This window comes from Delphinapterus leucas, chromosome 1 (genome assembly GCF_059928025.1).
Source record: "Delphinapterus leucas isolate spDelLeu-1000000601 "Yukka" chromosome 1, BTC_Dleu_Yukka2, whole genome shotgun sequence".
Lineage (NCBI taxonomy): Eukaryota > Metazoa > Chordata > Mammalia > Artiodactyla > Monodontidae > Delphinapterus > Delphinapterus leucas.
This window is the reverse complement of record NC_143129.1, coordinates 1,360,081-1,432,169: the sequence shown is the minus strand read 5'-3', so window position 1 is coordinate 1,432,169 and position 72,089 is coordinate 1,360,081.

Below are 72,089 nucleotides of genomic sequence, written 5' to 3'. Positions count from 1 at the left end.
GTTGAGCAAGGGGTAGGTCTTGACTATTACGTATTTGACTTAAGGAATGGTATCTGTGCTAATTTCAATCTCTGGTTTTATGCAGCACCCCAACTCACCTTTCCCCTTACGCAAACATAAGTTGGTTTTCTAAAGTTGAGACACTGTTCTGTTTTGTAATTCAGTTGATGTGTAGCCAAGATTACATTCGGTGTATTAGTGATATCTTATGATGTTTCATTTTCTGTGTGACTTATTTAACTTAGAATCATCATACCTGAATCCACTCATTATGCCACGACGGGCCTGTTGACATAGATTTCATTGGTGAGTGATATTCCATTGTACGTATGTACGACAATTTCTTTATCCATTTTTCACATTCTGGGATATTTAACTTGAACCGCAGACGAGGTTCTTGTAAACAGAGCCGTCCGAAACTTTGGGGTGTTTGTGTGTTTTTGATTTTAATTTCCCTAAGCTATAGGACCATAAGTGGAAGTGCCGTAGGCTTCGTTGCTTTGTTTTTTAGGTGTTCCAGGAAACACCATACACTTGTCCAGAGTGTCTGTTGGCAATTTACATCCCGCCCATCAACATAACAAGGCTCCCTGTTCTCCATGGCCTGTGCTGCCTTTCTGGATTTTACACTTTTTTCAGATGGCCCTTTTGACCGGGGGGCAATGAGACTTCATTGTAGTGCAGATTTCTTTAACATGCTTGCTTGGTTGGCCAAAAAGGGCGTATGCGTTTTTTCCTGAATATATTCAGGAAAAAACGCATACGCCCTTTTTGGCCAAGAGCATCATTGTTGACGTTCTGCCTCTTTTCCTATGCTTTAAATGCAATTCCCGTCTACCCCCTGAAATCGTTTTCCTGCAATTCTGCCCCGCTTTCTAGTCGTCTTCGCAGCCTTCCTTCAATATATTTTTGGACGATACCTGTCGTTTATAAATCTGCAGGTTTGTGAGTTACAGTGCCCCTGAGCTCCTTTCTTCAACTCGCTATCTTGTGAGCTGTCCGCAAACCCGCAAGATTGCTTCAGGCCCTAATCTGGTTCCAGCACGGCATGATGAGCCTTTGGTTAATTCCTCTTCCTGGTGCGAAATGAGCGTTAAATTTGCCCGTGCAGACACCTGCAGCTAGTCTCTCATTGGTTCTCCCTATTCCTGTTCATCTTGCGCAGAAATTGCAAACTGTGCCCAACAGGAGGTTAAAGGCACCTACTCTCCAAGTGGTGAGAGTGTTAGTAAAGTGTCTGGAATGGTGAACCCAAGTAAAAGGGGACAAAAACTGAGATGCATTTGAAAACGTTTGTCAGACACACGGTGCACCATACTGTGGGTTTCCCATGCATGTTTTAGCTGAAGGAAGAATCCCTTAAATCTGGAGAGGTGGGAACCATGGAATGGGTACCAGGCAGTATGACTTCAAAGGGTCTGCATTTGCTCATCGAACCTTACCAATGCTATCAGCCCGAAGTGCCCAACCTTATGTCTCACTCAGCTCTGGGTGTAGATGTGGTAAATCCAGGATGCATCACAAGACCTGAATGAATTATTTACGAATTGCTCTCTATTTCACTGTCCTTGGGTTTTGTTTGTGTAATTCATTTTGATAATGGGATTTATCGGATTTTCTCTGCTGCATTCATGCCACTGTACAAAGGCTTCTTTCTCTTATGGAGACATATAAATCCATGGGTTTGAAGATTCTTACTAGTCAGGTGTATTCCTAGGCGTTTAATATGGGTTGTTTAGTCCATTTCGTTGAGCAAGTGGTAGGTCTTGACTATTACCTATTGGGCTTATGGAAAGGTATCTGTGCTAATTTCTATCTCTGGTTTTATGCAGCACCCCAACTCACCTTTCCCCTTAAGCAAGCATAAGTTGGTTTTCTAAATTTGAGACCCTGTTCTGTTTTGTAATTCAGTTCATGTGTAGCCAAGTTTACATTCCGTGTAGTAGTGATATCTTATGATGTTTCATTTTCTGTGTGACTTATTTCACTTAGAATCATCGTACCTGAATCCACTCATTATGCCGCGACGGGCCTGATGACATAGATTTCATTGCTGAGTGATATTCCATTGTACGTACGTACCACAAATTCTTTATCCATTTTTCACACTCTGGGATATTTAACTTGTACCGTAGACGAGGTTCTTGTAAACAGAGCCGTCCGACACATTGGGGTGGCTGTGTGTTTTTGATTTTAATTTCCCTAATCTATAGGACCATAAGTGGAAGTGCCGTAGGCTCCGTAGCTTTGTTTTTTCGGTGTTCCGGGAAACACCATACACTTCTCCAGAGTGGCTGTTGGCAATTTACATCCCGCCCATCAGCATAACAAGGCTCCCTGTTCTCCATGGCCTGTGCTGCCTTTCTGGATTTTACACTTTCTTCAGATGGCCCTTTTGACCGGCGGGCAGTGAGACTTCATTGTAGTGCAGATTTCTTTAACATGCTTGCTTGGTTGGCCAAAAAGGGCGTATGCGTTTTTTCCTGAATATATTCAGGAAAAAACGCATACGCCCTTTTTGGCCAAGAGCATCATTGTCGATGTTCTGCCTCTTTTCCTATGCTTTAAATGCAATTCCCGTCTACCCCCTGAAATCGTTTTCCTGCAAATCTGTCCCGCTTACAAGTCGTCTTCGCAGCCTTCCTTCAATATATTTTTGGACGATAGCTGTCATTTATAACTCTGCAGGTTTGTGAGTTACAGTGCCCCTGAGCTCCTTTCTTCAACTCGCTATCTTGTGAGCTGGCCGCAAACCCACAGGATTGCTTCAGGCCCTAATCTGGTTCCGGCACGGCATGCTGAGCCTTTGGTTAATTCCTCTTCCTGGTGGGAAATGAGCGTTAAATTTGCCCGTGCAGACACCTAGAGCTAGTCTCTCATTGGTTCTCCCTATTCCTTTTCATCTTGCGCAGAAATTGCAAACTGTGCCCAACAGGAGGTTAAAGGCACTGACTCTCCAAGTGGGGAGAGTGTTCGTAAAGGGTCTGGAATGGTGAACCCGAGTAAAAGGGGACGAAAAGTGAGATGCATTTGAAAACGTTTGCCAGTCACACGGTGCACCATACTGTGGGTTTCCCATGCATGTTTTAGCTGAAGGAAGAATCCCTTAAACTTGGAGAGTTGGGACCCATGGAATGGGTACCATGCTGTATGACTTCAAAGGGTCTGCATTTGCTCATCGAACCTCACCAATGCTATCAGCCCGAAGTGCCCAACCTTATGTCTCACTCAGCTCTGGGTGTAGATGTGGTAAATCCAGATTGCATCACAAGCCCTGAATGAATTATTTAAGAATTGCTCTCTATCTCACTGTCCTTGGGTTTTGTTTGTGTAATTCATTTTGATAATGGGATTTATCGGATTTTCTCTGCTGCATTCATGCCACTGTACACACGCTTCATTCTCTTACGGAGACATATAAATCCATGGGTTTGAAGATTCTTACTAGTCAGGTGTATTCCTAGGCGTTGAATATGGGGTGTTTAGTCCATTTCGTTGAGCAAGGGGTAGGTCTTGACTATTACATATTTGGCTTATGGAAAGGTATCTGTGCTAATTTCTATCTCTGGTTTTATGCAGCACCCCAACTCACCTTTCCCCTTAAGCAAGCATAAGTTGGTTTTCTAAATTTGAGACCCTGTTCTGTTTTGTAATTCAGTTCATGTGTAGCCAAGTTTACATTCGGTGTAGTAGTGATATCTTATGATGTTTCATTTTCTGTGTGACTTATTTCACTTAGAATCATCGTACCTGAATCCACTCATTATGCCGCGACGGGCCTGATGACATAGATTTCATTGCTGAGTGATATTCCATTGTACGTACGTACCACAACTTCTTTATCCATTTTTCACATTCTGGGATATTTAACTTGTACCGTAGACGAGGTTCTTGTAAACAGAGCCGTCCGACACTTTGGGGTGGCTGTGTGTTTTTGATTTTAATTTCCCTAAGCTATAGGACCATAAGTGGAAGTGCCGTAGGCTCCGTAGCTTTGTTTTTTCGGTGTTCCGGGAAACACCATACACTTCTCCAGAGTGGCTGTTGGCAATTTACATCCCGCCCATCAGCATAACAAGGCTCCCTGTTCTCCATGGCCTGTGCTGCCTTTCTGGATTTTACACTTTTTTCAGATGGCCCTTTTGACCGGGGGGCAGTGAGACTTCATTGTAGTGCAGATTTCTTTAACATGCTTGCTTGGTTGGCCAAAAAGGGCATATGCGTTTTTTCCCAGGAAAAAACGCATACGCCCTTTTTGGCCAAGAGCATCATTGTCGATGTTCTGCCTCTTTTCCTATGCTTTAAATGCAATTCCCGTCTACCCCCTGAAATTGTTTTCCTGCAATTCTGCCCCGCTTTCAAGTCCTCTTCGCAGCCTTCCTTCAATATAATTTTGGACGATAGCTGTCATTTATAACTCTGCATGTTTGTGAATTACAGTGCCCCTGAGCTCCTTTCTTCAAATCGCTTTCTTTTGAGCTGGCCGCAAACCCGCAGGATTGCTTCAGGCCCCAATCTTGTTGGGGCACGGCATGCTGAGCCTTTGGTTAATTCCTCTTCCTGGTGGGAAATGAGCGTTAAATTTGCCCGTGCAGACACCTACAGCTAGTCTCTCATTGGTTCTCCCTATTCCTGTTCATCTTGCGCAGAAATTGCAAACTGTGCCAAACAGGAGGTTAAAGGCACTGACTCTCCAAGTGGGGAGCGTGTTAGTAAAGGGTCTGGAATAGTGAACCCGAATAAAAGGGGACGAAAACTGAGATGCATTTGAAAACGTTTTCCGGTCACACGGTGCACCATACTGTGGGATTGCCATGCATGTGTTAGCTGAAGGAAGAATCGCTTAAACCTGGAGGGTTGGGACCCAAGGAATGGGTTCCATGCAGTATGACTTCAAATGGTCTTCATTTGCTCATCGAACCTCACCAATGCTATCAGCCCGAAGTGTCCAACCTCATGTCTCACTCAGGTCTGGGTGTAGATGAGGTAAATCCAGGTTGCATCACAAGCCCTGAATGAATTATTTAAGAATTGCTCTCTATTTCACTGTCATTGTGTTTTGTTTTTTTAATTCATTTTGATAATGGGATTTATCGGATTTTCTCTGCTGCCTTCATGCAGCTGTACACACGCTTGATTCTCTTATGGAGACATATAAATCCATGGGTTTGAAGATTCTTACTAGTCAGGTGTATTCCTAGGCGTTGAATATAGGGTGTTTAGCCCATTTCGTTGAGCAAGGGGTAGGTCATGAGTATTACATATTTGACGTATGGAATTGTATCTGTTCTAATTTCTATCTGTGGTTTTATGCAGAAACCCAACTCACCTTTCCCCTTAAGCAAACATAAGTTGGTTTTCTCAACTTGAGAACCTGTTCTGTTTTGTAATTCAGTTCATGTGTAGCCAAGATTACATTCCGTTTATTAGTGATATTTTATGATGTTTCATTTTCTGTGTGACTTATTTCACTTAGAATCATCGTACCTGAATCCACTCATTATGCCACAATGGGCCTGATGACATAGATTTCATTGGTGAGTGATATTCCATTGTACGTACGTACCACAACTTCTTTATCCATTTTTCACATTCTGGGATATTTAACTTGTACCGTAGACGAGGTTCTTGTAAACAGAGCCGTCCGACACTTTGGGGTGGCTGTGTGTTTTTGATTTTAATTTCCCTAAGCTATAGGACCATAAGTGGAAGTGCCGTAGGCTCCGTAGCTTTGTTTTTTCGGTGTTCCGGGAAACACCATACACTTCTCCAGAGTGGCTGTTGGCAATTTACATCCCGCCCATCAGCATAACAAGGCTCCCTGTTCTCCATGGCCTGTGCTGCCTTTCTGATTTTACACTTATTTCAGATGGCCCTTTTGACCGGGGGGCAGTGAGACTTCATTGTAGTGCAGATTTTTTTAACATGCTTGCTTGGTTGGCCAAAAAGGGCGTATGCGTTTTTTCCTGAATATATTCAGGAAAAACGCATACGCCCTTTTTGGCCAAGAGCATCATTGTCGACGTTCTGCCTCTTTTCCTATGCTTTAAATGGAATTCCCGTCTACCGCCTGAAATCGTTTTCCTGCAAATCTGTCCCGCTTACAAGTCATCTTCGCAGCCTTCCTTCAATATATTTTTGGACGATAGCTGTCATTTATAACTCTGCAGGTTTGTGAGTTACAGTGCCCCTGAGCTCCTTTCTTCAACTCGCTATCTTGTTAGCTGGCCGCAAACCCACAGGATTGCCTCAGGCCCTAATCTGGTTCCGGCACGGCATGCTGAGCCTTTGGTTAATTCCTCTTCCTGGTGGGAAATGAGCGTTAAATTTGCCCGTGCAGACACCTACAGCTAGTCTCTCATTCGTTCTCCCTCTTCCTTTTCATCTTGCGCAGAAATTGCAAACTGTGCCCAACAGGAGGTTAAAGGCACTGACTCTCCAAGTGGGGAGAGTGTTCGTAAACGGTCTGTAATGGTGAACCCGAGTAAAAGGGGACGAAAACTGAGATGCATTTGAAAACGTTTGCCAGTCACACGGTGCACCATACTGTGGGTTTCCCATGCATGTTTTAGCTGAAGGAAGAATCCCTTAAACTTGGAGAGTTGGGACCCATGGAATGGGTACCATGCTGTATGACTTTAAAGGGTCTGCATTTGCTCATCGAACCTCACCAATGCTATCAGCCCGAAGTGCCCAACCTTATGTCTCACTCAGCTCTGGGTGTAGATGTGGTAAATCCAGGTTGCATCACAAGCCCTGAATGAATAATTTAAGAATTGCTCTCTATTTCACTGTCCTTGGGTTTTGTTTGTGTAATTCATTTTGATAATGAGATTTATCGGATTTCCTCTGCTGCATTCATGCCGCTGTACACACGCTTCATTCTCTTACGGAGACATATAAATCCATGAGTTTGAAGATTCTTACTAGTCAGTTGTATTCCTAGGCGTTGAATATGGGGTGTTTAGTCCATTTCGTTGAGCAAGCGGTAGGTCTTGACTATTACATATTTGGCTTATGGAAAGGTATCTGTGCTAATTTCTATCTCTGGTTTTATGCAGCACCCCAACTCACCTTTCCCCTTAAGCAAGCATAAGTTGGTTTTCTAAATTTGAGACCCTGTTCTGTTTTGTAATTCAGTTCATGTGTAGCCAAGTTTACATTCCGTGTATTAGTGATATCTTATGATGTTTCATTTTCTGTGTGACTTATTTCACTTAGAATCATCGTACCTGAATCCAATCATTATGCCGCGACGGGCCTGATGACATAGATTTCATTGCTGTGTGATATTCCATTGTACGTACGTACCACAACTTGTTTATCCATTTTTCACATTCTGGGATATTTAACTTGTACTGTAGACGAGGTTCTTGTAAACAGAGCCGCCCGAGACTTTTGGGTGGTTGTGTGTTTTTGATTTTAATTTTCCTAAGCTATAGGACCATAAGGCGAAGTGCCGTAGGCTCCGTTGCTGTGTTTTTTAGGTGTTTCAGGAAACACCATACACTTCTCCAGAGTGGCTGTCAGCAATTTACATCCCACGCATCAGCATAACAAGGCTCCCTGTTCTCCATGGCCTGTGCTGCATTTCTGGATTTTACACTTTTTTCAGATGGCCCTTTTGACCGGGGGGCAGTGAGACTTCATTGTAGTGCAGATTTCTTTAACATGCTTGCTTGGTTGGCCAAAAAGGGCGTATGCGTTTTTTCCTGAATATATTCAGGAAAAAACGCATACGCCCTTTTTGGCCAAGTGCATCATTGTCGTCGTTCTGCCTCTTTTCCTATGCTTTAAATGCAATTCCAGTCTACCCCCTGAAATCGTTTTCATGCAATTCTGCCCCGCTTTCAAGTCCTCTTCGCAGCCTTCCTTCAATATATTTTTGGACGATAGCTGTCATTTATAACTCTGCAGGTTTGTGAATTACAGTGCCCCTGAGCTCCTTTCTTCAAATCGCTTTCTTTTGAGCTGGCCGCAAACCCGCAGGATTGCTTCAGGCCCTAATCTTGTTGCGGCACGGCATGCTGAGCCTTTGGTTAATTCCTCTTCGTGGTTGGAAATGAGCGTTAAATTTGACCGTGCAGACACCTACAGCTAGTCTCTCATTGGTTCTCCCTATTCCTGTTCATCTTGCGCAGAAATTGCAAACTGTGCTAAACAGGAGGTTAAAGGCACTGACTCTCCAAGTGGGGAGAGTGTTAGTAAATGGTCTGGAATTGTGAACCCGAGTAAAAGGGGACGAAAACTGAGATGCATTTGAAAACGTTTCCCGGTCACACGGTGCACCATACTCTGGGTTTCCCATGCATGTTTTATCTGAAGGAAGAATCGCTTAAACCTGGAGAGTTGGGACCCATGGAATGGGTACCATGCAGTATGACTTCAAATGGTCTGCATTTGCTCATCGAAACTCAACAATGCTATCAGCCCGAAGTGTCCAACATTATGTCTCACTCAGCTCTGGGTGTAGATGAGGTAAATCCAGGTTGCATCACAAGCCCTGAATGAATTATTTAAGAATTGCTCTCTATTTCACTGTCATTGTGTTTTGTTTTTGTAATTCATTTTGATAATAGGTTTTATCGGATTTTCTCTGCTGCCTTCATGCAGCTGTACACACGCTTGATTCTCTTATGGAGACATATAAATCCATGGGTTTGAAGATTCTTACTAGTCAGGTGTATTCCTAGGCGTTGAATATAGGGTGTTTAGCCCATTTCGTTGAGCAAGGGGTAGGTCTTGACTATTACATTTTTTTTTTTTTTTCTGTACGCGGGCCTCTCAGTGTTGTGGCCTCTCCCGTTGCGGAGCACAGGCTCCGGATGCGCAGGCTCAACGGCCATGACTTACGGGGCCAGTAGCTACGCGGCATGTTGGATCCTCTCGGACCGGGGCACGAACCCGCGTCCCCTTCATCGGCAGGCGGACTCTCAACCACTGCACCACCAGGGAAGCCCCCTAACTATTACATATTTGACGTATGGAATGGTATCTGTGCTAATTTCTATCTCTGGTTTTATGCAGCACCCCAACTCACCTTTCCCCTTAAGCAAACATAAGTTGGTTTTCTAAATTTGAGACCCTGTTCTCTTTTGTAATTCAGTTCATGTGTAGCCAAGATTACATTCGGTGTATAAGTGATATCTTATGATGTTTCATTTTCTTTGTGACTTATTTCACTTAGAATCATCGTACCTGAATCCACTCATTATGCCGCGACGGGCCTGATGACATAGATTTCATTGCTGAGTGATATTCCATTGTACGTACGTACCACAACTTCTTTATCCATTTTTCACTTTCTGGGATATTTAACTTGTACCGTAGACGAGGTTCTTGTAAACAGAGCCCTCTGAAACTTTGGGGTGGCTGTGTGTTTTTGATTTTAATTTCCCTAAGCTATAGGACCATAAGTGGAATTGCCGTAGGCTCCGTTGCTTTGTTTTTTAGGTGTTTCAGGAAACACAATACACTTCTCCAGAGTGGCTTTTGGCAATTTACATCCCACCCATCAGCATAACAAGGCTCCCTGTTCTCCATGGCCTGTGCTGCATTTCTGGATTTTACACTGTTTTCAGATGGCCCTTTTGACCGGGGGGCAGTGAGACTTCATTGTAGTGCAGATTTCTTTAACATGCTTGCTTGGTTGGCCAAAAAGTGCGTATGCGTTTTTTCCGGAATATATTCAGGAAAAAACGCATACGCACTTTTTGGCCAAGTGCATCATTGTGGACGTTCTGCCTCTTTTCCTATGCTTTAAATGCAATTCCAGTCTACCCCCTGAAATCGTTTTCCTGCAATTCTGCCCCGCTTTCAAGTCCTCTTCGCAGCCTTCCTTCAATATATTTTTGGACGATAGCTGTCATTTATAACTCAGCAGGTTTGTGAATTACAGTGCCCCTGAGCTCCTTTCTTCAAATCGCTTTCTTGTGAGATGGCCGCAAACCCCCAGGTTTGATTCAGGCCCTAATCTGGTTCCAGCACGGAATGTTGAGCGTTTGGTTAATTCCTCTTCCTGGTTGGAAATGAGCATTAAATTTGCCCGTGCAGACACCTACAGCTAGTCTCTCATTGGTTCTCCCTATTCCTGTTCATCTTGCGCAGAAATTGCAAACTGTGCCAAACAGCAGATTAAAGGCACTGACTCTCCAAGTGGGGAGAGTGTTAGTAAAGGGTCTGGAATGGTGAACCTGAGTAAAAGGGGCCGAAAACTGAGATGCATTTGAAAACGTTTCCCGCTCACACGGTGCACCATACTGTGGGTTTCCCATGCATGTTTTAGCTGAAGGAAGAATCGCTTAAACCTGGAGAGTTGGGACCCATGGAATGGGTATCATGCAGCATGACTTCAAAGGGTCTGCATTTGCTCATCGAACCTCACCAATGCTATCAGCCCGAAGTGTCCAACCTTATGTCTCACTCAGCTCTGGGTGTAGATGAGGTAAATCCAGGTTGCATCACAAGCCCTGAATGAATTATTTAAGAATTGCTCTCTATTTCACTGTCATTGTGTTTTGTTATTTAATTCATTTTGATAATGGGATTTATCGGATTTTCTCTGCTGCCTTCATGCAGCTGTACACACGCTTGATTCTCTTATGGAGACATATAAATCCATGGGTTTGAAGAGTCTTACTAGTGAGGTGTATTCCTAGGCGTTGAATAGAGGGTGTTTAGCCCATTGCGTTGAGCAAGGGGTAGGTCTTGACTATTACATATTTGACTTATGGAATGGTATCTCTGCTAATTTCTATCTCTGGTTTTATGCAGCACCCCAACTCACCTTTCCCCTTAAGCAAACATAAGTTGGTTTTCTAAATTTGAGACCCTGTTCTGTTTTGTAATTCAGTTCATGTGTAGCCCAGATTACATTCCGTGTATTAGTGATATCTTATGATGTTTCATTTTCTGTGTGACTTATTTCACTTAGAATCATCGTACCTGAATCCACTCATTATGCCAGGACGGGCCAGAGGACATAGATTTCATTGGTGAGTGATATTCCATTGTACGTACGTACCACAAGTTCTTTATCCATTTCTTCGCTTTCTGGGATATTTAACTTGTACCGTAGACGAGGTTCTTGTGAAGAGAGCCGTCTGAAACTTTGGGGTGGCTGTGTGTTTTTGATTTTAATTTCCCTAATCTATAGGACCATAAGTGGAAGTGCCGTAGGCTCCGTTGCTTTGTTTTTTAGGTGTTTCAGGAAACACCATACACTTCTCCAGAGTGGCTGTTGGCAATTTACATCCCACCCATCAGCATAACAAGGCTCCCTGTTCTCCATGGCCTGTGCTGCCTTTCTGGATTTTACACTTTTTTCAGATGGCCCTTTTGATCGGGGGGCAGTGAGACTTCATTGTAGTGCAGATTTCTTTAACATGCTTGCTTGGTTGTCCAAAAAGCGCGTATGCGTTTTTTCCTGAATATATTCAGGAAAAAAACGCATACGCCCTTTTTGGCCAAGTGCATCATTGTGGACGTTCTGCCTCTATTCCTATGCTTTAAATGCAATTCCAGTCTATCCCCTGAAATCGTTTTCCTGCAATTCTGCCCCGCTTTCAAGTCCTCTTCGCAGCCTTCCTTCAATATTTTATTGGACGATAGCTGTCATTTATAACTCTGCAGGTTTGTGAATTACAGTGCCCCTGAGCTCCTTTCTTCAAATCGCTTTCTTGTGAGCTGTCCACAAACCCGCAGGATTGCTTCAGGCCCTAATCTGGTTCCGGCACGGCATGCTGAGCGTTTGGTTACTTCCTCTTCCTGGTGGGAAATGAGCATTAATTTTGCCCGTGCAGACACCTACAGCTAGTCTCTCATTGGTTCTCCCTAGTCTTGCGCAGAAATTGCAAACTGTGCCAAACAGCAGGTTAAAGGCACTGACTCTCCAAGTGGGGAGAGTGTTAGTAAAGGGTCTGGAAATGTGAACCCGAGTAAAAGGGGCCGAAAACTGAGATGCATTTGAAAACGTTTCCCGGTAACACGGTGCACCATACTGTGGGTTTCCCATGCATGTTTTAGCTGAAGGAAGAATCGCTTAAACCTGGATAGTTGGGACCCATGGAATGGGTACCATGCAGTATGACTTCAAATGGTCTGCATTTGCTCATCGAACCTCACCAATGCTATCAGCCCGAAGAGTCCAACCTTATGTCTCACTCAGATCTGGGTGCAGATGAGGTAAATCCAGGTTGCACCACAAGCCCTGAATGAATTATTTTAGAATTGCTCTCTATTTCACTGTCATTGTGTTTTGTTTTTTAATTCATTTTGATAATGATTTTTATCGGATTTTCTCTGCTGCCTTCATGCAGCTGTACACAGGCTTGATTCTCTTATGGAGACATATAAATCCATGGGTTTGAAGATTCTTACTAGTCAGGTGTATTCCTAGGCGTTGAAAATAGGGTGTTTAGCCCATTTCGTTGAGCAAGGGGTAGGTCTTGACTATTACATATTTGACGTATGGAATGGTATCTGTGCTAATTTCTATCTCTGGTTTTATGAAGCACCCCAACTCACCTTTCCCCTTAAGCAAACATAAGTTGGTTTTCTAAACTTGAGACCCTGTTCTGTTTTGTAATTCAGATCATGTGTAGCCAGGATTACATTCCATGTATTAGTGATATCTTATGATGTTTCATTTTCTGTGTGACTTATTTCACTTAGAATCATCGTACCTGATTCCACTCACTGTGCCACGACGGGCCTGATGACATAGATTTCATTGGTGAGTGATATTCCATTGTACGTACGTACCACAATTTCTGTATCCATTTTTCGCTTTCTGGGATATTTAACTTGTACCGTAGACGAGGTTCTTGTAAACCGAGCCGTCTGAAACTTTGGGGTGGCTGTTTGTTTTTGATTTTAATTTCCCTAAGCTATAGGTCCATAAGTGGAATTGCCGTAGGCTCCGTTGCTTAGTTTTTTAGGTGTTTCAGGATTCACGATACACTTCTCCAGAGTGGCTGTTGGCAACTTACATCCCACACATCTGCATAACAAGGCTCCCTGTTCTCCATGGCCTGTGCTGCATTTCTGGATTTTACACTTTTTTCAGATGGCCCTTTGACCGTGAGGCAGTGAGACTTCATTGTAGTGCAGATTTCTTTAACATGCTTGCTTGGTTGGACAAAAAGGGCGTATGCGTTTTTTCCTGAATATATTCAGGAAAAAACGCATACGCCCTTTTTGGCCAAGTGCATCATTGTCGACGTTCTGCCTCTTTTCCTATGCTTTAAATGCAATTCCAGTCTACCCCCTGAAATCGTTTTCCTGCAATTCTGCCCCGCTTTCAAATCCTCTTCGCAGCCTTCCTTCAATATATTTTTGGACGATAGCTGTCATTTATAACTCTGCAGGTTTGTGAATTACAGTGCCCCTGAGCTCCTTTCTTCAAATCGTTTTCTTGTGAGCCGGCCGCAAACCGGAAGGATTGATTCAGGCCCTAATCTGGTTCCGGCACGGCATGCTGAGCGTTTGGTTAATTCCTCTTCCTGGTTGGAAATGAGCATTAAATTTGCCCGTGCAGACACCTACAGCTAGTCTCTCATTGGTTCTCCCTATTCCTGTTCATCTTGCGAAGAAATTGCAAACTGTGCCAAACAGCAGGTTAAAGGCACTGACTCTCCAAGTGGGGAAAGTGTTAGTAAAGGGTCTTTAATGGTGAACCTGAGTAAAAGGGGCCGAAAACTGAGATGCATTTGAAAACGTTTCCCGGTCACATGGTGCACCATACTGTGTGTTTCCCATGCATGTTTTAGCTGAAGGAAGAATCGCTTAAACCTGGAGAGTTGGGACCCATTGAATGGGTACCATGCAGTATGACTTCAAATGGTCTGCATTTGCTCATCGAACCTCACCAATGCTATCAACCCGAAGTGTCCAACCTTATGTCTCACTCAGCTCTGGGTGTAGATGAGGTAAATCCAGGTTGCATCACAAGCCCTGAATGAATTATTTAAGAATTGCTCTCTATTTCACTGTCATTGTGTTTTGTTATTTAATTCATTATGATAATGGAATTTATCGGATTTTCTCTGCTGCCTTCATGCAGCTGTACACACGCTTGATTCTCTTATGGAGACATATAAATCCATGGGTTTGAAGATTCTTACTAGTGAGGTGTATTCCTAGGCGCTGAATATAGGGTGTTTAGCCCATTTCGTTGAGCAAGGGGTAGGTCTTGACTATTACGTATTTGACTTATGGAATGGTATCTGTGCTAATTTCTAACTCTGGTTTTATGCAGCACCCCAACTCACCTTTCCCCTTACGCAAACATAAGTTGGTTTTCTAAAGTTGAGACACTGTTCTGTTTTGTAATTCAGTTGATGTGTAGCCAAGATTACATTCGGTGTATTAGTGATATCTTATGATGTTTCTATTTCGGTGTGACTTATTTCACTTAGAATCATAGTACCTGAATCCACTCATTATGCCACGATGAGCCAGATGACATAGATTTCATTGGTGAGTGATATTCCATTGTACGTACGTACCACAACTTCTTTATCCATTTTTCACATTCTGGGATATTTAACTTGTACCGTAGACGAGGTTCTTGTAAACAGAGCCGCCCGAGACTTTTGGGTGGCTGTGTGTTTTTGATTTTAATTTTCCTAAGCTATAGGGCAATAAGGGGAATTGCCGTAGGCTCCGTTGCTTTGTTTTTTAGATGTTCCGGGAAACACCATACATTTTTCCAGACTGGCTGTTGGCAACTTACATCCCGCCAATCAGCATAACAAGGCTCGCTGTTCTCCATGGCCTGTGCTGCCTTTCTGGATTTTACACTTTTTTCAGATGGCCCTTTTGACCGGGGGGCAGTGAGACTTCATTGTAGTGCAGATTTCTTTAACATGCTTGCTTGGTTGGCTGAAAGGGCGTATGCGTTTTTTCCTGAATATATTCAGGAAAAAACGCATACGCCCTTTTTGGCCAAGAGCATCATTGTCGACGTTCTGCCTCTTTTCCTATGCTTTAAATGCAATTCCCGTCTACCCCCTGAAATCGTTTTCCTGCAAATCTGTCCCGCTTACAAGTCGTCTTCGCAGCCTTCCTTCAATATATTTTTGGACGATAGCTGTCATTTATAACTCTGCAGGTTTGTGAGTTACAGTGCCCCTGAGCACCTTTCTTCAAATCGCTATCTTGTGAGCTGGCGGCAAACCCACAGGATTGCTTCAGGCCCTAATCTGGTTCCGGCACGGCATGCTGAGCCTTTGGTTAATTCCTCTTCCTGGTGGGAAATGAGCTTTAAATTTGCCCGTGCAGACACCTAGAGCTAGTCTCTCATTGGTTCTCCCTATTCCTTTTCATCTTGCGCAGAAATTGCAAACTGTGCCCAACAGGAGGTTAAAGGCACTGACTCTCCAAGTGGGGAGAGTGTTCGTAAAGGGTCTGGAATGGTGAACCCGAGTAAAAGGGGACGAAAACTGAGATGCATTTGAAAACGTTTGCCAGTCACACGGTGCACCATACTGTGGGTTTCCCATGCATGTTTTAGCTGAAGGAAGAATCCCTTAAACTTGGAGAGTTGGGACCCATGGAATGGGTACCATGCTGTATGACTTCAAAGGGTCTGCATTTGCTCATCGAACCTCACCAATGCTATCAGCCCGAAGTGCCCAACCTTATGTCTCACTCAGCTCTGGGTGTAGATGTGGTAAATCCAGGTTGCATCACAAGCCCTGAATGAATTATTTAAGAATTGCTCTCTATTTCACTGTCATTGTGTTTTGTTTTTGTAATTCATTTTGATAATGGGATTTATCGGATTTTCTCTGCTGCCTTCATGCAGCTGTACACACGCTTGATTCTCTTATGGAGACATATAAATCCATGGGTTTGAAGAGTCTTACTAGTGAGGTGTATTCCTAGGCGTTGAATAGAGGGTGTTTAGCCCATTGCGTTGAGCAAGGGGTAGGTCTTGACTATTACATATTTGACTTATGGAATGGTATCTCTGCTAATTTCTATCTCTGGTTTTATGCAGCACCCCAACTCACCTTTCCCCTTAAGCAAACATAAGTTGGTTTTCTAAATTTGAGACCCTGTTCTGTTTTGTAATTCAGTTCATGTGTAGCCCAGATTACATTCCGTGTATTAGTGATATCTTATGATGTTTCATTTTCTGTGTGACTTATTTCACTTAGAATCATCGTACCTGAATCCACTCATTATGCCAGAACGGGCCAGAGGACATAGATTTCATTGGTGAGTGATATTCCATTGTACGTACGTACCACAAGTTCTTTATCCATTTCTTCGCTTTCTGGGATATTTAACTTGTACCGTAGACGAGGTTCTTGTGAAGAGAGCCGTCTGAAACTTTGGGGTGGCTGTGTGTTTTTGATTTTAATTTCCCTAATCTATAGGACCATAAGTGGAAGTGCCGTAGGCTCCGTTGCTTTGTTTTTTAGGTGTTTCAGGAAACACCATAAACTTCTCCAGAGTGGCTGTTGGCAATTTACATCCCACCCATCAGCATAACAAGGCTCCCTGTTCTCCATGGCCTGTGCTGCCTTTCTGGATTTTACACTTTTTTCAGATGGCCCTTTTGATCGGGGGGCAGTGAGACTTCATTGTAGTGCAGATTTCTTTAACATGCTTGCTTGGTTGTCCAAAAAGCGCGTATGCGTTTTTTCCTGAATATATTCAGGAAAAAAACGCATACGCCCTTTTTGGCCAAGTGCATCATTGTGGACGTTCTGCCTCTATTCCTATGCTTTAAATGCAATTCCAGTCTACCCCCTGAAATCGTTTTCCTGCAATTCTGCCCCGCTTTCAAGTCCTCTTCGCAGCCTTCCTTCAATATTTTATTGGACGATAGCTGTCATTTATAACTCTGCAGGTTTGTGAATTACAGTGCCCCTGAGCTCCTTTCTTCAAATCGCTTTCTTGTGAGCTGTCCACAAACCCGCAGGATTGCTTCAGGCCCTAATCTGGTTCCGGCACGGCATGCTGAGCGTTTGGTTACTTCCTCTTCCTGGTGGGAAATGAGCATTAATTTTGCCCGTGCAGACACCTACAGCTAGTCTCTCATTGGTTCTCCCTATTCCTGTTCATCTTGCGCAGAAATTGCAAACTGTGCCAAACAGCAGGTTAAAGGCACTGACTCTCCAAGTGGGGAAAGTGTTAGTAAAGGGTCTTTAATGGTGAACCTGAGTAAAAGGGGCCGAAAACTGAGATGCATTTGAAAACGTTTCCCGGTCACATGGTGCACCATACTGTGTGTTTCCCATGCATGTTTTAGCTGAAGGAAGAATCGCTTAAACCTGGAGAGTTGGGACCCATGGAATGGGTACCATGCAGTATGACTTCAAATGGTCTGCATTTGCTCATCGAACCTCACCAATGCTATCAACCCGAAGTGTCCAACCTTATGTCTCACTCAGCTCTGGGTGTAGATGAGGTAAATCCAGGTTGCATCACAAGCCCTGAATGAATTATTTAAGAATTGCTCTCTATTTCACTGTCATTGTGTTTTGTTATTTAATTCATTATGATAATGGAATTTATCGGATTTTCTCTGCTGCCTTCATGCAGCTGTACACACGCTTGATTCTCTTATGGAGACATATAAATCCATGGGTTTGAAGATTCTTACTAGTGAGGTGTATTCCTAGGCGCTGAATATAGGGTGTTTAGCCCATTTCGTTGAGCAAGGGGTAGGTCTTGACTATTACGTATTTGACTTATGGAATGGTATCTGTGCTAATTTCAATCTCTGGTTTTATGCAGCACCCCAACTCACCTTTCCCCTTACGCAAACATAAGTTGGTTTTCTAAAGTTGAGACACTGTTCTGTTTTGTAATTCAGTTGATGTGTAGCCAAGATTACATTCGGTGTATTAGTGATATCTTATGATGTTTCATTTTCTGTGTGACTTATTTAACTTAGAATCATCATACCTGAATCCACTCATTATGCCACGACGGGCCTGTTGACATAGATTTCATTGGTGAGTGATATTCCATTGTACGTATGTACGACAATTTCTTTATCCATTTTTCACATTCTGGGATATTTAACTTGAACCGTAGACGAGGTTCTTGTAAACAGAGCCGTCCGAAACTTTGGGGTGTTTGTGTGTTTTTGATTTTAATTTCCCTAAGCTATAGGACCATAAGTGGAAGTGCCGTAGGCTTCGTTGCTTTGTTTTTTAGGTGTTCCAGGAAACACCATACACTTGTCCAGAGTGTCTGTTGGCAATTTACATCCCGCCCATCAACATAACAAGGCTCCCTGTTCTCCATGGCCTGTGCTGCCTTTCTGGATTTTACACTTTTTTCAGATGGCCCTTTTGACCGGGGGGCAGTGAGACTTCATTGTAGTGCAGATTTCTTTAACATGCTTGCTTGGTTGGCCAAAAAGGGCGTATGCGTTTTTTCCTGAATATATTCAGGAAAAAACGCATACGCCCTTTTTGGCCAAGAGCATCATTGTTGACGTTCTGCCTCTTTTCCTATGCTTTAAATGCAATTCCCGTCTACCCCCTGAAATCGTTTTCCTGCAATTCTGCCCCGCTTTCTAGTCGTCTTCGCAGCCTTCCTTCAATATATTTTTGGACGATAGCTGTCGTTTATAAATCTGCAGGTTTGTGAGTTACAGTGCCCCTGAGCTCCTTTCTTCAACTCGCTATCTTGTGAGCTGTCCGCAAACCCGCAAGATTGCTTCAGGCCCTAATCTGGTTCCAGCACGGCATGATGAGCCTTTGGTTAATTCCTCTTCCTGGTGCGAAATGAGCGTTAAATTTGCCCGTGCAGACACCTGCAGCTAGTCTCTCATTGGTTCTCCCTATTCCTGTTCATCTTGCGCACAAATTGCAAACTGTGCCCAACAGGAGGTTAAAGGCACCTACTCTCCAAGTGGTGAGAGTGTTAGTAAAGTGTCTGGAATGGTGAACCCAAGTAAAAGGGGACAAAAACTGAGATGCATTTGAAAACGTTTGTCAGACACACGGTGCACCATACTGTGGGTTTCCCATGCATGTTTTAGCTGAAGGAAGAATCCCTTAAATCTGGAGAGGTGGGAACCATGGAATGGGTACCAGGCAGTATGACTTCAAAGGGTCTGCATTTGCTCATCGAACCTTACCAATGCTATCAGCCCGAAGTGCCCAACCTTATGTCTCACTCAGCTCTGGGTGTAGATGTGGTAAATCCAGGATGCATCACAAGACCTGAATGAATTATTTACGAATTGCTCTCTATTTCACTGTCCTTGTGTTTTGTTTTTGTAATTCATTTTGATAATGGGATTTATCGGATTTTCTCTGCTGCATTCATGCCACTGTACAAAGGCTTCTTTCTCTTATGGAGACATATAAATCCATGGGTTTGAAGATTCTTACTAGTCAGGTGTATTCCTAGGCGTTTAATATGGGTTGTTTAGTCCATTTCGTTGAGCAAGTGGTAGGTCTTGACTATTACCTATTGGGCTTATGGAAAGGTATCTGTGCTAATTTCTATCTCTGGTTTTATGCAGCACCCCAACTCACCTTTCCCCTTAAGCAAGCATAAGTTGGTTTTCTAAATTTGAGACCCTGTTCTGTTTTGTAATTCAGTTCATGTGTAGCCAAGTTTACATTCCGTGTAGTAGTGATATCTTATGATGTTTCATTTTCTGTGTGACTTATTTCACTTAGAATCATCGTACCTGAATCCACTCATTATGCCGCGACGGGCCTGATGACATAGATTTCATTGCTGAGTGATATTCCATTGTACGTACGTACCACAAATTCTTTATCCATTTTTCACACTCTGGGATATTTAACTTGTACCGTAGACGAGGTTCTTGTAAACAGAGCCGTCCGACACATTGGGGTGGCTGTGTGTTTTTGATTTTAATTTCCCTAATCTATAGGACCATAAGTGGAAGTGCCGTAGGCTCCGTAGCTTTGTTTTTTCGGTGTTCCGGGAAACACCATACACTTCTCCAGAGTGGCTGTTGGCAATTTACATCCCGCCCATCAGCATAACAAGGCTCCCTGTTCTCCATGGCCTGTGCTGCCTTTCTGGATTTTACACTTTCTTCAGATGGCCCTTTTGACCGGCGGGCAGTGAGACTTCATTGTAGTGCAGATTTCTTTAACATGCTTGCTTGGTTGGCCAAAAAGGGCGTATGCGTTTTTTCCTGAATATATTCAGGAAAAAAGGCATACGCCCTTTTTGGCCAAGAGCATCATTGTCGATGTTCTGCCTCTTTTCCTATGCTTTAAATGCAATTCCCGTCTACCCCCTGAAATCGTTTTCCTGCAAATCTGTCCCGCTTACAAGTCGTCTTCGCAGCCTTCCTTCAATATATTTTTGGACGATAGCTGTCATTTATAACTCTGCAGGTTTGTGAGTTACAGTGCCCCTGAGCTCCTTTCTTCAACTCGCTATCTTGTGAGCTGGCCGCAAACCCACAGTATTGCTTCAGGCCCTAATCTGGTTCCGGCACGGCATGCTGAGCCTTTGGTTAATTCCTCTTCCTGGTGGGAAATGAGCGTTAAATTTGCCCGTGCAGACACCTAGAGCTAGTCTCTCATTGGTTCTCCCTATTCCTTTTCATCTTGCGCAGAAATTGCAAACTGTGCCCAACAGGAGGTTAAAGGCACTGACTCTCCAAGTGGGGAGAGTGTTCGTAAAAGGTCTGGAATGGTGAACCCGAGTAAAAGGGGACGAAAACTGAGATGCATTTGAAAACGTTTGCCAGTCACACGGTGCACCATACTGTGGGTTTCCCATGCATGTTTTAGCTGAAGGAAGAATCCTTTAAACTTGGAGAGTTGGGACCCATGGAATGGGTACCATGCTGTATGACTTCAAAGGGTCTGCATTTGCTCATCGAACCTCACCAATGTTATCAGCCCGAAGTGCCCAACCTTATGTCTCACTCAGCTCTGGGTGTAGATGTGGTAAATCCAGGTTGCATCACAAGCCCTGAATGAATTATTTAAGAATTGCTCTCTATTTCACTGTCCTTGGGTTTTGTTTGTGTAATTCATTTTGATAATGGGATTTATCGGATTTTCTCTGCTGCATTCATGCCGCTGTACACACGCTTCATTCTCTTACGGAGACATATAAATCCATGGGTTTGAAGATTCTTACTAGTCAGGTGTATTCCTAGGCGTTGAATATGGGGTGTTTAGTCCATTTCGTTGAGCAAGGGGTAGGTCTTGACTATTACATATTTGGCTTATGGAAAGGCATCTGTGCTAATTTCTATCTCTGGTTTTATGCAGCACCCCAACTCACCTTTCCCCTTAAGCAAGCATAAGTTGGTTTTCTAAATTTGAGACCCTGTTCTGTTTTGTAATTCAGTTCATGTGTAGCCAAGTTTACATTCCGTGTAGTAGTGATATCTTATGATGTTTCATTTTCTGTGTGACTTATTTCACTTAGAATCATCGTACCTGAATCCACTCATTATGCTGCGACGGGCCTGATGACATAGATTTCATTGCTGAGTGATATTCCATTGTACGTACGTACCACAACTTCTTTATCCATTTTTCACATTCTGGGATATTTAACTTGTACCGTAGACGAGGTTCTTGTAAACAGAGCCGTCCGACACTTTGGGGTGGCTGTGTGTTTTTGATTTTAATTTCCCTAAGCTATAGGACCATAAGTGGAAGTGCCGTAGGCTCCGTAGCTTTGTTTTTTCGGTGTTCCGGGAAACACCATACACTTCTCCAGAGTGGCTGTTGGCAATTTACATCCCGCCCATCAGCATAACAAGGCTCCCTGTTCTCCATGGCCTGTGCTGCCTTTCTGATTTTACACTTATTTCAGATGGCCCTTTTGACCGGGGGGCAGTGAGACTTCATTGTAGTGCAGATTTTTTTAACATGCTTGCTTGGTTGGCCAAAAAGGGCGTATGCGTTTTTTCCTGAATATATTCAGGAAAAACGCATACGCCCTTTTTGGCCAAGAGCATCATTGTCGACGTTCTGCCTCTTTTCCTATGCTTTAAATGGAATTCCCGTCTACCGCCTGAAATCGTTTTCCTGCAAATCTGTCCCGCTTACAAGTCATCTTCGCAGCCTTCCTTCAATATATTTTTGGACGATAGCTGTCATTTATAACTCTGCAGGTTTGTGAGTTACAGTGCCCCTGAGCTCCTTTCTTCATCTCGCTATCTTGTTAGCTGGCCGCAAACCCACAGGATTGCCTCAGGCCCTAATCTGGTTCCGGCACGGCATGCTGAGCCTTTGGTTAATTCCTCTTCCTGGTGGGAAATGAGCGTTAAATTTGCCCGTGCAGACACCTACAGCTAGTCTCTCATTCGTTCTCCCTCTTCCTTTTCATCTTGCGCAGAAATTGCAAACTGTGCCCAACAGGAGGTTAAAGGCACTGACTCTCCAAGTGGGGAGAGTGTTCGTAAAGGGTCTGTAATGGTGAACCCGAGTAAAAGGGGACGAAAACTGAGATGCATTTGAAAACGTTTGCCAGTCACACGGTGCACCATACTGTGGGTTTCCCATGCATGTTTTAGCTGAAGGAAGAATCCCTTAAACTTGGAGAGTTGGGACCCATGGAATGGGTACCATGCTGTATGACTTTAAAGGGTCTGCATTTGCTCATCGAACCTCACCAATGCTATCAGCCCGAAGTGCCCAACCTTATGTCTCACTCAGCTCTGGGTGTAGATGTGGTAAATCCAGGTTGCATCACAAGCCCTGAATGAATTATTTAAGAATTGCTCTCTATTTCACTGTCCTTGGGTTTTGTTTGTGTAATTCATTTTGATAATGAGATTTATCGGATTTCCTCTGCTGCATTCATGCCGCTGTACACACGCTTCATTCTCTTACGGAGACATATAAATCCATGGGTTTGAAGATTCTTACTAGTCAGGTGTATTCCTAGGCGTTGAATATGGGGTGTTTAGTCCATTTCGTTGAGCAAGGGGTAGGTCTTGACTATTACATATTTGGCTTATGGAAAGGTATCTGTGCTAATTTCTATCTCTGGTTTTATGCAGCACCCCAACTCACCTTTCCCCTTAAGCAAGCATAAGTTGGTTTTCTAAATTTGAGACCCTGTTCTGTTTTGTAATTCAGTTCATGTGTAGCCAAGTTTACATTCCGTGTATTAGTGATATCTTATGATGTTTCATTTTCTGTGTGACTTATTTCACTTAGAATCATCGTACCTGAATCCAATCATTATGCCGCGACGGGCCTGATGACATAGATTTCATTGCTGTGTGATATTCCATTGTACGTACGTACCACAACTTGTTTATCCATTTTTCACATTCTGGGATATTTAACTTGTACTGTAGACGAGGTTCTTGTAAACAGAGCCGCCCGAGACTTTTGGGTGGTTGTGTGTTTTTGATTTTAATTTTCCTAAGCTATAGGACCATAAGGCGAAGTGCCGTAGGCTCCGTTGCTGTGTTTTTTAGGTGTTTCAGGAAACACCATACACTTCTCCAGAGTGGCTGTTGGCAATTTACATCCCACGCATCAGCATAACAAGGCTCCCTGTTCTCCATGGCCTGTGCTGCATTTCTGGATTTTACACTTTTTTCAGATGGCCCTTTTGACCGGGGGGCAGTGAGACTTCATTGTAGTGCAGATTTCTTTAACATGCTTGCTTGGTTGGCCAAAAAGGGCGTATGCGTTTTTTCCTGAATATATTCAGGAAAAAACGCATACGCCCTTTTTGGCCAAGTGCATCATTGTCGTCGTTCTGCCTCTTTTCCTATGCTTTAAATGCAATTCCAGTCTACCCCCTGAAATCGTTTTCCTGCAATTCTGCCCTGCTTTCAAGTCCTCTTGGCAGCCTTCCTTCAATATATTTTTGGACGATAGCTGTCATTTATAACTCTGCAGGTTTGTGAATTACAGTGCCCCTGAGCTCCTTTCTTCAAATCGCTTTCTTTTGAGCTGGCCGCAAACCCGCAGGATTGCTTCAGGCCCTAATCTTGTTGCGGCACGGCATGCTGAGCCTTTGGTTAATTCCTCTTCGTGGTTGGAAATGAGCGTTAAATTTGACCGTGCAGACACCTACAGCTAGTCTCTCATTGGTTCTCCCTATTCCTGTTCATCTTGCGCAGAAATTGCAAACTGTGCTAAACAGGAGGTTAAAGGCACTGACTCTCCAAGTGGGGAGAGTGTTAGTAAATGGTCTGGAATTGTGAACCCGAGTAAAAGGGGACGAAAACTGAGATGCATTTGAAAACGTTTCCCGGTCACACGGTGCACCATACTCTGGGTTTCCCATGCATGTTTTATCTGAAGGAAGAATCGCTTAAACCTGGAGAGTTGGGACCCATGGAATGGGTACCATGCAGTATGACTTCAAATGGTCTGCATTTGCTCATCGAAACTCAACAATGCTATCAGCCCGAAGTGTCCAACATTATGTCTCACTCAGCTCTGGGTGTAGATGAGGTAAATCCAGGTTGCATCACAAGCCCTGAATGAATTATTTAAGAATTGCTCTCTATTTCACTGTCATTGTGTTTTGTTTTTGTAATTCATTTTGATAATAGTATTTATCGGATTTTCTCTGCTGCCTTCATGCAGCTGTACACACACTTGATTCTCTTATGGAGACATATAAATCCATGGGTTTTAAGATTCTTACTAGTCAGGTGTATTCCTAGGCGTTGAATATAGGGTGTTTAGCCCATTTCGTTGAGCAAGGGGTAGGTCTTGACTATTACATATTTTTTTTTTTTTTCTGTACGCGGGCCTCTCAGTGTTGTGGCCTCTCCCGTTGCGGAGCACAGGCTCCGGATGCGCAGGCTCAACGGCCATGACTTACGGGGCCAGTAGCTACGCGGCATGTTGGATCCTCTCGGACCGGGGCACGAACCCGCGTCCCCTTCATCGGCAGGCGGACTCTCAACCACTGCACCACCAGGGAAGCCCCCTAACTATTACATATTTGACGTATGGAATGGTATCTGTGCTAATTTCTATCTCTGGTTTTATGCAGCACCCCAACTCACCTTTCCCCTTAAGCAAACATAAGTTGGTTTTCTAAATTTGAGACCCTGTTCTCTTTTGTAATTCAGTTCATGTGTAGCCAAGATTACATTCGGTGTATAAGTGATATCTTATGATGTTTCATTTTCTTTGTGACTTATTTCACTTAGAATCATCGTACCTGAATCCACTCATTATGCCGCGACGGGCCTGATGACATAGATTTCATTGCTGAGTGATATTCCATTGTACGTACGTACCACAACTTCTTTATCCATTTTTCACTTTCTGGGATATTTAACTTGTACCGTAGACGAGGTTCTTGTAAACAGAGCCCTCTGAAACTTTGGGGTGGCTGTGTGTTTTTGATTTTAATTTCCCTAAGCTATAGGACCATAAGTGGAAGTGCCGTAGGCTCCGTTGCTTTGTTTTTTAGGTGTTTCAGGAAACACAATACACTTCTCCAGAGTGGCTTTTGGCAATTTACATCCCACCCATCAGCATAACAAGGCTCCCTGTTCTCCATGGCCTGTGCTGCATTTCTGGATTTTACACTGTTTTCAGATGGCCCTTTTGACCGGGGGGCAGTGAGACTTCATTGTAGTGCAGATTTCTTTAACATGCTTGCTTGGTTGGCCAAAAAGTGCGTATGCGTTTTTTCCGGAATATATTCAGGAAAAAACGCATACGCACTTTTTGGCCAAGTGCATCATTGTCGACGTTCTGCCTCTTTTCCTATGCTTTAAATGCAATTCCAGTCTACCCCCTGAAATCGTTTTCCTGCAATTCTGCCCCGCTTTCAAGTCCTCTTCGCAGCCTTCCTTCAATATATTTTTGGACGATAGCTGTCATTTATAACTCTGCAGGTTTGTGAATTACAGTGCCCCTGAGCTCCTTTCTTCAAATCGCTTTCTTGTGAGATGGCCGCAAACCCCCAGGTTTGATTCAGGCCCTAATCTGGTTCCAGCACGGAATGTTGAGCGTTTGGTTAATTCCTATTCCTGGTTGGAAATGAGCATTAAACTTGCCCGTGCAGACACCTACAGCTAGTCTCTCATTGGTTCTCCCTATTCCTGTTCATCTTGCGCAGAAATTGCAAACTGTGCCAAACAGCAGATTAAAGGCACTGACTCTCCAAGTGGGGAGAGTGTTAGTAAAGGGTCTGGAATGGTGAACCTGAGTAAAAGGGGCCGAAAACTGAGATGCATTTGAAAACGTTTCCCGGTCACACGGTGCACCATACTGTGGGTTTCCCATGCATGTTTTAGCTGAAGGAAGAATCGCTTAAACCTGGAGAGTTGGGACCCATGGAATGGGTATCATGCAGCATGACTTCAAAGGGTCTGCATTTGCTCATCGAACCTCACCAATGCTATCAGCCCGAAGTGTCCAACCTTATGTCTCACTCAGCTCTGGGTGTAGATGAGGTAAATCCAGGTTGCATCACAAACCCTGAATGAATTATTTAAGAATTGCTCTCTATTTCACTGTCATTGTGTTTTGTTATTTAATTCATTTTGATAATGGGATTTATCGGATTTTCTCTGCTGCCTTCATGCAGCTGTACACACGCTTGATTCTCTTATGGAGACATATAAATCCATGGGTTTGAAGAGTCTTACTAGTCAGGTGTATTCCTAGGCGTTGAATAGAGGGTGTTTAGCCCATTGCGTTGAGCAAGGGGTAGGTCTTGACTATTACATATTTGACTTATGGAATGGTATCTCTGCTAATTTCTATCTCTGGTTTTATGCAGCACCCCAACTCACCTTTCCCCTTAAGCAAACATAAGTTGGTTTTCTAAATTTGAGACCCTGTTCTGTTTTGTAATTCAGTTCATGTGTAGCCCAGATTACATTCCGTGTATTAGTGATATCTTATGATGTTTCATTTTCTGTGTGACTTATTTCACTTAGAATCATCGTACCTGAATCCACTCATTATGCCAGGACGGGCCAGAGGACATAGATTTCATTGGTGAGTGATATTCCATTGTACGTACGTACCACAAGTTCTTTATCCATTTCTTCGCTTTCTGGGATATTTAACTTGTACCGTAGACGAGGTTCTTGTGAAGAGAGCCGTCTGAAACTTTGGGGTGGCTGTGTGTTTTTGATTTTAATTTCCCTAATCTATAGGACCATAAGTGGAAGTGCCGTAGGCTCCGTTGCTTTGTTTTTTAGGTGTTTCAGGAAACACCATACACTTCTCCAGAGTGGCTGTTGGCAATTTACATCCCACCCATCAGCATAACAAGGCTCCCTGTTCTCCATGGCCTGTGCTGCCTTTCTGGATTTTACACTTTTTTCAGATGGCCCTTTTGATCGGGGGGCAGTGAGACTTCATTGTAGTGCAGATTTCTTTAACATGCTTGCTTGGTTGTCCAAAAAGCGCGTATGCGTTTTTTCCTGAATATATTCAGGAAAAAAACGCATACGCCCTTTTTGGCCAAGTGCATCATTGTGGACGTTCTGCCTCTATTCCTATGCTTTAAATGCAATTCCAGTCTACCCCCTGAAATCGTTTTCCTGCAATTCTGCCCCGCTTTCAAGTCCTCTTCGCAGCCTTCCTTCAATATTTTATTGGACGATAGCTGTCATTTATAACTCTGCAGGTTTGTGAATTACAGTGCCCCTGAGCTCCTTTCTTCAAATCGCTTTCTTGTGAGCTGTCCACAAACCCGCAGGATTGCTTCAGGCCCTAATCTGGTTCCGGCACGGCATGCTGAGCGTTTGGTTACTTCCTCTTCCTGGTGGGAAATGAGCATTAATTTTGCCCGTGCAGACACCTACAGCTAGTCTCTCATTGGTTTTCCCTAGTCTTGCGCAGAAATTGCAAACTGTGCCAAACAGCAGGTTAAAGGCACTGACTCTCCAAGTGGGGAGAGTGTTAGTAAAGGGTCTGGAAATGTGAACCCGAGTAAAAGGGGCCGAAAACTGAGATGCATTTGAAAACGTTTCCCGGTAACACGGTGCAGCATACTATGGGTTTCCCATGCATGTTTTAGCTGAAGGAAGAATCGCTTAAACCTGGAGAGTTGGGACCCATGGAATGGGTACCATGCAGTATGACTTCAAATGGTCTGCATTTGCTCATCGAACCTCACCAATGCTATCAGCCCGAAGAGTCCAACCTTATGTCTCACTCAGATCTGGGTGCAGATGAGGTAAATCCAGGTTGCACCACAAGCCCTGAATGAATTATTTAAGAATTGCTCTCTATTTCACTGTCATTGTGTTTTGTTTTTTAATTCATTTTGATAATGATTTTTATCGGATTTTCTCTGCTGCCTTCATGCAGCTGTACACAGGCTTGATTCTCTTATGGAGACATATAAATCCATGGGTTTGAAGATTCTTACTAGTCAGGTGTATTCCTAGGCGTTGAAAATAGGGTGTTTAGCCCATTTCGTTGAGCAAGGGGTAGGTCTTGACTATTACATATTTGACGTATGGAATGGTATCTGTGCTAATTTCTATCTCTGGTTTTATGAAGCACCCCAACTCACCTTTCCCCTTAAGCAAACATAAGTTGGTTTTCTAAACTTGAGACCCTGTTCTGTTTTGTAATTCAGTTCATGTGTAGCCAGGATTACATTCCGTGTATTAGTGATAACTTATGATGTTTCATTTTCTGTGTGACTTATTTCACTTAGAATCATCGTACCTGAATCCACTCATTATGCCACGACAGGCCTGATGACATAGATTTCATTGGTGAGTGATATTCCATTGTACGTACGTACCACAATTTCTGTATCCATTTTTCGCTTTCTGGGATATTTAACTTGTACCGTAGACGAGGTTCTTGTAAACCGAGCCGTCTGAAACTTTGGGGTGGCTGTTTGTTTTTGATTTTAATTTCCCTAAGCTATAGGTCCATAAGTGGAATTGCCGTAGGCTCCGTTGCTTAGTTTTTTAGGTGTTTCAGGATTCACGATACACTTCTCCAGAGTGGCTGTTGGCAACTTACATCCCACACATCTGCATAACAAGGCTCCCTGTTCTCCATGGCCTGTGCTGCATTTCTGGATTTTACACTTTTTTCAGATGGCCCTTTGACCGTGAGGCAGTGAGACTTCATTGTAGTGCAGATTTCTTTAACATGCTTGCTTGGTTGGACAAAAATGGCGTATGCGTTTTTTCCTGAATATATTCAGGAAAAAACGCATACGCACTTTTTGGCCAAGTGCATCATTGTCGACGTTCTGCCTCTTTTCCTATGCTTTAAATGCAATTCCAGTCTACCCCCTGAAATCGTTTTCCTGCAATTCTGCCCCGCTTTCAAATCCTCTTCGCAGCCTTCCTTCAATATATTTTTGGACGATAGCTGTCATTTATAACTCTGCAGGTTTGTGAATTACAGTGCCCCTGAGCTCCTTTCTTCAAATCGTTTTCTTGTGAGCTGGCCGCAAACCGGAAGGATTGATTCAGGCCCTAATCTGGTTCCGGCACGGCATGCTGAGCGTTTGGTTAATTCCTCTTCCTGGTTGGAAATGAGCATTAAATTTGCCCGTGCAGACACCTACAGCTAGTCTCTCATTGGTTCTCCCTATTCCTGTTCATCTTGCGCAGAAATTGCAAACTGTGCCAAACAGCAGGTTAAAGGCACTGACTCTCCAAGTGGGGAAAGTGTTAGTAAAGGGTCTTTAATGGTGAACCTGAGTAAAAGGGGCCGAAAACTGAGATGCATTTGAAAACGTTTCCCGGTCACATGGTGCACCATACTGTGTGTTTCCCATGCATGTTTTAGCTGAAGGAAGAATCGCTTAAACCTGGAGAGTTGGGACCCCTTGAATGGGTACCATGCAGTATGACTTCAAATGGTCTGCATTTGCTCATCGAACCTCACCAATGCTATCAACCCGAAGTGTCCAACCTTATGTCTCACTCAGCTCTGGGTGTAGATGAGGTAAATCCAGGTTGCATCACAAGCCCTGAATGAATTATTTAAGAATTGCTCTCTATTTCACTGTCATTGTGTTTTGTTATTTAATTCATTATGATAATGGAATTTATCGGATTTTCTCTGCTGCCTTCATGCAGCTGTACACACGCTTGATTCTCTTATGGAGACATATAAATCCATGGGTTTGAAGATTCTTACTAGTGAGGTGTATTCCTAGGCGCTGAATATAGGGTGTTTAGCCCATTTCGTTGAGCAAGGGGTAGGTCTTGACTATTACGTATTTGACTTATGGAATGGTATCTGTGCTAATTTCTAACTCTGGTTTTATGCAGCACCCCAACTCACCTTTCCCCTTACGCAAACATAAGTTGGTTTTCTAAAGTTGAGACACTGTTCTGTTTTGTAATTCAGTTGATGTGTAGCCAAGATTACATTCGGTGTATTAGTGATATCTTATGATGTTTCTATTTCGGTGTGACTTATTTCACTTAGAATCATAGTACCTGAATCCACTCATTATGCCACGATGAGCCAGATGACATAGATTTCATTGGTGAGTGATATTCCATTGTACGTACGTACCACAACTTCTTTATCCATTTTTCACATTCTGGGATATTTAACTTGTACCGTAGACGAGGTTCTTGTAAACAGAGCCGCCCGAGACTTTTGGGTGGCTGTGTGTTTTTGATTTTAATTTTCCTAAGCTATAGGGCAATAAGGGGAATTGCCGTAGGCTCCGTTGCTTTGTTTTTTAGATGTTCCGGGAAACACCATACATTTTTCCAGACTGGCTGTTGGCAACTTACATCCCGCCCATCAGCATAACAAGGCTCGCTGTTCTCCATGGCCTGTGCTGCCTTTCTGGATTTTACATTTTTTCAGATGGCCCTTTTGACCGGGGGGCAGTGAGACTTCATTGTAGTGCAGATTTCTTTAACATGCTTGCTTGGTTGGCTGAAAGGGCGTATGCGTTTTTTCCTGAATATATTCAGGAAAAAACGCATACGCCCTTTTTGGCCAAGAGCATCATTGTCGACGTTCTGCCTCTTTTCCTATGCTTTAAATGCAATTCCCGTCTACCCCCTGAAATCGTTTTCCTGCAAATCTGTCCCGCTTACAAGTCGTCTTCGCAGCCTTCCTTCAATATATTTTTGGACGATAGCTGTCATTTATAACTCTGCAGGTTTGTGAGTTACAGTGCCCCTGAGCACCTTTCTTCAACTCGCTATCTTGTGAGCTGGCGGCAAACCCACAGTATTGCTTCAGGCCCTAATCTGGTTCCGGCACGGCATGCTGAGCCTTTGGTTAATTCCTCTTCCTGGTGGGAAATGAGCGTTAAATTTGCCCGTGCAGACACCTAGAGCTAGTCTCTCATTGGTTCTCCCTATTCCTTTTCATCTTGCGCAGAAATTGCAAACTGTGCCCAACAGGAGGTTAAAGGCACTGACTCTCCAAGTGGGGAGAGTGTTAGTAAAGGGTCTGGAATGGTGAACCCGAGTAAAAGGGGACGAAAACTGAGATGCATTTGAAAACGTTTGCCAGTCACACGGTGCACCATACTGTGGGTTTCCCATGCATGTTTTAGCTGAAGGAAGAATCCCTTAAACTTGGAGAGTTGGGACCCATGGAATGGGTACCATGCTGTATGACTTTAAAGGGTCTGCATTTGCTCATCGAACCTCACCAATGCTATCAGCCCGAAGTGCCCAACCTTATGTCTCACTCAGCTCTGGGTGTAGATGTGGTAAATCCAGGTTGCATCACAAGCCCTGAATGAATTATTTAAGAATTGCTCTCTATTTCACTGTCCTTGGGTTTTGTTTGTGTAATTCATTTTGATAATGGGATTTATCGGATTTTCTCTGCTGCATTCATGCCGCTGTACATACGCTTCATTCTCTTACGGAGACATATAAATCCATGGGTTTGAAGATTCTTACTAGTCAGGTGTATTCCTAGGCGTTGAATATGGGGTGTTTAGTCCATTTCGTTGAGCAAGGGGTAGGTCTTGACTATTACATATTTGGCTTATGGAAAGGTATCTGTGCTAATTTCTATCTCTGGTTTTATGCAGCACCCCAACTCACCTTTCCCCTTAAGCAAGCATAAGTTGGTTTTCTAAATTTGAGACCCTGTTCTGTTTTGTAATTCAGTTCATGTGTAGCCAAGTTTACATTCCGTGTAGTAGTGATATCTTATGATGTTTCATTTTCTGTGTGACTTAGTTCACTTAGAATCATCGTACCTGAATCCAATCATTATGCCGCGACGGGCCTGATGACATAGATTTCATTGCTGTGTGATATTCCATTGTACGTACGTACCACAACTTGTTTATCCATTTTTCACATTCTGGGATATTTAACTTGTACCGTAGACGAGGTTCTTGTGAAGAGAGCCGTCTGAAACTTTGGGGTGGCTGTGTGTTTTTGATTTTAATTTCCCTAATCTATAGGACCATAAGTGGAAGTGCCGTAGGCTCCGTTGCTTTGTTTTTTAGGTGTTTCAGGAAACACCATAAACTTCTCCAGAGTGGCTGTTGGCAATTTACATCCCACCCATCAGCATAACAAGGCTCCCTGTTCTCCATGGCCTGTGCTGCCTTTCTGGATTTTACACTTTTTTCAGATGGCCCTTTTGATCGGGGGGCAGTGAGACTTCATTGTAGTGCAGATTTCTTTAACATGCTTGCTTGGTTGTCCAAAAAGCGCGTATGCGTTTTTTCCTGAATATATTCAGGAAAAAAACGCATACGCCCTTTTTGGCCAAGTGCATCATTGTGGACGTTCTGCCTCTATTCCTATGCTTTAAATGCAATTCCAGTCTACCCCCTGAAATCGTTTTCCTGCAATTCTGCCCCGCTTTCAAGTCCTCTTCGCAGCCTTCCTTCAATATTTTATTGGACGATAGCTGTCATTTATAACTCTGCAGGTTTGTGAATTACAGTGCCCCTGAGCTCCTTTCTTCAAATCGCTTTCTTGTGAGCTGTCCACAAACCCGCAGGATTGCTTCAGGCCCTAATCTGGTTCCGGCACGGCATGCTGAGCGTTTGGTTACTTCCTCTTCCTGGTGGGAAATGAGCATTAATTTTGCCCGTGCAGACACCTACAGCTAGTCTCTCATTGGTTCTCCCTAGTCTTGCGCAGAAATTGCAAACTGTGCCAAACAGCAGGTTAAAGGCACTGACTCTCCAAGGGGGAGAGTGTTAGTAAAGGGTCTGGAAATGTGAACCCGAGTAAAAGGGGCCGAAAACTGAGATGCATTTGAAAACGTTTCCCGGTAACACGGTGCACCATACTGTGGGTTTCCCATGCATGTTTTAGCTGAAGGAAGAATCGCTTAAACCTGGAGAGTTGGGACCCATGGAATGGGTACCATGCAGTATGACTTCAAATGGTCTGCATTTGCTCATCGAACCTCACCAATGCTATCAGCCCGAAGAGTCCAACCTTATGTCTCACTCAGATCTGGGTGCAGATGAGGTAAATCCAGGTTGCACCACAAGCCCTGAATGAATTATTTAAGAATTGCTCTCTATTTCACTGTCATTGTGTTTTGTTTTTTAATTCATTTTGATAATGATTTTTATCGGATTTTCTCTGCTGCCTTCATGCAGCTGTACACAGGCTTGATTCTCTTATGGAGACATATAAATCCATGGGTTTGAAGATTCTTACTAGTCAGGTGTATTCCTAGGCGTTGAAAATAGGGTGTTTAGCCCATTTCGTTGAGCAAGGGGTAGGTCTTGACTATTACATATTTGACGTATGGAATGGTATCTGTGCTAATTTCTATCTCTGGTTTTATGAAGCACCCCAACTCACCTTTCCCCTTAAGCAAACATAAGTTGGTTTTCTAAACTTGAGACCCTGTTCTGTTTTGTAATTCAGATCATGTGTAGCCAGGATTACATTCCGTGTATTAGTGATATCTTATGATGTTTCATTTTCTGTGTGACTTATTTCACTTAGAATCATCGTACCTGATTCCACTCATTGTGCCACGACGGGCCTGATGACATAGATTTCATTGGTGAGTGATATTCCATTGTACGTACGTACCACAATTTCTGTATCCATTTTTCGCTTTCTGGGATATTTAACTTGTACCGTAGACGAGGTTCTTGTAAACCGAGCCGTCTGAAACTTTGGGGTGGCTGTTTGTTTTTGATTTTAATTTCCCTAAGCTATAGGTCCATAAGTGGAATTGCCGTAGGCTCCGTTGCTTAGTTTTTTGGGTGTTTCAGGATTCACGATACACTTCTCCAGAGTGGCTGTTGGCAACTTACATCCCACACATCTGCATAACAAGGCTCCCTGTTCTCCATGGCCTGTGCTGCATTTCTGGATTTTACACTTTTTTCAGATGGCCCTTTGACCGTGAGGCAGTGAGACTTCATTGTAGTGCAGATTTCTTTAACATGCTTGCTTGGTTGGACAAAAATGGCGTATGCGTTTTTTCCTGAATATATTCAGGAAAAAACGCATACGCACTTTTTGGCCAAGTGCATCATTGTCGACGTTCTGCCTCTTTTCCTATGCTTTAAATGCAATTCCAGTCTACCCCCTGAAATCGTTTTCCTGCAATTCTGCCCCGCTTTCAAATCCTCTTCGCAGCCTTCCTTCAATATATTTTTGGACGATAGCTGTCATTTATAACTCTGCAGGTTTGTGAATTACAGTGCCCCTGAGCTCCTTTCTTCAAATCGTTTTCTTGTGAGCTGGCCGCAAACCGGAAGGATTGATTCAGGCCCTAATCTGGTTCCGGCACGGCATGCTGAGCGTTTGGTTAATTCCTCTTCCTGGTTGGAAATGAGCATTAAATTTGCCCGTGCAGACACCTACAGCTAGTCTCTCATTGGTTCTCCCTATTCCTGTTCATCTTGCGCAGAAATTGCAAACTGTGCCAAACAGCAGGTTAAAGGCACTGACTCTCCAAGTGGGGAAAGTGTTAGTAAAGGGTCTTTAATGGTGAACCTGAGTAAAAGGGGCCAAAAACTGAGATGCATTTGAAAACGTTTCCCGGTCACATGGTGCACCATACTGTGTGTTTCCCATGCATGTTTTAGCTGAAGGAAGAATCGCTTAAACCTGGAGAGTTGGGACCCCTTGAATGGGTACCATGCAGTATGACTTCAAATGGTCTGCATTTGCTCATCGAACCTCACCAATGCTATCAACCCGAAGTGTCCAACCTTATGTCTCACTCAGCTCTGGGTGTAGATGAGGTAAATCCAGGTTGCATCACAAGCCCTGAATGAATTATTTAAGAATTGCTCTCTATTTCACTGTCATTGTGTTTTGTTATTTAATTCATTATGATAATGGAATTTATCGGATTTTCTCTGCTGCCTTCATGCAGCTGTACACACGCTTGATTCTCTTATGGAGACATATAAATCCATGGGTTTGAAGATTCTTACTAGTGAGGTGTATTCCTAGGCGCTGAATATAGGGTGTTTAGCCCATTTCGTTGAGCAAGGGGTAGGTCTTGACTATTACGTATTTGACTTATGGAATGGTATCTGTGCTAATTTCTAACTCTGGTTTTATGCAGCACCCCAACTCACCTTTCCCCTTACGCAAACATAAGTTGGTTTTCTAAAGTTGAGACACTGTTCTGTTTTGTAATTCAGTTGATGTGTAGCCAAGATTACATTCGGTGTATTAGTGATATCTTATGATGTTTCTATTTCGGTGTGACTTATTTCACTTAGAATCATAGTACCTGAATCCACTCATTATGCCACGATGAGCCAGATGACATAGATTTCATTGGTGAGTGATATTCCATTGTACGTACGTACCACAACTTCTTTATCCATTTTTCACATTCTGGGATATTTAACTTGTACCGTAGACGAGGTTCTTGTAAACAGAGCCGCCCGAGACTTTTGGGTGGCTGTGTGTTTTTGATTTTAATTTTCCTAAGCTATAGGGCAATAAGGGGAATTGCCGTAGGCTCCGTTGCTTTGTTTTTTAGATGTTCCGGGAAACACCATACATTTTTCCAGACTGGCTGTTGGCAACTTACATCCCGCCCATCAGCATAACAAGGCTCGCTGTTCTCCATGGCCTGTGCTGCCTTTCTGGATTTTACATTTTTTCAGATGGCCCTTTTGACCAGGGGGCAGTGAGACTTCATTGTAGTGCAGATTTCTTTAACATGCTTGCTTGGTTGGCCGAAAGGGCGTATGCGTTTTTTCCTGAATATATTCAGGAAAAAACGCATACGCCCTTTTTGGCCAAGAGCATCATTGTCGACGTTCTGCCTCTTTTCCTATGCTTTAAATGCAATTCCCGTCTACCCCCTGAAATCGTTTTCCTGCAAATCTGTCCCGCTTACAAGTCGTCTTCGCAGCCTTCCTTCAATATATTTTTGGACGATAGCTGTCATTTATAACTCTGCAGGTTTGTGAGTTACAGTGCCCCTGAGCACCTTTCTTCAACTCGCTATCTTGTGAGCTGGCGGCAAACCCACAGTATTGCTTCAGGCCCTAATCTGGTTCCGGCACGGCATCCTGAGCCTTTGGTTAATTCCTCTTCCTGGTGGGAAATGAGCGTTAAATTTGCCCATGCAGACACCTAGAGCTAGTCTCTCATTGGTTCTCCCTATTCCTTTTCATCTTGCGCAGAAATTGCAAACTGTGCCCAACAGGAGGTTAAAGGCACTGACTCTCCAAGTGGGGAGAGTGTTCGTAAAGGGTCTGGAATGGTGAACCCGAGTAAAAGGGGACGAAAACTGAGATGCATTTGAAAACGTTTGCCAGTCACACGGTGCACCATACTGTGGGTTTCCCATGCATGTTTTAGCTGAAGGAAGAATCCCTTAAACTTGGAGAGTTGGGACCCATGGAATGGGTACCATGCTGTATGACTTCAAAGGGTCTGCATTTGCTCATCGAACCTCACCAATGCTATCAGCCCGAAGTGCCCAACCTTATGTCTCACTCAGCTCTGGGTGTAGATGTGGTAAATCCAGGTTGCATCACAAGCCCTGAATGAATTATTTAAGAATTGCTCTCTATTTCACTGTCCTTGGGTTTTGTTTGTGTAATTCATTTTGATAATGGGATTTATCGGATTTTCTCTGCTGCATTCATGCCGCTGTACATACGCTTCATTCTCTTACGGAGACATATAAATCCATGGGTTTGAAGATTCTTACTAGTCAGGTGTATTCCTAGGCGTTGAATATGGGGTGTTTCATCCATTTCGTTGAGCAAGGGGTAGGTCTTGACTATTACATATTTGGCTTATGGAAAGGTATCTGTGCTAATTTCTATCTCTGGTTTTATGCAGCACCCCAACTCACCTTTCCCCTTAAGCAAGCATAAGTTGGTTTTCTAAATTTGAGACCCTGTTCTGTTTTGTAATTCAGTTCATGTGTAGCCAAGTTTACATTCCGTGTAGTAGTGATATCTTATGATGTTTCATTTTCTGTGTGACTTAGTTCACTTAGAATCATCGTACCTGAATCCAATCATTATGCCACGACGGGCCTGATGACATAGATTTCATTGCTGTGTGATATTCCATTGTACGTACGCACCACAACTTGTTTATCCATTTTTCACATTCTGGGATATTTAACTTGTACCGTAGACGAGGTTCTTGTAAACAGAGCCCTCTGAAACTTTGGGGTGGCTGTGTGTTTTTGATTTTAATTTCCCTAATCTATAGGACCATAAGTGGAAGTGCCGTAGGCTCCGTTGCTTTGTTTTTTAGGTGTTTCAGGAAACACCATAAACTTCTCCAGAGTGGCTGTTGGCAATTTACATCCCACCCATCAGCATAACAAGGCTCCCTGTTCTCCATGGCCTGTGCTGCCTTTCTGGATTTTACACTTTTTTCAGATGGCCCTTTTGATCGGGGGGCAGTGAGACTTCATTGTAGTGCAGATTTCTTTAACATGCTTGCTTGGTTGTCCAAAAAGCGCGTATGCGTTTTTTCCTGAATATATTCAGGAAAAAAACGCATACGCCCTTTTTGGCCAAGTGCATCATTGTGGACGTTCTGCCTCTATTCCTATGCTTTAAATGCAATTCCAGTCTACCCCCTGAAATCGTTTTCCTGCAATTCTGCCCCGCTTTCAAGTCCTCTTCGCAGCCTTCCTTCAATATTTTATTGGACGATAGCTGTCATTTATAACTCTGCAGGTTTGTGAATTACAGTGCCCCTGAGCTCCTTTCTTCAAATCGCTTTCTTGTGAGCTGTCCACAAACCCGCAGGATTGCTTCAGGCCCTAATCTGGTTCCGGCACGGCATGCTGAGCGTTTGGTTACTTCCTCTTCCTGGTGGGAAATGAGCATTAATTTTGCCCGTGCAGACACCTACAGCTAGTCTCTCATTGGTTCTCCCTAGTCTTGCGCAGAAATTGCAAACTGTGCCAAACAGCAGGTTAAAGGCACTGACTCTCCAAGTGGGGAGAGTGTTCGTAAAGGGTCTGGAAATGTGAACCCGAGTAAAAGGGGCCGAAAACTGAGATGCATTTGAAAACGTTTCCCGGTAACACGGTGCACCATACTGTGGGTTTCCCATGCATGTTTTAGCTGAAGGAAGAATCGCTTAAACCTGGAGAGTTGGGACCCATGGAATGGGTACCATGCAGTATGACTTCAAATGGTCTGCATTTGCTCATCGAACCTCACCAATGCTATCAGCCCGAAGAGTCCAACCTTATGTCTCACTCAGATCTGGGTGCAGATGAGGTAAATCCAGGTTGCACCACAAGCCCTGAATGAATTATTTAAGAATTGCTCTCTATTTCACTGTCATTGTGTTTTGTTTTTTAATTCATTTTGATAATGATTTTTATCGGATTTTCTCTGCTGCCTTCATGCAGCTGTACACAGGCTTGATTCTCTTATGGAGACATATAAATCCATGGGTTTGAAGATTCTTACTAGTCAGGTGTATTCCTAGGCGTTGAAAATAGGGTGTTTAGCCCATTTCGTTGAGCAAGGGGTAGGTCTTGACTATTACATATTTGACGTATGGAATGGTATCTGTGCTAATTTCTATCTCTGGTTTTATGAAGCACCCCAACTCACCTTTCCCCTTAAGCAAACATAAGTTGGTTTTCTAAACTTGAGACCCTGTTCTGTTTTGTAATTCAGATCATGTGTAGCCAGGATTACATTCCGTGTATTAGTGATATCTTATGATGTTTCATTTTCTGTGTGACTTATTTCACTTAGAATCATCGTACCTGATTCCACTCATTGTGCCACGACGGGCCTGATGACATAGATTTCATTGGTGAGTGATATTCCATTGTACGTACGTACCACAATTTCTGTATCCATTTTTCGCTTTCTGGGATATTTAACTTGTACCGTAGACGAGGTTCTTGTAAACCGAGCCGTCTGAAACTTTGGGGTGGCTGTTTGTTTTTGATTTTAATTTCCCTAAGCTATAGGTCCATAAGTGGAATTGCCGTAGGCTCCGTTGCTTAGTTTTTTGGGTGTTTCAGGATTCACGATACACTTCTCCAGAGTGGCTGTTGGCAACTTACATCCCACACATCTGCATAACAAGGCTCCCTGTTCTCCATGGCCTGTGCTGCATTTCTGGATTTTACACTTTTTTCAGATGGCCCTTTGACCGTGAGGCAGTGAGACTTCATTGTAGTGCAGATTTCTTTAACATGCTTGCTTGGTTGGACAAAAATGGCGTATGCGTTTTTTCCTGAATATATTCAGGAAAAAACGCATACGCACTTTTTGGCCAAGTGCATCATTGTCGACGTTCTGCCTCTTTTCCTATGCTTTAAATGCAATTCCAGTCTACCCCCTGAAATCGTTTTCCTGCAATTCTGCCCCGCTTTCAAATCCTCTTCGCAGCCTTCCTTCAATATATTTTTGGACGATAGCTGTCATTTATAACTCTGCAGGTTTGTGAATTACAGTGCCCCTGAGCTCCTTTCTTCAAATCGTTTTCTTGTGAGCTGGCCGCAAACCGGAAGGATTGATTCAGGCCCTAATCTGGTTCCGGCACGGCATGCTGAGCGTTTGGTTAATTCCTCTTCCTGGTTGGAAATGAGCATTAAATTTGCCCGTGCAGACACCTACAGCTAGTCTCTCATTGGTTCTCCCTATTCCTGTTCATCTTGCGCAGAAATTGCAAACTGTGCCAAACAGCAGGTTAAAGGCACTGACTCTCCAAGTGGGGAAAGTGTTAGTAAAGGGTCTTTAATGGTGAACCTGAGTAAAAGGGGCCAAAAACTGAGATGCATTTGAAAACGTTTCCCGGTCACATGGTGCACCATACTGTGTGTTTCCCATGCATGTTTTAGCTGAAGGAAGAATCGCTTAAACCTGGAGAGTTGGGACCCCTTGAATGGGTACCATGCAGTATGACTTCAAATGGTCTGCATTTGCTCATCGAACCTCACCAATGCTATCAACCCGAAGTGTCCAACCTTATGTCTCACTCAGCTCTGGGTGTAGATGAGGTAAATCCAGGTTGCATCACAAGCCCTGAATGAATTATTTAAGAATTGCTCTCTATTTCACTGTCATTGTGTTTTGTTATTTAATTCATTATGATAATGGAATTTATCGGATTTTCTCTGCTGCCTTCATGCAGCTGTACACACGCTTGATTCTCTTATGGAGACATATAAATCCATGGGTTTGAAGATTCTTACTAGTGAGGTGTATTCCTAGGCGCTGAATATAGGGTGTTTAGCCCATTTCGTTGAGCAAGGGGTAGGTCTTGACTATTACGTATTTGACTTATGGAATGGTATCTGTGCTAATTTCTAACTCTGGTTTTATGCAGCACCCCAACTCACCTTTCCCCTTACGCAAACATAAGTTGGTTTTCTAAAGTTGAGACACTGTTCTGTTTTGTAATTCAGTTGATGTGTAGCCAAGATTACATTCGGTGTATTAGTGATATCTTATGATGTTTCTATTTCGGTGTGACTTATTTCACTTAGAATCATAGTACCTGAATCCACTCATTATGCCACGATGAGCCAGATGACATAGATTTCATTGGTGAGTGATATTCCATTGTACGTACGTACCACAACTTCTTTATCCATTTTTCACATTCTGGGATATTTAACTTGTACCGTAGACGAGGTTCTTGTAAACAGAGCCGCCCGAGACTTTTGGGTGGCTGTGTGTTTTTGATTTTAATTTTCCTAAGCTATAGGGCAATAAGGGGAATTGCCGTAGGCTCCGTTGCTTTGTTTTTTAGATGTTCCGGGAAACACCATACATTTTTCCAGACTGGCTGTTGGCAACTTACATCCCGCCCATCAGCATAACAAGGCTCGCTGTTCTCCATGGCCTGTGCTGCCTTTCTGGATTTTACATTTTTTCAGATGGCCCTTTTGACCAGGGGGCAGTGAGACTTCATTGTAGTGCAGATTTCTTTAACATGCTTGCTTGGTTGGCCGAAAGGGCGTATGCGTTTTTTCCTGAATATATTCAGGAAAAAACGCATACGCCCTTTTTGGCCAAGAGCATCATTGTCGACGTTCTGCCTCTTTTCCTATGCTTTAAATGCAATTCCCGTCTACCCCCTGAAATCGTTTTCCTGCAAATCTGTCCCGCTTACAAGTCGTCTTCGCAGCCTTCCTTCAATATATTTTTGGACGATAGCTGTCATTTATAACTCTGCAGGTTTGTGAGTTACAGTGCCCCTGAGCACCTTTCTTCAACTCGCTATCTTGTGAGCTGGCGGCAAACCCACAGTATTGCTTCAGGCCCTAATCTGGTTCCGGCACGGCATCCTGAGCCTTTGGTTAATTCCTCTTCCTGGTGGGAAATGAGCGTTAAATTTGCCCATGCAGACACCTAGAGCTAGTCTCTCATTGGTTCTCCCTATTCCTTTTCATCTTGCGCAGAAATTGCAAACTGTGCCCAACAGGAGGTTAAAGGCACTGACTCTCCAAGTGGGGAGAGTGTTCGTAAAGGGTCTGGAATGGTGAACCCGAGTAAAAGGGGACGAAAACTGAGATGCATTTGAAAACGTTTGCCAGTCACACGGTGCACCATACTGTGGGTTTCCCATGCATGTTTTAGCTGAAGGAAGAATCCCTTAAACTTGGAGAGTTGGGACCCATGGAATGGGTACCATGCTGTATGACTTCAAAGGGTCTGCATTTGCTCATCGAACCTCACCAATGCTATCAGCCCGAAGTGCCCAACCTTATGTCTCACTCAGCTCTGGGTGTAGATGTGGTAAATCCAGGTTGCATCACAAGCCCTGAATGAATTATTTAAGAATTGCTCTCTATTTCACTGTCCTTGGGTTTTGTTTGTGTAATTCATTTTGATAATGGGATTTATCGGATTTTCTCTGCTGCATTCATGCCGCTGTACATACGCTTCATTCTCTTATGGAGACATATAAATCCATGGGTTTGAAGATTCTTACTAGTCAGGTGTATTCCTAGGCGTTGAATATGGGGTGTTTCATCCATTTCGTTGAGCAAGGGGTAGGTCTTGACTATTACATATTTGGCTTATGGAAAGGTATCTGTGCTAATTTCTATCTCTGGTTTTATGCAGCACCCCAACTCACCTTTCCCCTTAAGCAAGCATAAGTTGGTTTTCTAAATTTGAGACCCTGTTCTGTTTTGTAATTCAGTTCATGTGTAGCCAAGTTTACATTCCGTGTAGTAGTGATATCTTATGATGTTTCATTTTCTGTGTGACTTAGTTCACTTAGAATCATCGTACCTGAATCCAATCATTATGCCACGACGGGCCTGATGACATAGATTTCATTGCTGTGTGATATTCCATTGTACGTACGCACCACAACTTGTTTATCCATTTTTCACATTCTGGGATATTTAACTTGTACCGTAGACGAGGTTCTTGTAAACAGAGCCCTCTGAAACTTTGGGGTGGCTGTGTGTTTTTGATTTTAATTTCCCTAATCTATAGGACCATAAGTGGAAGTGCCGTAGGCTCCGTTGCTTTGTTTTTTAGGTGTTTCAGGAAACACCATAAACTTCTCCAGAGTGGCTGTTGGCAATTTACATCCCACCCATCAGCATAACAAGGCTCCCTGTTCTCCATGGCCTGTGCTGCCTTTCTGGATTTTACACTTTTTTCAGATGGCCCTTTTGATCGGGGGGCAGTGAGACTTCATTGTAGTGCAGATTTCTTTAACATGCTTGCTTGGTTGTCCAAAAAGCGCGTATGCGTTTTTTCCTGAATATATTCAGGAAAAAAACGCATACGCCCTTTTTGGCCAAGTGCATCATTGTGGACGTTCTGCCTCTATTCCTATGCTTTAAATGCAATTCCAGTCTACCCCCTGAAATCGTTTTCCTGCAATTCTGCCCCGCTTTCAAGTCCTCTTCGCAGCCTTCCTTCAATATTTTATTGGACGATAGCTGTCATTTATAACTCTGCAGGTTTGTGAATTACAGTGCCCCTGAGCTCCTTTCTTCAAATCGCTTTCTTGTGAGCTGTCCACAAACCCGCAGGATTGCTTCAGGCCCTAATCTGGTTCCGGCACGGCATGCTGAGCGTTTGGTTACTTCCTCTTCCTGGTGGGAAATGAGCATTAATTTTGCCCGTGCAGACACCTACAGCTAGTCTCTCATTGGTTCTCCCTAGTCTTGCGCAGAAATTGCAAACTGTGCCAAACAGCAGGTTAAAGGCACTGACTCTCCAAGTGGGGAGAGTGTTAGTAAAGGGTCTGGAAATGTGAACCCGAGTAAAAGGGGCCGAAAACTGAGATGCATTTGAAAACGTTTCCCGGTAACACGGTGCACCATACTGTGGGTTTCCCATGCATGTTTTAGCTGAAGGAAGAATCGCTTAAACCTGGAGAGTTGGGACCCATGGAATGGGTACCATGCAGTATGACTTCAAATGGTCTGCATTTGCTCATCGAACCTCACCAATGCTATCAGCCCGAAGAGTCCAACCTTATGTCTCACTCAGATCTGGGTGCAGATGAGGTAAATCCAGGTTGCACCACAAGCCCTGAATGAATTATTTAAGAATTGCTCTCTATTTCACTGTCATTGTGTTTTGTTTTTTAATTCATTTTGATAATGATTTTTATCGGATTTTCTCTGCTGCCTTCATGCAGCTGTACACAGGCTTGATTCTCTTATGGAGACATATAAATCCATGGGTTTGAAGATTCTTACTAGTCAGGTGTATTCCTAGGCGTTGAAAATAGGGTGTTTAGCCCATTTCGTTGAGCAAGGGGTAGGTCTTGACTATTACATATTTGACGTATGGAATGGTATCTGTGCTAATTTCTATCTCTGGTTTTATGAAGCACCCCAACTCACCTTTCCCCTTAAGCAAACATAAGTTGGTTTTCTAAACTTGAGACCCTGTTCTGTTTTGTAATTCAGATCATGTGTAGCCAGGATTACATTCCGTGTATTAGTGATATCTTATGATGTTTCATTTTCTGTGTGACTTATTTCACTTAGAATCATCGTACCTGATTCCACTCATTGTGCCACGACGGGCCTGATGACATAGATTTCATTGGTGAGTGATATTCCATTGTACGTACGTACCACAAGTTCTTTATCCATTTTTCGCTTTCTGGGATATTTAACTTGTACCGTAGACGAGGTTCTTGTAAACCGAGCCGTCTGAAACTTTGGGGTGGCTGTTTGTTTTTGATTTTAATTTCCCTAAGCTATAGGTCCATAAGTGGAATTGCCGTAGGCTCCGTTGCTTAGTTTTTTAGGTGTTTCAGGATTCACGATACACTTCTCCAGAGTGGCTGTTGGCAACTTACATCCCACACATCTGCATAACAAGGCTCCCTGTTCTCCATGGCCTGTGCTGCATTTCTGGATTTTACACTTTTTTCAGATGGCCCTTTGACCGTGAGGCAGTGAGACTTCATTGTAGTGCAGATTTCTTTAACATGCTTGCTTGGTTGGACAAAAATGGCGTATGCGTTTTTTCCTGAATATATTCAGGAAAAAACGCATACGCACTTTTTGGCCAAGTGCATCATTGTCGACGTTCTGCCTCTTTTCCTATGCTTTAAATGCAATTCCAGTCTACCCCCTGAAATCGTTTTCCTGCAATTCTGCCCCGCTTTCAAATCCTCTTCGCAGCCTTCCTTCAATATATTTTTGGACGATAGCTGTCATTTATAACTCTGCAGGTTTGTGAATTACAGTGCCCCTGAGCTCCTTTCTTCAAATCGTTTTCTTGTGATCTGGCCGCAAACCGGAAGGATTGATTCAGACCCTAATCTGGTTCCGGCACGGCATGCTGAGCGTTTGGTTAATTCCTCTTCCTGGTTGGAAATGAGCATTAAATTTGCCCGTGCAGACACCTACAGCTAGTCTCTCATTGGTTCTCCCTATTCCTGTTCATCTTGCGCAGAAATTGCAAACTGTGCCAAACAGCAGGTTAAAGGCACTGACTCTCCAAGTGGGGAAAGTGTTAGTAAAGGGTCTTTAATGGTGAACCTGAGTAAAAGGGGCCGAAAACTGAGATGCATTTGAAAACGTTTCCCGGTCACATGGTGCACTATACTGTGTGTTTCCCATGCATGTTTTAGCTGAAGGAAGAATCGCTTAAACCTGGAGAGTTGGGACCCCTTGAATGGGTACCATGCAGTATGACTTCAAATGGTCTGCATTTGCTCATCGAACCTCACCAATGCTATCAACCCGAAGTGTCCAACCTTATGTCTCACTCAGCTCTGGGTGTAGATGAGGTAAATCCAGGTTGCATCACAAGCCCTGAATGAATTATTTAAGAATTGCTCTCTATTTCACTGTCATTGTGTTTTGTTATTTAATTCATTATGATAATGGAATTTATCGGATTTTCTCTGCTGCCTTCATGCAGCTGTACACACGCTTGATTCTCTTATGGAGACATATAAATCCATGGGTTTGAAGATTCTTACTAGTGAGGTGTATTCCTAGGCGCTGAATATAGGGTGTTTAGCCCATTTCGTTGAGCAAGGGGTAGGTCTTGACTATTACGTATTTGACTTATGGAATGGTATCTGTGCTAATTTCTAACTCTGGTTTTATGCAGCACCCCAACTCACCTTTCCCCTTACGCAAACATAAGTTGGTTTTCTAAAGTTGAGACACTGTTCTGTTTTGTAATTCAGTTGATGTGTAGCCAAGATTACATTCGGTGTATTAGTGATATCTTATGATGTTTCTATTTCGGTGTGACTTATTTCACTTAGAATCATAGTACCTGAATCCACTCATTATGCCACGATGAGCCAGATGACATAGATTTCATTGGTGAGTGATATTCCATTGTACGTACGTACCACAACTTCTTTATCCATTTTTCACATTCTGGGATATTTAACTTGTACCGTAGACGAGGTTCTTGTAAACAGAGCCGCCCGAGACTTTTGGGTGGCTGTGTGTTTTTGATTTTAATTTTCCTAAGCTATAGGGCAATAAGGGGAATTGCCGTAGGCTCCGTTGCTTTGTTTTTTAGATGTTCCGGGAAACACCATACATTTTTCCAGACTGGCTGTTGGCAACTTACATCCCGCCCATCAGCATAACAAGGCTCGCTGTTCTCCATGGCCTGTGCTGCCTTTCTGGATTTTACATTTTTTCAGATGGCCCTTTTGACCAGGGGGCAGTGAGACTTCATTGTAGTGCAGATTTCTTTAACATGCTTGCTTGGTTGGCCGAAAGGGCGTATGCGTTTTTTCCTGAATATATTCAGGAAAAAACGCATACGCCCTTTTTGGCCAAGAGCATCATTGTCGACGTTCTGCCTCTTTTCCTATGCTTTAAATGCAATTCCCGTCTACCCCCTGAAATCGTTTTCCTGCAAATCTGTCCCGCTTACAAGTCGTCTTCGCAGCCTTCCTTCAATATATTTTTGGACGATAGCTGTCATTTATAACTCTGCAGGTTTGTGAGTTACAGTGCCCCTGAGCACCTTTCTTCAACTCGCTATCTTGTGAGCTGGCGGCAAACCCACAGTATTGCTTCAGGCCCTAATCTGGTTCCGGCACGGCATCCTGAGCCTTTGGTTAATTCCTCTTCCTGGTGGGAAATGAGCGTTAAATTTGCCCATGCAGACACCTAGAGCTAGTCTCTCATTGGTTCTCCCTATTCCTTTTCATCTTGCGCAGAAATTGCAAACTGTGCCCAACAGGAGGTTAAAGGCACTGACTCTCCAAGTGGGGAGAGTGTTCGTAAAGGGTCTGGAATGGTGAACCCGAGTAAAAGGGGACGAAAACTGAGATGCATTTGAAAACGTTTGCCAGTCACACGGTGCACCATACTGTGGGTTTCCCATGCATGTTTTAGCTGAAGGAAGAATCCCTTAAACTTGGAGAGTTGGGACCCATGGAATGGGTACCATGCTGTATGACTTCAAAGGGTCTGCATTTGCTCATCGAACCTCACCAATGCTATCAGCCCGAAGTGCCCAACCTTATGTCTCACTCAGCTCTGGGTGTAGATGTGGTAAATCCAGGTTGCATCACAAGCCCTGAATGAATTATTTAAGAATTGCTCTCTATTTCACTGTCCTTGGGTTTTGTTTGTGTAATTCATTTTGATAATGGGATTTATCGGATTTTCTCTGCTGCATTCATGCCGCTGTACATACGCTTCATTCTCTTATGGAGACATATAAATCCATGGGTTTGAAGATTCTTACTAGTCAGGTGTATTCCTAGGCGTTGAATATGGGGTGTTTCATCCATTTCGTTGAGCAAGGGGTAGGTCTTGACTATTACATATTTGGCTTATGGAAAGGTATCTGTGCTAATTTCTATCTCTGGTTTTATGCAGCACCCCAACTCACCTTTCCCCTTAAGCAAGCATAAGTTGGTTTTCTAAATTTGAGACCCTGTTCTGTTTTGTAATTCAGTTCATGTGTAGCCAAGTTTACATTCCGTGTAGTAGTGATATCTTATGATGTTTCATTTTCTGTGTGACTTAGTTCACTTAGAATCATCGTACCTGAATCCAATCATTATGCCACGACGGGCCTGATGACATAGATTTCATTGCTGTGTGATATTCCATTGTACGTACGCACCACAACTTGTTTATCCATTTTTCACATTCTGGGATATTTAACTTGTACCGTAGACGAGGTTCTTGTAAACAGAGCCCTCTGAAACTTTGGGGTGGCTGTGTGTTTTTGATTTTAATTTCCCTAATCTATAGGACCATAAGTGGAAGTGCCGTAGGCTCCGTTGCTTTGTTTTTTAGGTGTTTCAGGAAACACCATAAACTTCTCCAGAGTGGCTGTTGGCAATTTACATCCCACCCATCAGCATAACAAGGCTCCCTGTTCTCCATGGCCTGTGCTGCCTTTCTGGATTTTACACTTTTTTCAGATGGCCCTTTTGATCGGGGGGCAGTGAGACTTCATTGTAGTGCAGATTTCTTTAACATGCTTGCTTGGTTGTCCAAAAAGCGCGTATGCGTTTTTTCCTGAATATATTCAGGAAAAAAACGCATACGCCCTTTTTGGCCAAGTGCATCATTGTGGACGTTCTGCCTCTATTCCTATGCTTTAAATGCAATTCCAGTCTACCCCCTGAAATCGTTTTCCTGCAATTCTGCCCCGCTTTCAAGTCCTCTTCGCAGCCTTCCTTCAATATTTTATTGGACGATAGCTGTCATTTATAACTCTGCAGGTTTGTGAATTACAGTGCCCCTGAGCTCCTTTCTTCAAATCGCTTTCTTGTGAGCTGTCCACAAACCCGCAGGATTGCTTCAGGCCCTAATCTGGTTCCGGCACGGCATGCTGAGCGTTTGGTTACTTCCTCTTCCTGGTGGGAAATGAGCATTAATTTTGCCCGTGCAGACACCTACAGCTAGTCTCTCATTGGTTCTCCCTAGTCTTGCGCAGAAATTGCAAACTGTGCCAAACAGCAGGTTAAAGGCACTGACTCTCCAAGTGGGGAGAGTGTTAGTAAAGGGTCTGGAAATGTGAACCCGAGTAAAAGGGGCCGAAAACTGAGATGCATTTGAAAACGTTTCCCGGTAACACGGTGCACCATACTGTGGGTTTCCCATGCATGTTTTAGCTGAAGGAAGAATCGCTTAAACCTGGAGAGTTGGGACCCATGGAATGGGTACCATGCAGTATGACTTCAAATGGTCTGCATTTGCTCATCGAACCTCACCAATGCTATCAGCCCGAAGAGTCCAACCTTATGTCTCACTCAGATCTGGGTGCAGATGAGGTAAATCCAGGTTGCACCACAAGCCCTGAATGAATTATTTAAGAATTGCTCTCTATTTCACTGTCATTGTGTTTTGTTTTTTAATTCATTTTGATAATGATTTTTATCGGATTTTCTCTGCTGCCTTCATGCAGCTGTACACAGGCTTGATTCTCTTATGGAGACATATAAATCCATGGGTTTGAAGATTCTTACTAGTCAGGTGTATTCCTAGGCGTTGAAAATAGGGTGTTTAGCCCATTTCGTTGAGCAAGGGGTAGGTCTTGACTATTACATATTTGACGTATGGAATGGTATCTGTGCTAATTTCTATCTCTGGTTTTATGAAGCACCCCAACTCACCTTTCCCCTTAAGCAAACATAAGTTGGTTTTCTAAACTTGAGACCCTGTTCTGTTTTGTAATTCAGATCATGTGTAGCCAGGATTACATTCCGTGTATTAGTGATATCTTATGATGTTTCATTTTCTGTGTGACTTATTTCACTTAGAATCATCGTACCTGATTCCACTCATTGTGCCACGACGGGCCTGATGACATAGATTTCATTGGTGAGTGATATTCCATTGTACGTACGTACCACAAGTTCTTTATCCATTTTTCGCTTTCTGGGATATTTAACTTGTACCGTAGACGAGGTTCTTGTAAACCGAGCCGTCTGAAACTTTGGGGTGGCTGTTTGTTTTTGATTTTAATTTCCCTAAGCTATAGGTCCATAAGTGGAATTGCCGTAGGCTCCGTTGCTTAGTTTTTTAGGTGTTTCAGGATTCACGATACACTTCTCCAGAGTGGCTGTTGGCAACTTACATCCCACACATCTGCATAACAAGGCTCCCTGTTCTCCATGGCCTGTGCTGCATTTCTGGATTTTACACTTTTTTCAGATGGCCCTTTGACCGTGAGGCAGTGAGACTTCATTGTAGTGCAGATTTCTTTAACATGCTTGCTTGGTTGGACAAAAATGGCGTATGCGTTTTTTCCTGAATATATTCAGGAAAAAACGCATACGCACTTTTTGGCCAAGTGCATCATTGTCGACGTTCTGCCTCTTTTCCTATGCTTTAAATGCAATTCCAGTCTACCCCCTGAAATCGTTTTCCTGCAATTCTGCCCCGCTTTCAAATCCTCTTCGCAGCCTTCCTTCAATATATTTTTGGACGATAGCTGTCATTTATAACTCTGCAGGTTTGTGAATTACAGTGCCCCTGAGCTCCTTTCTTCAAATCGTTTTCTTGTGATCTGGCCGCAAACCGGAAGGATTGATTCAGACCCTAATCTGGTTCCGGCACGGCATGCTGAGCGTTTGGTTAATTCCTCTTCCTGGTTGGAAATGAGCATTAAATTTGCCCGTGCAGACACCTACAGCTAGTCTCTCATTGGTTCTCCCTATTCCTGTTCATCTTGCGCAGAATGCAAACTGTGCCAAACAGCAGGTTAAAGGCACTGACTCTCCAAGTGGGGAAAGTGTTAGTAAAGGGTCTTTAATGGTGAACCTGAGTAAAAGGGGCCGAAAACTGAGATGCATTTGAAAACGTTTCCCGGTCACATGGTGCACCATACTGTGTGTTTCCCATGCATGTTTTAGCTGAAGGAAGAATCGCTTAAACCTGGAGAGTTGGGACCCCTTGAATGGGTACCATGCAGTATGACTTCAAATGGTCTGCATTTGCTCATCGAACCTCACCAATGCTATCAACCCGAAGTGTCCAACCTTATGTCTCACTCAGCTCTGGGTGTAGATGAGGTAAATCCAGGTTGCATCACAAGCCCTGAATGAATTATTTAAGAATTGCTCTCTATTTCACTGTCATTGTGTTTTGTTATTTAATTCATTATGATAATGGAATTTATCGGATTTTCTCTGCTGCCTTCATGCAGCTGTACACACGCTTGATTCTCTTATGGAGACATATAAATCCATGGGTTTGAAGATTCTTACTAGTGAGGTGTATTCCTAGGCGCTGAATATAGGGTGTTTAGCCCATTTCGTTGAGCAAGGGGTAGGTCTTGACTATTACGTATTTGACTTATGGAATGGTATCTGTGCTAATTTCTAACTCTGGTTTTATGCAGCACCCCAACTCACCTTTCCCCTTATGCAAACATAAGTTGGTTTTCTAAAGTTGAGACACTGTTCTGTTTTGTAATTCAGTTGATGTGTAGCCAAGATTACATTCGGTGTATTAGTGATATCTTATGATGTTTCTATTTCGGTGTGACTTATTTCACTTAGAATCATAGTACCTGAATCCACTCATTATGCCACGATGAGCCAGATGACATAGATTTCATTGGTGAGTGATATTCCATTGTACGTACGTACCACAACTTCTTTATCCATTTTTCACATTCTGGGATATTTAACTTGTACCGTAGACGAGGTTCTTGTAAACAGAGCCGCCCGAGACTTTTGGGTGGCTGTGTGTTTTTGATTTTAATTTTCCTAAGCTATAGGACCATAAGGGGAAGTGCCATAGGCTCCGTTGCTTTGTTTTTAGATGTTCCGGGAAACACCATACATTTTTCCAGACTGGCTGTTTGCAATTTACATCCCGCCCATCAGCATAACAAGGCTCCCTGTTCTCCATGGCCTGTGCTGCCTTTCTGGATTTTACACTTTCTTCAGATGGCCCTTTTGACCGGGGGGCAGTGAGACTTCATTGTAGTGCAGATTTCTTTAACATGCTTGCTTGGTTGGCCAAAAAGGGCGTATGCGTTTTTTCCTGAATATATTCAGGAAAAAACGCATACGCCCTTTTTGGCCAAGAGCATCATTGTCGACGTTCTGCCTCTTTTCCTATGCTTTAAATGCAATTCCCGTCTACCCCCTGAAATCGTTTTCCTGCAATTCTGCCCCACTTACAAGTCGTCTTCGCAGCCTTCCTTCAATATATTTTTGGACGATAGCTGTCATTTATAACTCTGCAGTTTTGTGAGTTACAGTGCCCCTGAGCTCATTTCTTCAACTCGCTATCTTGTGAGCTGGCCGCAAACCCACAGGATTGCCTCAGGCCCTAATCTGGTTCCGGCACGGCATGCTGAGCCTTTGGTTAATTCCTCTTCCTGGTGGGAAATGAGCGTTAAATTTGCCCGTGCAGACACCTAGAGCTAGTCTCTCATTCGTTCTCCCTATTCCTTTTCATCTTGCGCAGAAATTGCAAACTGTGCCCAACAGGAGGTTAAAGGCACTGACTCTCCAAGTGGGGAGAGTGTTCGTAAAGGGTCTGGAATGGTGAACCCGAGTAAAAGGGGACGAAAAGTGAGATGCATTTGAAAACGTTTGCCAGTCACACGGTGCACCATACTGTGGGTTTCCCATGCATGTTTTAGCTGAAGGAAGAATCCCTTAAACTTGGAGAGTTGGGACCCATGGAATGGGTACCATGCTGTATGACTTCAAAGGGTCTGCATTTGCTCATCGAACCTCACCAATGCTATCAGCCCGAAGAGCCCAACCTTATGTCTCACTCAGCTCTGGGTGTAGATGTGGTAAATCCAGGTTGCATCACAAGCCCTGAATGAATTATGTAAGAATTGCTCTCTATTTCACTGTCCTTGGGTTTTGTTTGTGTAATTCATTTTGATAATGGGATTTATCGGATTTTCTCTGCTGCATTCATGCCGCTGTACACACGCTTCATTCTCTTACGGAGACATATAAATCCATGGGTTTGAAGATTCTTACTAGTCAGGTGTATTCCTAGGCGTTGAATATGGGGTGTTTCATCCATTTCGTTGAGCAAGGGGTAGGTCTTGACTATTACATATTTGGCTTATGGAAAGGTATCTGTGCTAATTTCTATCTCTGGTTTTATGCAGCACCCCAACTCACCTTTCCCCTTAAGCAAGCATAAGTTGGTTTTCTAAATTTGAGACCCTGTTCTGTTTTGTAATTCAGTTCATGTGTAGCCAAGTTTACATTCCGTCTATTAGTGATATCTTATGATGTTTCATTTTCTGTGTGACTTATTTCACTTAGAATCATCGTACCTGAATCCACTCATTATGCCGCGACGGGCCTGATGACATAGATTTCATTGCTGTGTGATATTCCATTGTACGTACGTACCACAACTTCTTTATCCATTTTTCACATTCTGGGATATTTAACTTGTACCGTAGACGAGGTTCTTGTAAACAGAGCCGCCCGAGACTTTTGGGTGGCTGTGTGTTTTTGATTTTAATTTTCGTAAGATATAGGACCATAAGGGGAAGTGCCATAGGCTCCGTTGCTTTGTTTTTAGATGTTCCGGGAAACACCATACATTTTTCCAGACTGGCTGTTTGCAATTTACATCCCGCCCATCAGCATAACAAGGCTCCCTGTTCTCCATGGCCTGTGCTGCCTTTCTGGATTTTACACTTTCTTCAGATGGCCCTTTTGACCGGGGGGCAGTGAGACTTCATTGTAGTGCAGATTTCTTTAACATGCTTGCTTGGTTGGCTGAAAGGGCGTATGCGTTTTTTCCTGAATATATTCAGGAAAAAACGCATACGCCCTTTTTGGCCAAGAGCATCATTGTCGACGTTCTGCCTCTTTTCCTATGCTTTAAATGCAATTCCCGTCTACCCCCTGAAATCGTTTTCCTGCAAATCTGTCCCGCTTACAAGTCGTCTTCGCAGCCTTCCTTCAATATATTTTTGGACGATAGCTGTCATTTATAACTCTGCAGGTTTGTGAGTTACAGTGCCCCTGAGCACCTTTCTTCAACTCGCTATCTTGTGAGCTGGCGGCAAACCCACAGTATTGCTTCAGGCCCTAATCTGGTTCCGGCACGGCATGCTGAGCCTTTGGTTAATTCCTCTTCCTGGTGGGAAATGAGCGTTAAATTTGCCCGTGCAGACACCTAGAGCTAGTCTCTCATTGGTTCTCCCTATTCCTTTTCATCTTGCGCAGAAATTGCAAACTGTGCCCAACAGGAGGTTAAAGGCACTGACTCTCCAAGTGGGGAGAGTGTTCGTAAAGGGTCTGGAATGGTGAACCCGAGTAAAAGGGGACGAAAACTGAGATGCATTTGAAAACGTTTGCCAGTCACACGGTGCACCATACTGTGGGTTTCCCATGCATGTTTTAGCTGAAGGAAGAATCCCTTAAACTTGGAGAGTTGGGACCCATGGAATGGGTACCATGCTGTATGACTTTAAAGGGTCTGCATTTGCTCATCGAACCTCACCAATGCTATCAGCCCGAAGTGCCCAACCTTATGTCTCACTCAGCTCTGGGTGTAGATGTGGTAAATCCAGGTTGCATCACAAGCCCTGAATGAATTATTTAAGAATTGCTCTCTATTTCACTGTCCTTGGGTTTTGTTTGTGTAATTCATTTTGATAATGGGATTTATCGGATTTTCTCTGCTGCATTCATGCCGCTGTACATACGCTTCATTCTCTTACGGAGACATATAAATCCATGGGTTTGAAGATTCTTACTAGTCAGGTGTATTCCTAGGCGTTGAATATGGGGTGATTAGTCCATTTCGTTGAGCAAGGGGTAGGTCTTGACTATTACATATTTGGCTTATGGAAAGGTATCTGTGCTAATTTCTATCTCTGGTTTTATGCAGCACCCCAACTCACCTTTCCCCTTAAGCAAGCATAAGTTGGTTTTCTAAATTTGAGACCCTGTTCTGTTTTGTAATTCAGTTCATGTGTAGCCAAGTTTACATTCCGTGTAGTAGTGATATCTTATGATGTTTCATTTTCTGTGTGACTTAGTTCACTTAGAATCATCGTACCTGAATCCAATCATTATGCCGCGACGGGCCTGATGACATAGATTTCATTGCTGTGTGATATTCCATTGTACGTACGTACCACAACTTGTTTATCCATTTTTCACATTCTGGGATATTTAACTTGTACCGTAGACGAGGTTCTTGTGAAGAGAGCCGTCTGAAACTTTGGGGTGGCTGTGTGTTTTTGATTTTAATTTCCCTAATCTATAGGACCATAAGTGGAAGTGCCGTAGGCTCCGTTGCTTTGTTTTTTAGGTGTTTCAGGAAACACCATAAACTTCTCCAGAGTGGCTGTTGGCAATTTACATCCCACCCATCAGCATAACAAGGCTCCCTGTTCTCCATGGCCTGTGCTGCCTTTCTGGATTTTACACTTTTTTCAGATGGCCCTTTTGATCGGGGGGCAGTGAGACTTCATTGTAGTGCAGATTTCTTTAACATGCTTGCTTGGTTGTCCAAAAAGCGCGTATGCGTTTTTTCCTGAATATATTCAGGAAAAAAACGCATACGCCCTTTTTGGCCAAGTGCATCATTGTGGACGTTCTGCCTCTATTCCTATGCTTTAAATGCAATTCCAGTCTACCCCCTGAAATCGTTTTCCTGCAATTCTGCCCCGCTTTCAAGTCCTCTTCGCAGCCTTCCTTCAATATTTTATTGGACGATAGCTGTCATTTATAACTCTGCAGGTTTGTGAATTACAGTGCCCCTGAGCTCCTTTCTTCAAATCGCTTTCTTGTGAGCTGTCCACAAACCCGCAGGATTGCTTCAGGCCCTAATCTGGTTCCGGCACGGCATGCTGAGCGTTTGGTTACTTCCTCTTCCTGGTGGGAAATGAGCATTAATTTTGCCCGTGCAGACACCTACAGCTAGTCTCTCATTGGTTCTCCCTAGTCTTGCGCAGAAATTGCAAACTGTGCCAAACAGCAGGTTAAAGGCACTGACTCTCCAAGTGGGGAGAGTGTTAGTAAAGGGTCTGGAAATGTGAACCCGAGTAAAAGGGGCCGAAAACTGAGATGCATTTGAAAACGTTTCCCGGTAACACGGTGCACCATACTGTGGGTTTCCCATGCATGTTTTAGCTGAAGGAAGAATCGCTTAAACCTGGAGAGTTGGGACCCATGGAATGGGTACCATGCAGTATGACTTCAAATGGTCTGCATTTGCTCATCGAACCTCACCAATGCTATCAGCCCGAAGAGTCCAACCTTATGTCTCACTCAGATCTGGGTGCAGATGAGGTAAATCCAGGTTGCACCACAAGCCCTGAATGAATTATTTAAGAATTGCTCTCTATTTCACTGTCATTGTGTTTTGTTTTTTAATTCATTTTGATAATGATTTTTATCGGATTTTCTCTGCTGCCTTCATGCAGCTGTACACAGGCTTGATTCTCTTATGGAGACATATAAATCCATGGGTTTGAAGATTCTTACTAGTCAGGTGTATTCCTAGGCGTTGAAAATAGGGTGTTTAGCCCATTTCGTTGAGCAAGGGGTAGGTCTTGACTATTACATATTTGACGTATGGAATGGTATCTGTGCTAATTTCTATCTCTGGTTTTATGAAGCACCCCAACTCACCTTTCCCCTTAAGCAAACATAAGTTGGTTTTCTAAACTTGAGACCCTGTTCTGTTTTGTAATTCAGATCATGTGTAGCCAGGATTACATTCCGTGTATTAGTGATATCTTATGATGTTTCATTTTCTGTGTGACTTATTTCACTTAGAATCATCGTACCTGATTCCACTCATTGTGCCACGACGGGCCTGATGACATAGATTTCATTGGTGAGTGATATTCCATTGTACGTACGTACCACAATTTCTGTATCCATTTTTCGCTTTCTGGGATATTTAACTTGTACCGTAGACGAGGTTCTTGTAAACCGAGCCGTCTGAAACTTTGGGGTGGCTGTTTGTTTTTGATTTTAATTTCCCTAAGCTATAGGTCCATAAGTGGAATTGCCGTAGGCTCCGTTGCTTAGTTTTTTGGGTGTTTCAGGATTCACGATACACTTCTCCAGAGTGGCTGTTGGCAACTTACATCCCACACATCTGCATAACAAGGCTCCCTGTTCTCCATGGCCTGTGCTGCATTTCTGGATTTTACACTTTTTTCAGATGGCCCTTTGACCGTGAGGCAGTGAGACTTCATTGTAGTGCAGATTTCTTTAACATGCTTGCTTGGTTGGACAAAAATGGCGTATGCGTTTTTTCCTGAATATATTCAGGAAAAAACGCATACGCACTTTTTGGCCAAGTGCATCATTGTCGACGTTCTGCCTCTTTTCCTATGCTTTAAATGCAATTCCAGTCTACCCCCTGAAATCGTTTTCCTGCAATTCTGCCCCGCTTTCAAATCCTCTTCGCAGCCTTCCTTCAATATATTTTTGGACGATAGCTGTCATTTATAACTCTGCAGGTTTGTGAATTACAGTGCCCCTGAGCTCCTTTCTTCAAATCGTTTTCTTGTGAGCTGGCCGCAAACCGGAAGGATTGATTCAGGCCCTAATCTGGTTCCGGCACGGCATGCTGAGCGTTTGGTTAATTCCTCTTCCTGGTTGGAAATGAGCATTAAATTTGCCCGTGCAGACACCTACAGCTAGTCTCTCATTGGTTCTCCCTATTCCTGTTCATCTTGCGCAGAAATTGCAAACTGTGCCAAACAGCAGGTTAAAGGCACTGACTCTCCAAGTGGGGAAAGTGTTAGTAAAGGGTCTTTAATGGTGAACCTGAGTAAAAGGGGCCAAAAACTGAGATGCATTTGAAAACGTTTCCCGGTCACATGGTGCACCATACTGTGTGTTTCCCATGCATGTTTTAGCTGAAGGAAGAATCGCTTAAACCTGGAGAGTTGGGACCCCTTGAATGGGTACCATGCAGTATGACTTCAAATGGTCTGCATTTGCTCATCGAACCTCACCAATGCTATCAACCCGAAGTGTCCAACCTTATGTCTCACTCAGCTCTGGGTGTAGATGAGGTAAATCCAGGTTGCATCACAAGCCCTGAATGAATTATTTAAGAATTGCTCTCTATTTCACTGTCATTGTGTTTTGTTATTTAATTCATTATGATAATGGAATTTATCGGATTTTCTCTGCTGCCTTCATGCAGCTGTACACACGCTTGATTCTCTTATGGAGACATATAAATCCATGGGTTTGAAGATTCTTACTAGTGAGGTGTATTCCTAGGCGCTGAATATAGGGTGTTTAGCCCATTTCGTTGAGCAAGGGGTAGGTCTTGACTATTACGTATTTGACTTATGGAATGGTATCTGTGCTAATTTCTAACTCTGGTTTTATGCAGCACCCCAACTCACCTTTCCCCTTACGCAAACATAAGTTGGTTTTCTAAAGTTGAGACACTGTTCTGTTTTGTAATTCAGTTGATGTGTAGCCAAGATTACATTCGGTGTATTAGTGATATCTTATGATGTTTCTATTTCGGTGTGACTTATTTCACTTAGAATCATAGTACCTGAATCCACTCATTATGCCACGATGAGCCAGATGACATAGATTTCATTGGTGAGTGATATTCCATTGTACGTACGTACCACAACTTCTTTATCCATTTTTCACATTCTGGGATATTTAACTTGTACCGTAGACGAGGTTCTTGTAAACAGAGCCGCCCGAGACTTTTGGGTGGCTGTGTGTTTTTGATTTTAATTTTCCTAAGCTATAGGGCAATAAGGGGAATTGCCGTAGGCTCCGTTGCTTTGTTTTTTAGATGTTCCGGGAAACACCATACATTTTTCCAGACTGGCTGTTGGCAACTTACATCCCGCCCATCAGCATAACAAGGCTCGCTGTTCTCCATGGCCTGTGCTGCCTTTCTGGATTTTACATTTTTTCAGATGGCCCTTTTGACCAGGGGGCAGTGAGACTTCATTGTAGTGCAGATTTCTTTAACATGCTTGCTTGGTTGGCCGAAAGGGCGTATGCGTTTTTTCCTGAATATATTCAGGAAAAAACGCATACGCCCTTTTTGGCCAAGAGCATCATTGTCGACGTTCTGCCTCTTTTCCTATGCTTTAAATGCAATTCCCGTCTACCCCCTGAAATCGTTTTCCTGCAAATCTGTCCCGCTTACAAGTCGTCTTCGCAGCCTTCCTTCAATATATTTTTGGACGATAGCTGTCATTTATAACTCTGCAGGTTTGTGAGTTACAGTGCCCCTGAGCACCTTTCTTCAACTCGCTATCTTGTGAGCTGGCGGCAAACCCACAGTATTGCTTCAGGCCCTAATCTGGTTCCGGCACGGCATCCTGAGCCTTTGGTTAATTCCTCTTCCTGGTGGGAAATGAGCGTTAAATTTGCCCATGCAGACACCTAGAGCTAGTCTCTCATTGGTTCTCCCTATTCCTTTTCATCTTGCGCAGAAATTGCAAACTGTGCCCAACAGGAGGTTAAAGGCACTGACTCTCCAAGTGGGGAGAGTGTTCGTAAAGGGTCTGGAATGGTGAACCCGAGTAAAAGGGGACGAAAACTGAGATGCATTTGAAAACGTTTGCCAGTCACACGGTGCACCATACTGTGGGTTTCCCATGCATGTTTTAGCTGAAGGAAGAATCCCTTAAACTTGGAGAGTTGGGACCCATGGAATGGGTACCATGCTGTATGACTTCAAAGGGTCTGCATTTGCTCATCGAACCTCACCAATGCTATCAGCCCGAAGTGCCCAACCTTATGTCTCACTCAGCTCTGGGTGTAGATGTGGTAAATCCAGGTTGCATCACAAGCCCTGAATGAATTATTTAAGAATTGCTCTCTATTTCACTGTCCTTGGGTTTTGTTTGTGTAATTCATTTTGATAATGGGATTTATCGGATTTTCTCTGCTGCATTCATGCCGCTGTACATACGCTTCATTCTCTTATGGAGACATATAAATCCATGGGTTTGAAGATTCTTACTAGTCAGGTGTATTCCTAGGCGTTGAATATGGGGTGTTTCATCCATTTCGTTGAGCAAGGGGTAGGTCTTGACTATTACATATTTGGCTTATGGAAAGGTATCTGTGCTAATTTCTATCTCTGGTTTTATGCAGCACCCCAACTCACCTTTCCCCTTAAGCAAGCATAAGTTGGTTTTCTAAATTTGAGACCCTGTTCTGTTTTGTAATTCAGTTCATGTGTAGCCAAGTTTACATTCCGTGTAGTAGTGATATCTTATGATGTTTCATTTTCTGTGTGACTTAGTTCACTTAGAATCATCGTACCTGAATCCAATCATTATGCCACGACGGGCCTGATGACATAGATTTCATTGCTGTGTGATATTCCATTGTACGTACGCACCACAACTTGTTTATCCATTTTTCACATTCTGGGATATTTAACTTGTACCGTAGACGAGGTTCTTGTAAACAGAGCCCTCTGAAACTTTGGGGTGGCTGTGTGTTTTTGATTTTAATTTCCCTAATCTATAGGACCATAAGTGGAAGTGCCGTAGGCTCCGTTGCTTTGTTTTTTAGGTGTTTCAGGAAACACCATAAACTTCTCCAGAGTGGCTGTTGGCAATTTACATCCCACCCATCAGCATAACAAGGCTCCCTGTTCTCCATGGCCTGTGCTGCCTTTCTGGATTTTACACTTTTTTCAGATGGCCCTTTTGATCGGGGGGCAGTGAGACTTCATTGTAGTGCAGATTTCTTTAACATGCTTGCTTGGTTGTCCAAAAAGCGCGTATGCGTTTTTTCCTGAATATATTCAGGAAAAAAACGCATACGCCCTTTTTGGCCAAGTGCATCATTGTGGACGTTCTGCCTCTATTCCTATGCTTTAAATGCAATTCCAGTCTACCCCCTGAAATCGTTTTCCTGCAATTCTGCCCCGCTTTCAAGTCCTCTTCGCAGCCTTCCTTCAATATTTTATTGGACGATAGCTGTCATTTATAACTCTGCAGGTTTGTGAATTACAGTGCCCCTGAGCTCCTTTCTTCAAATCGCTTTCTTGTGAGCTGTCCACAAACCCACAGGATTGCTTCAGGCCCTAATCTGGTTCCGGCACGGCATGCTGAGCGTTTGGTTACTTCCTCTTCCTGGTGGGAAATGAGCATTAATTTTGCCCGTGCAGACACCTACAGCTAGTCTCTCATTGGTTCTCCCTAGTCTTGCGCAGAAATTGCAAACTGTGCCAAACAGCAGGTTAAAGGCACTGACTCTCCAAGTGGGGAGAGTGTTAGTAAAGGGTCTGGAAATGTGAACCCGAGTAAAAGGGGCCGAAAACTGAGATGCATTTGAAAACGTTTCCCGGTAACACGGTGCACCATACTGTGGGTTTCCCATGCATGTTTTAGCTGAAGGAAGAATCGCTTAAACCTGGAGAGTTGGGACCCATGGAATGGGTACCATGCAGTATGACTTCAAATGGTCTGCATTTGCTCATCGAACCTCACCAATGCTATCAGCCCGAAGAGTCCAACCTTATGTCTCACTCAGATCTGGGTGCAGATGAGGTAAATCCAGGTTGCACCACAAGCCCTGAATGAATTATTTAAGAATTGCTCTCTATTTCACTGTCATTGTGTTTTGTTTTTTAATTCATTTTGATAATGATTTTTATCGGATTTTCTCTGCTGCCTTCATGCAGCTGTACACAGGCTTGATTCTCTTATGGAGACATATAAATCCATGGGTTTGAAGATTCTTACTAGTCAGGTGTATTCCTAGGCGTTGAAAATAGGGTGTTTAGCCCATTTCGTTGAGCAAGGGGTAGGTCTTGACTATTACATATTTGACGTATGGAATGGTATCTGTGCTAATTTCTATCTCTGGTTTTATGAAGCACCCCAACTCACCTTTCCCCTTAAGCAAACATAAGTTGGTTTTCTAAACTTGAGACCCTGTTCTGTTTTGTAATTCAGATCATGTGTAGCCAGGATTACATTCCGTGTATTAGTGATATCTTATGATGTTTCATTTTCTGTGTGACTTATTTCACTTAGAATCATCGTACCTGATTCCACTCATTGTGCCACGACGGGCCTGATGACATAGATTTCATTGGTGAGTGATATTCCATTGTACGTACGTACCACAAGTTCTTTATCCATTTTTCGCTTTCTGGGATATTTAACTTGTACCGTAGACGAGGTTCTTGTAAACCGAGCCGTCTGAAACTTTGGGGTGGCTGTTTGTTTTTGATTTTAATTTCCCTAAGCTATAGGTCCATAAGTGGAATTGCCGTAGGCTCCGTTGCTTAGTTTTTTAGGTGTTTCAGGATTCACGATACACTTCTCCAGAGTGGCTGTTGGCAACTTACATCCCACACATCTGCATAACAAGGCTCCCTGTTCTCCATGGCCTGTGCTGCATTTCTGGATTTTACACTTTTTTCAGATGGCCCTTTGACCGTGAGGCAGTGAGACTTCATTGTAGTGCAGATTTCTTTAACATGCTTGCTTGGTTGGACAAAAATGGCGTATGCGTTTTTTCCTGAATATATTCAGGAAAAAACGCATACGCACTTTTTGGCCAAGTGCATCATTGTCGACGTTCTGCCTCTTTTCCTATGCTTTAAATGCAATTCCAGTCTACCCCCTGAAATCGTTTTCCTGCAATTCTGCCCCGCTTTCAAATCCTCTTCGCAGCCTTCCTTCAATATATTTTTGGACGATAGCTGTCATTTATAACTCTGCAGGTTTGTGAATTACAGTGCCCCTGAGCTCCTTTCTTCAAATCGTTTTCTTGTGATCTGGCCGCAAACCGGAAGGATTGATTCAGACCCTAATCTGGTTCCGGCACGGCATGCTGAGCGTTTGGTTAATTCCTCTTCCTGGTTGGAAATGAGCATTAAATTTGCCCGTGCAGACACCTACAGCTAGTCTCTCATTGGTTCTCCCTATTCCTGTTCATCTTGCGCAGAAATTGCAAACTGTGCCAAACAGCAGGTTAAAGGCACTGACTCTCCAAGTGGGGAAAGTGTTAGTAAAGGGTCTTTAATGGTGAACCTGAGTAAAAGGGGCCGAAAACTGAGATGCATTTGAAAACGTTTCCCGGTCACATGGTGCACCATACTGTGTGTTTCCCATGCATGTTTTAGCTGAAGGAAGAATCGCTTAAACCTGGAGAGTTGGGACCCCTTGAATGGGTACCATGCAGTATGACTTCAAATGGTCTGCATTTGCTCATCGAACCTCACCAATGCTATCAACCCGAAGTGTCCAACCTTATGTCTCACTCAGCTCTGGGTGTAGATGAGGTAAATCCAGGTTGCATCACAAGCCCTGAATGAATTATTTAAGAATTGCTCTCTATTTCACTGTCATTGTGTTTTGTTATTTAATTCATTATGATAATGGAATTTATCGGATTTTCTCTGCTGCCTTCATGCAGCTGTACACACGCTTGATTCTCTTATGGAGACATATAAATCCATGGGTTTGAAGATTCTTACTAGTGAGGTGTATTCCTAGGCGCTGAATATAGGGTGTTTAGCCCATTTCGTTGAGCAAGGGGTAGGTCTTGACTATTACGTATTTGACTTATGGAATGGTATCTGTGCTAATTTCTAACTCTGGTTTTATGCAGCACCCCAACTCACCTTTCCCCTTATGCAAACATAAGTTGGTTTTCTAAAGTTGAGACACTGTTCTGTTTTGTAATTCAGTTGATGTGTAGCCAAGATTACATTCGGTGTATTAGTGATATCTTATGATGTTTCTATTTCGGTGTGACTTATTTCACTTAGAATCATAGTACCTGAATCCACTCATTATGCCACGATGAGCCAGATGACATAGATTTCATTGGTGAGTGATATTCCATTGTACGTACGTACCACAACTTCTTTATCCATTTTTCACATTCTGGGATATTTAACTTGTACCGTAGACGAGGTTCTTGTAAACAGAGCCGCCCGAGACTTTTGGGTGGCTGTGTGTTTTTGATTTTAATTTTCCTAAGCTATAGGACCATAAGGGGAAGTGCCATAGGCTCCGTTGCTTTGTTTTTAGATGTTCCGGGAAACACCATACATTTTTCCAGACTGGCTGTTTGCAATTTACATCCCGCCCATCAGCATAACAAGGCTCCCTGTTCTCCATGGCCTGTGCTGCCTTTCTGGATTTTACACTTTCTTCAGATGGCCCTTTTGACCGGGGGGCAGTGAGACTTCATTGTAGTGCAGATTTCTTTAACATGCTTGCTTGGTTGGCCAAAAAGGGCGTATGCGTTTTTTCCTGAATATATTCAGGAAAAAACGCATACGCCCTTTTTGGCCAAGAGCATCATTGTCGACGTTCTGCCTCTTTTCCTATGCTTTAAATGCAATTCCCGTCTACCCCCTGAAATCGTTTTCCTGCAATTCTGCCCCACTTACAAGTCGTCTTCGCAGCCTTCCTTCAATATATTTTTGGACGATAGCTGTCATTTATAACTCTGCAGTTTTGTGAGTTACAGTGCCCCTGAGCTCATTTCTTCAACTCGCTATCTTGTGAGCTGGCCGCAAACCCACAGGATTGCCTCAGGCCCTAATCTGGTTCCGGCACGGCATGCTGAGCCTTTGGTTAATTCCTCTTCCTGGTGGGAAATGAGCGTTAAATTTGCCCGTGCAGACACCTAGAGCTAGTCTCTCATTCGTTCTCCCTATTCCTTTTCATCTTGCGCAGAAATTGCAAACTGTGCCCAACAGGAGGTTAAAGGCACTGACTCTCCAAGTGGGGAGAGTGTTCGTAAAGGGTCTGGAATGGTGAACCCGAGTAAAAGGGGACGAAAAGTGAGATGCATTTGAAAACGTTTGCCAGTCACACGGTGCACCATACTGTGGGTTTCCCATGCATGTTTTAGCTGAAGGAAGAATCCCTTAAACTTGGAGAGTTGGGACCCATGGAATGGGTACCATGCTGTATGACTTCAAAGGGTCTGCATTTGCTCATCGAACCTCACCAATGCTATCAGCCCGAAGAGCCCAACCTTATGTCTCACTCAGCTCTGGGTGTAGATGTGGTAAATCCAGGTTGCATCACAAGCCCTGAATGAATTATGTAAGAATTGCTCTCTATTTCACTGTCCTTGGGTTTTGTTTGTGTAATTCATTTTGATAATGGGATTTATCGGATTTTCTCTGCTGCATTCATGCCGCTGTACACACGCTTCATTCTCTTACGGAGACATATAAATCCATGGGTTTGAAGATTCTTACTAGTCAGGTGTATTCCTAGGCGTTGAATATGGGGTGTTTCATCCATTTCGTTGAGCAAGGGGTAGGTCTTGACTATTACATATTTGGCTTATGGAAAGGTATCTGTGCTAATTTCTATCTCTGGTTTTATGCAGCACCCCAACTCACCTTTCCCCTTAAGCAAGCATAAGTTGGTTTTCTAAATTTGAGACCCTGTTCTGTTTTGTAATTCAGTTCATGTGTAGCCAAGTTTACATTCCGTCTATTAGTGATATCTTATGATGTTTCATTTTCTGTGTGACTTATTTCACTTAGAATCATCGTACCTGAATCCACTCATTATGCCGCGACGGGCCTGATGACATAGATTTCATTGCTGTGTGATATTCCATTGTACGTACGTACCACAACTTCTTTATCCATTTTTCACATTCTGGGATATTTAACTTGTACCGTAGACGAGGTTCTTGTAAACAGAGCCGCCCGAGACTTTTGGGTGGCTGTGTGTTTTTGATTTTAATTTTCGTAAGATATAGGACCATAAGGGGAAGTGCCATAGGCTCCGTTGCTTTGTTTTTAGATGTTCCGGGAAACACCATACATTTTTCCAGACTGGCTGTTTGCAATTTACATCCCGCCCATCAGCATAACAAGGCTCCCTGTTCTCCATGGCCTGTGCTGCCTTTCTGGATTTTACACTTTCTTCAGATGGCCCTTTTGACCGGGGGGCAGTGAGACTTCATTGTAGTGCAGATTTCTTTAACATGCTTGCTTGGTTGGCCAAAAAGGGCGTATGCGTTTTTTCCTGAATATATTCAGGAAAAAACGCATACGCCCTTTTTGGCCAAGAGCATCATTGTCGACGTTCTGCCTCTTTTCCTATGCTTTAAATGCAATTCCCGTCTACCCCCTGAAATCGTTTTCCTGCAATTCTGCCCCACTTACAAGTCGTCTTCGCAGCCTTCCTTCAATATATTTTTGGACGATAGCTGTCATTTATAACTCTGCAGTTTTGTGAGTTACAGTGCCCCTGAGCTCATTTCTTCAACTCGCTATCTTGTGAGCTGGCCGCAAACCCACAGGATTGCCTCAGGCCCTAATCTGGTTCCGGCACGGCATGCTGAGCCTTTGGTTAATTCCTCTTCCTGGTGGGAAATGAGCGTTAAATTTGCCCGTGCAGACACCTAGAGCTAGTCTCTCATTCGTTCTCCCTATTCCTTTTCATCTTGCGCAGAAATTGCAAACTGTGCCCAACAGGAGGTTAAAGGCACTGACTCTCCAAGTGGGGAGAGTGTTCGTAAAGGGTCTGGAATGGTGAACCCGAGTAAAAGGGGACGAAAACTGAGATGCATTTGAAAACGTTTGCCAGTCACACGGTGCACCATACTGTGGGTTTCCCATGCATGTTTTAGCTGAAGGAAGAATCCCTTAAACTTGGAGAGTTGGGACCCATGGAATGGGTACCATGCTGTATGACTTCAAAGGGTCTGCATTTGCTCATCGAACCTCACCAATGCTATCAGCCCGAAGAGCCCAACCTTATGTCTCACTCAGCTCTGGGTGTAGATGTGGTAAATCCAGGTTGCATCACAAGCCCTGAATGAATTATTTAAGAATTGCTCTCTATTTCACTGTCCTTGGGTTTTGTTTGTGTAATTCATTTTGATAATGGGATTTATCGGATTTTCTCTGCTGCATTCATGCCGCTGTACACACGCTTCATTCTCTTATGGAGACATATAAATCCATGGGTTTGAAGATTCTTACTAGTCAGGTGTATTCCTAGGCGTTGAATATGGGGTGTTTAGTCCATTTCGTTGAGCAAGTGGTAGGTCTTGACTATTACATATTTGGCTTATGGAAAGGTATCTGTGCTAATTTCTATCTCTGGTTTTATGCAGCACCCCAACTCACCTTTCCCCTTAAGCAAGCATAAGTTGGTTTTCTAAATTTGAGACCCTGTTCTGTTTTGTAATTCAGTTCATGTGTAGCCAAGTTTACATTCCGTGTATTAGTGATATCTTATGATGTTTCATTTTCTGTGTGACTTATTTCACTTAGAATCATCGTACCTGAATCCACTCATTATGCCGCGACGGGCCTGATGACATAGATTTCATTGCTGTGTGATATTCCATTGTACGTACGTACCACAACTTCTTTATCCATTTTTCACATTCTGGGATATTTAACTTGTACCGTAGACGAGGTTCTTGTAAACAGAGCCGCCCGAGACTTTTGGGTGGCTGTGTGTTTTTGATTTTAATTTTCCTAAGCTATAGGACCATAAGGGGAAGTGCCATAGGCTCCGTTGCTTTGTTTTTAGATGTTCCGGGAAACACCATACATTTTTCCAGACTGGCTGTTTGCAATTTACATCCCGCCCATCAGCATAACAAGGCTCCCTGTTCTCCATGGCCTGTGCTGCCTTTCTGGATTTTACACTTTCTTCAGATGGCCCTTTTGACCGGGGGGCAGTGAGACTTCATTGTAGTGCAGATTTCTTTAACATGCTTGCTTGGTTGGCCAAAAAGGGCGTATGCGTTTTTTCCTGAATATATTCAGGTAAAAACGCATACGCCCTTTTTGGCCAAGAGCATCATTGTCGACGTTCTGCCTCTTTTCCTATGCTTTAAATGCAATTCCCGTCTACCCCCTGAAATCGTTTTCCTGCAATTCTGCCCCACTTACAAGTCGTCTTCGCAGCCTTCCTTCAATATATTTTTGGACGATAGCTGTCATTTATAACTCTGCAGTTTTGTGAGTTACAGTGCCCCTGAGCTCATTTCTTCAACTCGCTATCTTGTGAGCTGGCCGCAAACCCACAGGATTGCCTCAGGCCCTAATCTGGTTCCGGCACGGCATGCTGAGCCTTTGGTTAATTCCTCTTCCTGGTGGGAAATGAGCGTTAAATTTGCCCGTGCAGACACCTAGAGCTAGTCTCTCATTCGTTCTCCCTATTCCTTTTCATCTTGCGCAGAAATTGCAAACTGTGCCCAACAGGAGGTTAAAGGCACTGACTCTCCAAGTGGGGAGAGTGTTCGTAAAGGGTCTGGAATGGTGAACCCGAGTAAAAGGGGACGAAAACTGAGATGCATTTGAAAACGTTTGCCAGTCACATGGTGCACTATACTGTGGGTTTCCCATGCATGTTTTAGCTGAAGGAAGAATCCCTTAAACTTGGAGAGTTGGGACCCATGGAATGGGTACCATGCTGTATGACTTCAAAGGGTCTGCATTTGCTCATCGAACCTCACCAATGCTATCAGCCCGAAGTGCCCAACCTTATGTCTCACTCAGCTCTGGGTGTAGATGTGGTAAATCCAGGTTGCATCACAAGCCCTGAATGAATTATTTAAGAATTGCTCTCTATTTCACTGTCCTTGGGTTTTGTTTGTGTAATTCATTTTGATAATGGGATTTATCGGATTTTCTCTGCTGCATTCATGCCGCTGTACACACGCTTCATTCTCTTACGGAGACATATAAATCCATGGGTTTGAAGATTCTTACTAGTCAGGTGTATTCCTAGGCGTTGAATATGGGGTGTTTCGTCCATTTCGTTGAGCAAGGGGTAGGTCTTGACTATTACATATTTGGCTTATGGAAAGGTATCTGTGCTAATTTCTATCTCTGGTTTTATGCAGCACCCCAACTCACCTTTCCCCTTAAGCAAGCATAAGTTGGTTTTCTAAATTTGAGACCCTGTTCTGTTTTGTAATTCAGTTCATGTGTAGCCAAGTTTACATTCCGTGTATTAGTGATATCTTATGATGTTTCATTTTCTGTGTGACTTATTTCACTTAGAATCATCGTACCTGAATCCACTCATTATGCCGCGACGGGCCTGATGACATAGATTTCATTGCTGTGTGATATTCCATTGTACGTACGTACCACAACTTCTTTATCCATTTTTCACATTCTGGGATATTTAACTTGTACCGTAGACGAGGTTCTTGTAAACAGAGCCGCCCGAGACTTTTGGGTCGCTGTGTGTTTTTGATTTTAATTTTCGTAAGCTATAGGACCATAAGGGGAAGTGCCATAGGCTCCGTTGCTTTGTTTTTAGCTGTTCCGGGAAACACCATACATTTTTCCAGACTGGCTGTTTGCAATTTACATCCCGCCCATCAGCATAACAAGGCTCCCTGTTCTCCATGGCCTGTGCTGCCTTTCTGGATTTTACACTTTCTTCAGATGGCCCTTTTGACCGGGGGGCAGTGAGACTTCATTGTAGTGCAGATTTCTTTAACATGCTTGCTTGGTTGGCCGAAAGGGCGTATGCGTTTTTTCCTGAATATATTCAGGAAAAAACGCATACGCCCTTTTTGGCCAAGAGCATCATTGTCGACGTTCTGCCTCTTTTCCTATGCTTTAAATGCAATTCCCGTCTACCCCCTGAAATCGTTTTCCTGCAATTCTGCCCCACTTACAAGTCGTCTTCGCAGCCTTCCTTCAATATATTTTTGGACGATAGCTGTCATTTATAACTCTGCAGTTTTGTGAGTTACAGTGCCCCTGAGCTCATTTCTTCAACTCGCTATCTTGTGAGCTGGCCGCAAACCCACAGGATTGCCTCAGGCCCTAATCTGGTTCCGGCACGGCATGCTGAGCCTTTGGTTAATTCCTCTTCCTGGTGGGAAATGAGCGTTAAATTTGCCCGTGCAGACACCTAGAGCTAGTCTCTCATTCGTTCTCCCTATTCCTTTTCATCTTGCGCAGAAATTGCAAACTGTGCCCAACAGGAGGTTAAAGGCACTGACTCTCCAAGTGGGGAGAGTGTTCGTAAAGGGTCTGGAATGGTGAACCCGAGTAAAAGGGGACGAAAACTGAGATGCATTTGAAAACGTTTGCCAGTCACACGGTGCACCATACTGTGGGTTTCCCATGCATGTTTTAGCTGAAGGAAGAATCCCTTAAACTTGGAGAGTTGGGACCCATGGAATGGGTACCATGCTGTATGACTTCAAAGGGTCTGCATTTGCTCATCGAACCTCACCAATGCTATCAGCCCGAAGTGCCCAACCTTATGTCTCACTCAGCTCTGGGTGTAGATGTGGTAAATCCAGGTTGCATCACAAGCCCTGAATGAATTATTTAAGAATTGCTCTCTATTTCACTGTCCTTGGGTTTTGTTTGTGTAATTCATTTTGATAATGGGATTTATCGGATTTTCTCTGCTGCATTCATGCCGCTGTACACACGCTTCATTCTCTTACGGAGACATATAAATCCATGGGTTTGAAGATTCTTACTAGTCAGGTGTATTCCTAGGCGTTGAATATGGGGTGTTTAGTCCATTTCGTTGAGCAAGGGGTAGGTCTTGACTATTACATATTTGGCTTATGGAAAGGTATCTGTGCTAATTTCTATCTCTGGTTTTATGCAGCACCCCAACTCACCTTTCCCCTTAAGCAAGCATAAGTTGGTTTTCTAAATTTGAGACCCTGTTCTGTTTTGTAATTCAGTTCATGTGTAGCCAAGTTTACATTCCGTCTATTAGTGATATCTTATGATGTTTCATTTTCTGTGTGACTTATTTCACTTAGAATCATCGTACCTGAATCCACTCATTATGCCGCGACGGGCCTGATGACATAGATTTCATTGCTGTGTGATATTCCATTGTACGTACGTACCACAACTTCTTTATCCATTTTTCACATTCTGGGATATTTAACTTGTACCGTAGACGAGGTTCTTGTAAACAGAGCCGCCCGAGACTTTTGGGTGGCTGTGTGTTTTTGATTTTAATTTTCGTAAGATATAGGACCATAAGGGGAAGTGCCATAGGCTCCGTTGCTTTGTTTTTAGATGTTCCGGGAAACACCATACATTTTTCCAGACTGGCTGTTTGCAATTTACATCCCGCCCATCAGCATAACAAGGCTCCCTGTTCTCCATGGCCTGTGCTGCCTTTCTGGATTTTACACTTTCTTCAGATGGCCCTTTTGACCGGGGGGCAGTGAGACTTCATTGTAGTGCAGATTTCTTTAACATGCTTGCTTGGTTGGCCAAAAAGGGCGTATGCGTTTTTTCCTGAATATATTCAGGAAAAAACGCATACGCCCTTTTTGGCCAAGAGCATCATTGTCGACGTTCTGCCTCTTTTCCTATGCTTTAAATGCAATTCCCGTCTACCCCCTGAAATCGTTTTCCTGCAATTCTGCCCCACTTACAAGTCGTCTTCGCAGCCTTCCTTCAATATATTTTTGGACGATAGCTGTCATTTATAACTCTGCAGTTTTGTGAGTTACAGTGCCCCTGAGCTCATTTCTTCAACTCGCTATCTTGTGAGCTGGCCGCAAACCCACAGGATTGCCTCAGGCCCTAATCTGGTTCCGGCACGGCATGCTGAGCCTTTGGTTAATTCCTCTTCCTGGTGGGAAATGAGCGTTAAATTTGCCCGTGCAGACACCTAGAGCTAGTCTCTCATTCGTTCTCCCTATTCCTTTTCATCTTGCACAGAAATTGCAAACTGTGCCCAACAGGAGGTTAAAGGCACTGACTCTCCAAGTGGGGAGAGTGTTCGTAAAGGGTCTAGAATGGTGAACCCGAGTAAAAGGGGACGAAAACTGAGATGCATTTGAAAACGTTTGCCAGTCACACGGTGCACCATACTGTGGGTTTCCCATGCATGTTTTAGCTGAAGGAAGAATCCCTTAAACTTGGAGAGTTGGGACCCATGGAATGGGTACCATGCTGTATGACTTCAAAGGGTCTGCATTTGCTCATCGAACCTCACCAATGCTATCAGCCCGAAGAGCCCAACCTTATGTCTCACTCAGCTCTGGGTGTAGATGTGGTAAATCCAGGTTGCATCACAAGCCCTGAATGAATTATTTAAGAATTGCTCTCTATTTCACTGTCCTTGGGTTTTGTTTGTGTAATTCATTTTGATAATGGGATTTATCGGATTTTCTCTGATGCATTCATGCCGCTGTACACACGCTTCATTCTCTTACGGAGACATATAAATCCATGGGTTTGAAGATTCTTACTAGTCAGGTGTATTCCTAGGCGTTGAATATGGGGTGTTTCATCCATTTCGTTGAGCAAGGGGTAGGTCTTGACTATTACATATTTGGCTTATGGAAAGGTATCTGTGCTAATTTCTATCTCTGGTTTTATGCAGCACCCCAACTCACCTTTCCCCTTAAGCAAGCATAAGTTGGTTTTCTAAATTTGAGACCCTGT